The 72,089-nt window shown below is 40.8% G+C and overlaps 1 long non-coding RNA gene and 1 pseudogene across 3 annotated transcripts; both read left to right on the forward strand.

The window, feature by feature from the left end:
* Window positions 1-224: 224 nt before the first annotated feature.
* Window positions 225-15,298, forward strand: LOC100735641 (vomeronasal type-2 receptor 116-like; annotated as a pseudogene).
* Window positions 15,299-16,717: 1,419 nt separating this feature from the next.
* LOC106027333 (uncharacterized) lies at window positions 16,718-54,091 on the forward strand. 3 transcript variants are annotated; one of them, XR_010040320.1, is made up of 7 exons: window positions 16,718-16,853; window positions 33,666-33,791; window positions 34,530-35,969; window positions 36,259-47,048; window positions 47,742-47,788; window positions 48,377-48,474; window positions 51,774-54,091. It is a non-coding gene; the product is annotated as an uncharacterized LOC106027333 (long non-coding RNA). The 3 variants fall into 3 exon arrangements; XR_010040319.1 differs by having other exon boundaries at window positions 34,530-47,048; XR_010040321.1 differs by lacking the exon at window positions 33,666-33,791 and having other exon boundaries at window positions 34,260-47,048.
* Window positions 54,092-72,089: the final 17,998 nt, after the last annotated feature.

Genomic DNA, 72,089 nt, shown 5'->3' on the forward strand with positions numbered 1-72,089 from the left:
ATGTAGAGCCCAGAGGGCAATGATGGCAAACTTCTCCAGGGACATGGAGCAGGCACTGGTGACAGGAGCCAGGGCATCAGAGCGTCCAACTCAAGTGATAAACAATGTCACACTGAATTATAAACACACACACACACCCCACACACTCACACAGTATTTATATGCCTGACTCACACTTCCAGTTTCTACTTAACTCAGCCTAAAGCACTGAAAATTCATTGAAGATGTTGACTTTGGTTGTTCTCTTCCTGGTCCTGCATCTTCCTACCTTACTGTGTATTTTTGATAATGAAGCCTGCCTTCACCGAAGGAGCACCAGTGTGCACAAGGATGGAGATGTGGTGATTGGGTGTGTTTTGTCTCTTTATTTCTATGTCTACTATACTGGTATATTTGATATAAGGCCAAATAGAGAATTCTATTTCATGCAGTAAGTATCTTCATTTGTGTTTTTCTTCTGCACTTTAGGATAGGTAATGACTGGGGATCTGTGACTAGGGATAATGACTAGGGATGCAACAGTATTCTCTGTGGTGCTATTCTGTTCTGCCCACTCACATGTGCACAACAGGCCTGCCTGTTTTTTCTCTTCTTTTTACAATTTTCAATGTGGGAAGCAAATACTCTTTTAGCTTGCTTGTGTGCTTAACTTCTTGTTCTGACTCTTGGATCCTGAGAGGAACCCCTCTCTCCACCATATTCCATGGACCATGCCCTTCCTCCTACCTAGATGCCACTGCATGACATTAGTTCATGTTCTTCATCACAATTGAACTCCTTGGATTAAACTGAATGCTAAGAGCCTATTCCCAAATATTTCTTAATTTAATGAAGAGTTGCTGAAGTTTCTCTATGCATAAATTCCTTATATTCTTACATTTTGTCTTCTGGTATTTCTAACTCATGTGCCTGGAGGAATTGCTTCCTGTAAATATTCAGTTACTATTTCAAATAAACTTTACGGAGTTCCAGGACTCCTAGTGTTAAAAGCTGGACCTAGAATAAGGGATGAATCATCTGTGAGATTTCCATCATCGATGCAGTTCTCCCTTATTTGGAGTGTTCATATATTTTCTCTGTTCAGACACTATATTATCAGGTCTCATGCTAAACATGTAAGTAAATAATGACTTTTCCAAATGATCAGAGAATTCTAAAAGTGACTTGTTCTTTTGTAAGAAAAGAAGATGTCATTGGAACAATGGCAGATTGCATCTTAGAGAAGATGCTGGCCCTACAGTGTTCCTCTAGCACCTGTCCATGTGAAGGGTTAAAATTAAATACGAAAAGGTCTTCCTTTGTCTTAACACAGTGCCACAGCCTTTTATAAAAGTTACATGTTAGGATGCTTGGTGCACAACCTGATAGGAGCAGAAACTCACTGTTTTCCTGGACAGCTCCCAAGGAGTTTTATTCTTTACACGTCTGGAAGATGCAGACATATTCCCTCACATGTTTGGCCAGGTCTGGGCGCTGCAGAATCCCTGCTTCTTGTCATGCACAAAGACAAGATATTGCCACTTTGGTCCCACCTGGATTTTAAATGGTTTCACTGGCAGAAAGGTTTTCGGATCTGAGCCATAGTGAGGACACTGCCCAAACCCTTCTCACCCAGATCCTGAAAATGATAAGAAGGTAGTACTCGGCCCTGGAATTGGAACTTCAGAAGTGGAAGCTCCTCTAAACTGGTGATGTAACTTTTTTGTGCTTTCTCATACTTCTTTTTATTTTTTAGGTAAGTAGTGTTATTCCTAATGGAATGCTAATTTCTGCTTGTTTCTTCAATTTTTTCCCCCTCCTAACTTGTGAATATTTCTTCTTTGGATTACAACTCGAGAGCAATATGACATGATTCTGATGTTTACAAAGAAATATTATTTTGAAAACTTTTTCAATGAATATTCTCTTGATACATAATTTCTTTAAGAAGCTTCCTTCTACAATGTTCAGAGAGGATTGCACTTTGTCAATAGCATGTTTACAGCTTTCTTAACAGAAATTTCTGAGGAAAGGAAAGGTGGAACAATTGTCTGTGCCATGAATCCCTGGAAGGAGGGTGAACTTGTATTCCTGACCTTCACCTATCCTCCCTGTAACTCATTGCTTTATTTTTAAGGCAATATTTGATTATAAGCAATTTCAGTTTTACATTTATTTTTATCTGTATTGATCAAATTGAATTATATATATTCATAGAGACAGTGTTATATGCCCATAGGTATTTACATGATCTAATAGTTAAATCAAGTAAATCAATGCATTCATCACCTGGGTATTTCCTCATATGCATGAGTGTTGATAGCAGTTTTCTTTGGAATACATTTTATTTATGATATCAAAGCAAGATCATTTGCTTAAAATTAAGCATTTAAATACAAATGGATGACTTGGTACTGAGTAATATATGTACTTCAATAAATATATTTATTTTCTCCTTGAAATCCATGAGAATCTTTAAAATCACAACATTTTCTAAATCCTTACTTAGTTCAACTCAATGCCAAATTTTATGTTTAATATATATGGCAGGTCATGCTAAGTGGATAACAAATATAACAAAATGATGAAGCAAGAGACCCAGAAATCTTGTAAGGCCACTAAGCTACTTTATGTGAACTTCACAAACATGATTCGTCTAATTCCAATTAACTTCTAAAAAGTTAGCCTACTCGTATCATTATATTCATACTTGGTTTCTAATTATATGAGTTTGTGGAAGCAACCCAAGTATGCAGGTCATAAGTGGTACGAGTCTGGACTGGAAGATTATTGATTGAGTCTTTTTCCTAAGGACCTCTGTGCTCTCTCTGCAGGTTTACACCCAGAAACTACCAGAACTACCTGGCCTTCACTTTTGCCATAGAAGAGATCAACAGGAGTCCTAAGCTTTTACCCAACATTTCTCTGGGCTATGACTTCCATAATTTCATTTACAGTCATTGGAGGATACTAGAGAATATCTTTATGTTGCTCACAGGACAACATAAGATCCCTAATTACACATGTAGGAGAGAAAGCAAGTATGCAGCAGTACTGACAGAAATGCCATGGGGAACCTCAGCTGAGACTGGCCCACTGCTGGAACTCTACAGAATTCCACAGGTGAGGGTAGGTGGGACAGGGAATGAGGGAAGCACATCCATAGTGCATCAACTCTGTAGATCATGAAGGGTTAAAAATAAGACTGGGAATACTGGCAGCTTTCAAAGGGTATAATCAAACAGAGTCTGTACACAGAAGCTTCGTGGGCTTCACACAACTTCTCTTATTTGTTTTTTATTGGGACAGTGAGGAGGGAAAGAGAGAAAGAAATATGATTCTGGGATGTCTGAGTAACTCATTTTTAAAAAAAAAAAGTCTCCTGAGAAAGATGTTAAGAAACTTGGGAAGAACAGTGTCTCTTTTTACTCCTTGTAGATGTTAGTACATTTCAGCATGACCACTGTGCTTTCCATCAACACATCAACATGTTTTTCAATTTTATTTTCCTTTAAGGTAACCTTTGGCTCATTTGATTCTACACTGACTGACAGTGTCAAGTATCCTTCACTCTATCAGGTAGCTCCAAGGGACACATATTTGGCCCTTGCCATGGTGTCCTTGATGCTTCATTTCCGCTGGACCTGGGTGGGCCTGCTCATCACAGAAGGCCATAAAGGTCTTCAGTTTCTCTCAGATATGAGAGCTGAGATGGACAGGAACAGAGTCTGTGTAGCCTTTATGAAAATGGTTTCAACTGCAGCTGTGTCATATCTCTCAGCCTTGTATAAATATGATATCCTGACTGCAGATACCTCATCAGTCAATGTGGTGGTCATTTATTATGATACTGATAGTATAAATGATGTGAACTACAACATAGTACAAAAGTTAGTGACATGGAAAGTCTGGGTGACAAACTCACACTGGCATGGTGAGCTGGATGGGAGAAATTTCATACTTGACCCATTCCATGGGACTCTTGCTTTTTCACACCATCATGAAGAGATTTCAGGTTTCAAACATTTTGTCCAAGAAGCCACCCCCTTCAAATACCCAGAAGACACTTATCTCTTTATGTATTGGTACAAAAATTTCCACTGCTCCTTCTCTGAGTCGAACTGTGCATTGGAGAACTGTATACCTAATGCCTCTCTAGCTTGGTTGCCTCTGAATTGTTTTGACACAGCCATGAGTGACAGGAGCTACAATATATACAATGGTGTGTATGCTGTGGCCCATGCCCTCCATGCAATGCTTTTTGAAGAAGTACAAAGGCCATAAATGGAAAATAGACAAAGAGTGATGTTTCCCCCCTGGCAGGTAATGTGTCTTCCTTTGGATGGCATGCAGTGTCATCAAGGTGTCCCTCTCAAGTTTTTCTATGTGTTTCACCCAAGAATATTTGAATCATTTCTATAAAATATGTGACACTGTGGACCACATTTATTGTTAAGAGGATAATTCTTGAGGTTAGTAAAAATGATCTCAATCGAGGAGTCACTGGCAAGGAGAAACAGAAGGTCATCTCACTGTTTCTGTCTATAGGATGTCCAGGAAAAACCCATGAAAATGTGTTCCATGATTTTCTTATAGACACCTGGAAAACCTATACTTAGTTACTAAAGTAAATGGCATTAGAACTGATTTTGAATGCAACTAAGTTTTACTTAATTCTGCAAACTCTTAAGGTACTGATCAACTCATCCTGTAGGTAGGTGCTATGGGAATAATCAGATAGACAGTGACATTCGTGGGTTTTAGAAAATTTGATACCACAGTGGATAATTCTACCTAATCCAACTGCAGACCTTATTTAAATGGGTTTGTATGGAATATATATATGAAACTGACTGACACTTCTTGAACATGAAATTTTGGTCCTTAGATATGCTTGTGCTCCATTTCAACAGATAGCAGTGTCAAAGCTGCTTTATGCAAATGGTATTAATGACACTAAGGAATTTTCCATCACCTATATTTTCTGTCTTTATCCTTGAGCTCTGTTCACACAGGATGGTTTGTTGCTCTTAGCTGCATCCCTTTCTGAAGAACATTCAGTTTTCGAATCCTGCTGGAGACCAAGCGAACTCAAATGACAGAGATAAACTGGATTCAGAGTATGACATTCTCAATGTTTGGAATTTTCCAGAAGGGTTAAGACTTAAGGTTAAACTAGGAACATTTTCTTCACATGGTCCACGTGGCCAAAACATGACTTTATCTGAGGATATGATAGAGTGGATCACAGGGGTTACGGAGGTATGTTGATTCTATTCATGACACGCTTTTTTAAGCACAAGTAAGATAAAAATTGTGGTAGGTTTTGTGTTCCCAGTTCTGCTCAAGCAATGGTCATATGTGGAAATTGAATAACTAAATTTTTAATTTTAAAAAATTGTTTATAAATGTTCTAAAAAGGGGGAAGGAAATGATTTTGCTTAATCATATTTTTGTATATATGTTTCATACTATGAAATAAATTTAGCAGGCAATTAAATAGCTTTGTTTATGCATGTGTTCAAATAGAATTTATGCTTGTACCTCTGAAAAAGTAAGTTAATATCTAAAAAGTCACAACCATATATTTTTCTTTAGATTCCTTGCTCAGTGTGCAGTGAGAGTTGCAGTCCTGGATTTAGGAAAAGTCCTCAGGAGGGAAAGGCTGCCTGTTGCTTTGATTGCATCCCCTGTTCAGACAATGAGATCGCCAATGACACAGGTAGGAGCATGTCTTGTGGAAACATTTATACTCTGTTTTATATATACTCCATCTGTCTGGGAATCAGGAAAAATTCTTGCAGAGTACACTGCCGATAAATCTTTCCTGCACTTATTAAGGTTTTTTTGAGTGCTATTGCCTGGTTGCAAATCACATTTACCCCTTTGAAATGCACTCTAATTCATTTTTTCTTTTGTTCCATTCTGATTAATATTTTTGCTTTGCTAGGTATTAACCTCAAATGTGTTCTATCAATGATCTATATTCCCAGCTACTTTTATTGTTGTTATAGCACAGAATATCACTAACTTCCTCTGACACCCTCAAAAATTCAATATTCCTCTCTCAACCCACTAATTCTCTCTGGAGTAGCACTTATGCACTGCCACACCTACTGACACTGGATTATTTTTATGGTCCCATTAAAAGCATTGTGTTTTGAAGACAAGCCCTTTCTCATATCCCACAGCATGTAAGTCTCATCTGCATCATGAAGTTTAACATGGAGCATGATTAAAGCCAACTCCTTACAACCTTAGGAAACACAAGGATATTAGAGTCAAGACAATGTCAGGCATCCTTGATTTTCTGGTGGCTGACCTTATTTGTCACACAAGGCAGGTACTCAGAGACAGCGAGTTGTTTTTGGAGATAGGGTGATGCCTTTGAGGTATAAAATTCTTGTAACACCACACAATTTAATTCTTATGATTTAATCATTTTCCTAGTATGTGTAGGTGAGTGGTGAGACAGACTATAGCATAAGTTAGAGTTTGTGCTACAGAACTGCAAGGATGATATGCACACAAAATAAGGGATTCAAAAAGTAATACTATATACATCTTGGGAAGGTGTCATAGGCAGTTTCACAGAGATTGTAGCTTTAGTGTCATATTAGACACTAAAAAGAGGTGGCATAAATCCTTAGGATTACTAGAAATGGCAAAAATGACATATTCATGATTGAAGGAGTAGTCAAATAACCTAAAGGACAATACCATGTTATTGAAACAGATAAACTGAGGATGAATTTTGAAACATACTGTATAAAATTTATAGTAATCCAGTGATAATAACTGTTCCATACCATAAGTACAAATTTGGAAATATTTAACCTACTTATAATTCATGACATTATCGAATCATCTTCTCACTGAATATTTTCAAATTTGGTTTCATGGCTGTCACAATCTTTTTAAAAATTTTTATTTAAAGAGGAAAAAAGCAAAACAGAAAAAAAGGTAGAAACAATACAGAATTTAAAAAAAAACAGTAAGAAATCACTGGTTGATAAATTACACATTGTCCTCTTAGAAATAGTTGTTCCAGCTACAAAATTAAAGCATACAAAGTGGACATTCAAACAATGAGACTGAAAACAGTTCTGTTCAAAGTTCCAACAAAAACTTAGTAATATGTTTGTCAATCTTACACACTTAAACATACATGCAGTTATATCCTTTAGGAAACTTTCTTTTCCACACTTTTATACAATAGCAATTACATATTTTGGGTTTTATTTCTCCTGCACTTATTACTTTTTACACAAGAGACACAATATATTTATAAATATGTTTCTTATTTATTTCACTTATGAGGATAGTCTCAAGTTGACACCATTACCTATGAAGGCCTCAAGATCATCCTTTTTTATATCTGAGTAATATTCAATTGTATAAAATTACTACATGATTCTCATCCACTTTGTGGTTGATGGGCATTTTGGTTGTTTCCGAGATTTACCTATTACAAATGGTGCTGCTATGTACATGGGTGCACATATACAACTGTGATATGATCTTTTCAGTTTTTCTGGGAAAATACCCAGAAGGGAAATAGGTGGATTGAATGGAACTTCCAATCTTAGTCTTCTGAGAAGTCTCCATACTGATTTGCATAGTGTCTACACCAGTCTAGAGTACCACCGAGAGTGGAGAAGGGTTCCTTTTTACCTGAAGCCTCACCAACATTTGTTATCAATTGATTTGTTGATGGCAGTCATTCTTTAGGGAGTGCGATGAAATCTCAATACTGTTTTAATTTGCATTTCTTGAATGACTAGTGATAGTGAACATTTCTTCATGTATTTATTTGCTATTTTGTATATCTTCCTCTTAGACCTACATGTTCATCTCAGATGCCCATTTTTTGGAGAGGGTCTTGGAGTTTGGGGGACATGATGATTTTCAATTCTGTATATGTTCTGGATATAAGTCCTTTATCTGAGGGGTTGCTGTCTAAAATTCTTTTCCATTCTGTGGGATTGCTTTTCACTCTGTTGGTGATTTCTGCTGAAGTGACAAAACTTTTCACTAATATGAGATCTCAGTTTTTGATGCGTTGAAGTGTTTCCCATGCAACTTGCATTTTATTCATGAATTCTCTGCCTACCCCCATCTCTCCAAGATTTCTACCTACCTTTTTTTCCCAGTAGATTTAGTGTTTCTTTTTTAATATGTAGGTCTTTGATCCATTTAGACTTTAGCTTTGTGCATGGTGATATGCATGGATCTAGTTTCAGTCATTGGCATGTGGAAAGGCAGTTTTTAAAACATCACTTATTAAAGAGGCTATCCTTCTTCCAGTGAACTTGTTTAGACCCGTTTGACAATATCAGGTGGCTGAGTGTCTTTGTAGTTGTGCTTGCATCTTGTAATCTGTTGCATGATCGTCAGGTCTATTTCTTTCCCAATACCATGTTGATTTTATCACTGTGGCTTTGTAGTGTAGTTTCAAGTCAGGAATTGACATACCTCATGCCTTGCTTTTGTTGCCCAGAATTGCCTTTGGAATTCTAGGTTTCTCCTGTTTCTAAAGGAATTTCAGGAGAGTTTTCTCTAGATCTGCGAGGCATGTTAATGGTATTTTGATTGGGATTGTGTTAAATCTGTATAAGAGTTTTGGGAGTACAGCCATTTTCACAATGCTGGTTCTTCCTAGCAAACAGCAAGGAATATACATCCATTTTCTAATATCTTCTTCAATCTCCTTTGTTAGTGTGGCATGATTTTCAGCGTAAAGGTCTTTTACAGTCTTAGGTTTATTCCTACATATTTCATTCTTTTGATGCTATTGTGAAAGGTGATGTTTCCATAATTTCTCTCTCAGTGTGTTTTTGTTTGTGTACAGGAATGCTATTGATTTTTGAATGTTGACTTTGTATCTAACTGCACTGCTGAATTTGTTTTTTACTTCCAGCAGTCTTGTAATGGAGTTTTTTGGGTCTTCTATATAGAGTATCATGTCATCTGCCAATAGTGATAATTTAACTTCTTCCTTTCCTATCTTTATTCCTTTTATTTCTCTCTTGTCTGATTTCCTTGGCCAGTATTTCCAGAGCAGTATTGAATAAGAGTGGTGATAGTAGACATCCTTGTCTAGTTCCTGATTTAAAGTGAAAGCTTTCCATTTGTGTCCATTTCGTATAATGTTGGCTGTTGGTTTGTCATAGATGGCCTTCATAAGACTGAGGTAGACACCGTGTATTCCAAGTTTTCAAGGATTTTTTTCCATGAACATGTGCTGGACTTTACTGAAACCCTTTTCTGAATCTATTGAGATGACCAAGTGGTTTTTATTTTTGGCTCTGATGATGTGGTATATAGCATTTATTAACTTGTGTATGTTAAGCCATCTCTGCATTCCTGGAATGAATCGTACTTAGTCAAGATGTATAAACTTCTTGATGATTTGCTGCATTCTATTTGGCAGTATTTTATTGAGAATATTTGCATCAATGTTCCTTAGTGAGACAGGCCTATAATTCTCCTTTTAGGTTGGGTTTTCCTCTGGTTTTGGTATCAGAGTAATACTTGCATTCAGGAATGATTTAGGGAGGATTGCTTCATTTTTTATTTCACTGAAGATTTTAAGGAGTATTGGCACCAATTCTTCTCTAAATTTCTTGTAGAATTCAGCCGCGAATCCATCAGGACCTGGGCTTGTCTTTGTTGCTATGTTTTTTATTACATTTTTAATTTCAATAGCTGATATTGGGTTATTCAAAATTGCTATATCTTCTTGATTGAGGTTTGGTAGTTCATACGTTTCTATAAATCTGTCCATTTCTTCTGTGTTTTCCACTTTATGTGTGTAGAGATTTTCAAAGTAGGTATTCATGATCTTTTCAATTTCCATGGGATCGGTAGTAATTTCCCCCTTTTCAATCCTTACCGCATGAATTTGGGTTTTTTCTTTCTTTTTCTTTACAAGGTTAGCTAAAGGTTTGTCAATAATGTTTATTATCTCAAAAAACCAGCTTTTGATTCATTAATTCTTTGTATTTTTTCAGTTTCAATTGCACTGATTTTTGTTATAATCTTTACGATTTCCTCTCTTCTAAGAGATGAGTTTAACTTGTTCTTCTTTGTCTAAAAATTTGAGATGAAGTATTAGGTTGTTTATTTGTGCTCATTCTACTTTCTTAACATGACAATTTATTGCTATATATTTCCCTCAAGACCACTTTCATTGCATCCCACACATTACAACATAGTGTTTCTGCATTTTCATTGAATTGTAGGTACTGCTTTGTTTCTTATTTAATTTCATCTATAGCTCACTGGTTGTTCAGAAGGTTATTATTTAACTTCCATGTATTTATGTTAGTTTTGCAATTTCTTTTGCCATTAATTTCTAATTTCACTGTACTCTGTTGAAATATTATGCATGAGATAATTTAAATACCTTTGCATTTACTTGAGAATGTTTTTTGGAATAATTATAACATATGGTCTGTTTTGGAGAATGTCCCATTCATAACTGCGAAGAATGTATATTCTGATGTGGTTGGGTGGAACATTCTGTAAACATCTAGGAAGTCCCATTGCTCATGTGTATGATTCAGTTCTATTATTTCTTTGCTGCCTTTTTTCTAGTTTTTGTGTCTCTTTGTGAGGGGTGTTAAGGTCTCCTGTTAAAATTGTGTACTTGTGTGTTTTGTTTCTTATGTCCATTAGTATTTGTCTTATATAGTTGGGTTCTCCTGTATTTGGTGCATATATATTTATAATTGTTAGTTTTTCCTCTGGAATTTTTCCACTAATGAGTATCTATGATCTTCTTTATCTCTTTGAAGCATTTTAGGCTTGAATTTCATGTTGTCTGCAAATAAAATAGTTACTCCTACTTTTTTCTTGGTTCCTGTTGCGTGGAATACTTTTTTCCATGCTTTGACTTTTAATCTATGAGGCTTCTTCTGGGTCAGATGTGTTTCTTGTATACAGCATATTGTGGAATCATGTTTCTTGATCCATTCTGTCAACCTGTTTCTTTTGATAGGTGAATTGAGGCCATTTACATTTATGGATGTAATCGATATACACTGGCATGACTTTGCAATGTTATGTTCCAGTTGTTCGCTTTCTGCTTCCCCTCCTTGTTTTATTGCTTGTCCTACCTGGTGATTTCTTTCTGTTGCTTTTCTGGAGGTTGTAGTCATTTTTATCTCTATCTAGTATGTTTTTCAATCCTCTTTCTAGGGTTTGTTTGGTGGATATGGATTTTTTCAGTTGTTCTTTTTCATGTAAGTGTCTTGTTTCCCCATTAAATTTGAATGAAATTTTCTGGGTACATCTGTCTGGGTTGAAAGTTGTTTTCTTTCAGTGCATGAAACAGCTCTCTCCAAGCTCTTCTTGACTTGAGGGTTTGTGCTGAAACCTCTGCTGTGATTCTAATGGACTTTCCTTGATAACTGAATTATCTTTCTTCCAACAGCTTTTAGTATTCTGTTTTTATGTCGTATGTCTGGGTGTAGATATATATTGGTTGTGATTGTTTGGTGCCTCACTTATTTGTATATCAGATTTTTCCCCATGTTTGGGAAATTTTCTGCTATTACTTCCGTGAATGTTTTAGTTATGTCATTTGCATTGACTCCTGCCAGTGCACTGATGCCTATTAATTTTATATTGTTTCTCTTGGCATTGTCTTGAAGCTATTAGATTATCATTTCATGCTGTTTTGTTATTTTTAAGAGTTCTGTCCTTTCCTGATCACTAATTGTGATTCTTTCCTCAACGTCTGAAGTCCTCAGCTTCATTTAAACAGTTTTGCCAGCCCTTAAGAGAATTCTTTGTTTGTTGGATGTCTCTCTGGGTTTGTTTCATGAATTCTGCTTGTTTTCCATCTTGTTCATTCAGGTTTCAATCCGTTTCACGTGCTCCTGTACTTTCTGTTTATGTATTTCTTCTCTAGCAGTGCTGAGCAACTCCCTTACTAAGGTTATTATTTACATGAGAGCTTACTTCTAATTTGATTTCCTCTATATACTTATGGAGTTGTTTTTTTATTTCACTTGCTTCTTTTCAGAGATTGGTACGTTTTGATTTCAAAATGTATTTAGTATGACTTCAGATGTTTTCTGAAATACATCAAGACTGACTATGTACTGTGTCACATAGTGATTTGGAATCTATATTTCCTATAAAGTATGGGAATATGGTACTTTTTATAAAATGTTGTATGTGCACATATAGAGAATAATGCACCCACTAAATCAGTTAATACTTCTTGCATGCATAATTGTTAATCATACATAGAGTACAAAATAAATGAAGGCACATGTTAAAAATCATGTGCAACTGAAAATTCTGATAGTTGAAGCTAATACTACACTGAGACAAATATTCATTTTATATTACCTATACTTTTGTGCACTCCTATATTTAAGTAAAAAAGCTAAAGTTCTGCATTTGAAATATTCATTACACACTAGAAAACAGTAAAGAAAATTGAATACAAAGAAGTGAACATTGGGATTCAATCTGAAGGCAATAATTAAAAAATTAAGACAGAGAGAAAATGAACAGTTAAATGTGATTCTGGTTAGAAAAATGACAACTCTGAGTACAATTCATGAAAAAGAGAAAGAAAAATGTAAAGCTAACATCAAGACAGAAATTTCTCCATTAGTACCATTACATGGAAAAATTTTCTTACAGAAAAATAAGTAATTTCACATCACTCTATGCCTTGAAATCCTTAAAATCATAGGAAAACAGCAAAACAGCCCTAAGAGAAAAAGTAAAAGTCTCCATAGCAGTAAAGTATCTCCATAGTACCATGTCTGTAAACCTATAGGACCTATAGTGTCACATTTCACTCCAAATATTTGTTGATTAACAATATTAGCAGGAAATGCATGAGCATTAAAAATATATTAGTACTGAACTCACTCTTTCTGAGCAGAGGAAGAGGAAAATCAAGTCATTTTGTCAGGAACTAAATTGTCATACTCATAGCTGATACTGTGCCTAGAAGAAACAAAGTTTCACAGTCTACTTTCCTTATTAAAGTAAATTCACAAGTGCTGTTCCAAATTGAGTTATATATTTCAGGACGGTAGACCATGAGCAAACTCAGTTTATAAAACACAGTTAAAGGACTAGCTCCTAGTAAAATAAAAATAGTGCTTCTAAATGGTAATATATAACAAAGTTGGACATCACTGTAATTTAAAAACTACAAGATTATTTGCTACCAAATGAGTTGTAGGAGAACATCTGTAACTGCCCCCCAGTATTGGCGTTTATCCTATAGCATACTGTACAATTTGTGTTTAATTTTGAAAGAAACAATGAGAGAACAATTTTCACTATCACACTTCTACCACACTCTACATCACAGTCAGTGCAACGAAGGAAACACACACAAAAAAGGGAGAAACTTGAATGACAGATATTTCCACTGAGAGTAATTTTTAGGTATAAAAATCATGTAAATAAATAAAATGAATTTCCTGGTAATGGAACACAAGATTATAAGAAAATGAAACTTTGTTTCCACACCTTAGTCATAAAGTGCTTATAAATAAAACTTGGAAAATTGATTTGTGTAACTTTTTTTTTTGTTACCAGGAATCAAGTTCATGACCTAAAGTTTGCCATCAGCCAGTTATAACACTGAGCTAAATCCCTGACTGATTTTTGTAACATTTTAAATTCATTAAATATGGAGTGATACGTCCTGTAATGGTTTTGAAAGATACTATAATTAAATTATTGAAATATTCTTTTGACAATAAAAATTAAATAAAATTAGAAAGTATGTTCATAGATGGATAGGCTCAATAATGAAACAATTTCTCTTTCAGCATTTCTTCATAGTTATTTTCCTGGGACATAACAAGCATGCTGGATACCTAATATGAGATTGTTCATTGAAAATCTGGTCAATGATTTATAAAGTTTTGATATAGATGAAATAAGTGACGTAAGAGAGGTAGTAAAGTTGCATCCTTTATTACCTTGCAAAAGTAGAAAGTTTTCATGCACATGCCAGACTTTGAAAGGAGAATAAATAACAAACAGCATTATACAAGAGTTATTCTCCATGTACTGTTCTTTTACCTTGCATCTAGAAAGAAATGCAAAAGTGAGGTGTGATGATGTACGGCTGGAATCTATGGCTCTGGGTGATTGAGGCAGGAGGATTTTCTGTGGGAACACAGCATTGGCAACCGAGTGAATTAAGGAGATGCTTTCTTAAAATAATAAAATTAAAAAGGGTTGGGGCTATATCTGAGGGCAACGTTTCCCAGTTGAATCCCACACATTGAAAAAGAAAACAAAAACTTAAAAAATTGATAATTTAGTTCAAATCTAGTAAGTTTCTTGGAATCATTTTGGAAAAAAAAAGTAAATAACACACCTAGACAAGTGACAATTTCAATTTTTGCTAGATATGGAGCAGTGTATGAAATGTTTAGATCACCAATATGCCAACATTCAGAGAAACCACTGCCTACAAAAAGCTGTGATCTTTCTGGCTTATGAAGATCCTTTGGGGAAAGTTCTGGCTGGCACTGCCCTGAGTCTCCCTGTCCTCACAGCTGCTGTCCTTGGGCTCTTTGTGAAGCACCGAGACACTCCCATTGTCAAGGCCAACAACCGGGCTCTCAGCTACACCCTGCTCATCTCCCTCACCTTCTGCTTCCTCTGCACCCTGCTCTTCATTGGCCGTCCCAGCACAGCCAGCTGCATCCTCCAGTGGACCACATTTGCAGTTGTCTTCACTGTGACTGTTTCCACAGTCTTGGCCAAGACCATTACTGTGGTTCTGGCCTTTAAAGTCACTGGAAGAAGGATGAGGCATTTGCTGGTATCAGGGGCACCAAACTATGTCATCCCCATTTGCACCCTGATCCAACTCACTCTCTGTGGCATCTGGATGGGGACAAATCCACCCTACATTGACACAGATGCACACTCTGAGCATGGCCACATCATCATCGTGTGCAACAAGGGCTCCCTCACTGCCTTCTACTGTGTCCTGGGATACCTGGGCTCCCTGGCCCTGCTCAGCTTCACTGTGGCTTTCCTGGCCAGGAACCTGCCTGACACCTTCAATGAAGCCAAGTTCCTGACATTCAGCATGCTGGTGTTCTGCAGTGTGTGGGTCACCTTCCTCCCCGTGTACCACAGCAGCAAGGGGAAGGTGATGGTGGCCATGGAGGTCTTCTCCATCTTGGCCTCTGGTGCAGGGCTGCTGGGCTGCATCTTTGCCCCCAAGTGCTACATTATTTTGTTAAGACCACAGGGAAATAGCTTCCCTGGGTTCAAGGTAAAACACATTCTGGAAGAAAACAAGTCTCCTTAAATTGAAAATACACTTGTACTAAATAACAGCTAGTGCTTGAGGCAATTCTGGATCATTTTCCAGTCTTTCATTTGATGCACTTTTGGATTTACATAATAAATGATGGACTATTACCTTTTCTTTAACAGTCTTGCACTTGTAATCATCTATAACACAGTTTTCAACTGGAATTGTATTCTAGATTTTTGTTCTATTGATTGTACAACCAATATTGTGTTAAATTTTAATTGATTGCATCATTCACTTTTGTTTTCTCCTTGAATTTCTCAACTCTGTTACGAATTTTAACACACTTTTATAGATTCACATTCTTTGGTCACCTTAAGCATAAGGAATTTCTCTCACATTAGTTCTTTAGTATTCCAGAAATTACCCATAATATAAGAAATACTCTTTAAGATGGCAAGGGTTTCCCATGTACCCTTGTTCACTAATCCTTTGATATGAATCATGTATCTAAATGTTGTGTTTGTTTTATACACATTTTATATATAAATCAGTGGCGAAGGGACAGCATCCTGTCTGGCGGCAGTCATGTTGCAGTAGAGGGTGGGCTTTTATAGCCAGGGAGAACACTGCAGCAAGTGTCCCAGTTCATTGGGTTGCATGCAAGAGCAAGATGAGGAGAGGGAAAGGCCAGTCTGCAGCTGGCCGAACCTCCGAGCCCCTCCAGGCGGAGGAGAAGTGGGTCAGGTGCTTCTATTGTCACCAATTCACGGAGGCCATACACTATTTTCAGTGGCTGAAATCATCTTTCTCATTCAGGCTGAGACAGTGCTGTAGGTAAACGTAAACTCGCTATTTTACCATGATGGCTGAAATCTGCCTTTGCCCAGTTAACATCAATTGTGACCTGTTTATGTTTTAGGAGAGTCTATTTTTTTTTTCCTAAGATGTTTTTCTCTGAAAACAAGAATGCGTGTATATGACCACTGCAAGAGAAACCTGTCGGTTAACCATACCAAATATCATAATAAAATTTCTTTTCAAGCAAGGCAGTTTCCACAAAAGTAATGATAAACACTAAGCATCAGGGGCACTTCAGGAAAACAAAGTGAGGCTAAGACAGGCGGCTGGCCAGGCTTTTCCGCAGTCACCACCATGCAGGGTACCAGACCTGGGACCACAGACACAAAAGAAACAGGGAAGAATTTGAAGCAAAGAAATGGAACTGCAGGTGTCTATCAAACACTCAGACTGCTGGGCGGGTTCTAGGAGGAAGATATTAGGGTCGGATTGTGAACCAAGATGCCCACCACAGCTTCTTAGGGTCAGCACAGTTCAGGGATTCCGGGCCCTGAAAATTCAGTCTTGGCCAGGGAACACTGCGCAAGCTCGGAGGCTCAGTGCTACCAAAGCAATGCCTCCCCCTTCCCAGAAGCCTAGCTTCCCCTCACTTACCTAGTGCGCAGGCGCAGTGGTAAGGGGGCGTGGCAACGTTGTCACGCCCCTCAGAGTTGTGGCTGAAGGGGCTGGTGATTCCAATGCAGCAGAAGTTCCCAGGAACTGTCTGGGACCAGGAAACAGCAAAGCGGTGCTACCCTCGGGAAGAAAGGTGAACGAAGCTCTGAGCGAAAGACTCGGAGAAGGGGTCCTGGAAGGTCAGACCCCGGGGTAGGGGTCGCTAGGGGCCGAGGCAGGGAGCGGGGATGGCGGAGCGGAGCCGTGGGGCCTCGTGATGGACGGGCGATAGGCCAATAGGGGAAGGGCTAGCCATGGAGGGCGGGACCTTCGGAGAACCCGCGGGCTGGGGAGCTGCTTGTGGGCCTCCTTCCTTACATTAGAGAATGTTTGCCCAGCGGTTTTCTGAAATGTTTAGTGATTGCCACTCTGGAGCCTGTGCGCCACAGACCTGGCGCGGGGTTCCATGGTAAACATGGGCGAGAGATCTTGCTCCTGAATTCCCACGGAGCCCCTCATGTCTCAGAAGGTGACAGGAGATGTCTTCAGCAGTGCTGAGCTGAATCTGTTGCTGTGGGATTTAATCTCTCCTGGTGTTTACTCGCGGTTGACCTGTGCTGCTTGTGGAATGATGAGCTCCCTAATTAGGTTCACAGGGAAGAGAAATGATGATTACTTACTTTCTGCATTGTTGTACGCTGTCATTCTAAAATTGCTTAGCGTAGTGTTTTCTTTTACCTTACTTACTGTGGAGAGAGGAAGGGTCATGGAATATGATGTTCAAGGGCATGAGGGAACTGCAGAGACCTTTCCCCTGGGCTCAGCCATGTGCCCTCTGAGCTTGATTAAATCACTTTTCGAAGTCTCATCTTCACCTATGAAAAGCTGATAGAAATACAAAGCACAGGAGATTTCTGCCATTAAGGATGGAGCTTGGACTGGATATTCAAGTCAGGACATCGTTCTACCCACATCTGTGAAGAGCAGAAACCTATGGCTACGCCCCTGTATGTCTTAACTGGGTACTTACACATTTATCAGAATTTTATTAAATGCCCTTGAGGTGCTAAATGCTCTATCCAAAGATCTGAAATCAGAGAAGAACAAGGCAGGAAAATATTTCTCCTTTTATGTAGTTCAGGTTCCCCAAGTTGTCAAGAACCGTGAATAAAGTAGGTTTAGTTAGCTCTAAGAACTACAACAAAATTAAGTGCAAGGTGGTGTAATAAATGTGTGACCTAAGGCAGCATTTGTGCATAGTGTGTGTGTGTGTACGTGTATGCGTGCACGTGGTGTATGTGCGTGCCTGTGTTGCGCTGTGTTGGACTCTGTCAGGTGGCCAAAGTGGTATGGAGAATGAGCTGAGTCCTGAATACTGGGTCATCATTTCCAAGGCAGGCGAACCAGCAATGCACAGGATGGTTAGTTCAGGCCCATTGCCAAGCAGTATGTAGACTGACCTGCAAGCTACCTTTAGAGAGGGAGTAGGCGGTGCTCATCAGTCTGTGTTTGGGGACTGGAAACTAAGCCACAGGAAAAGGATTTACCTGGCAGAGGGATTGAAGAGCAGGCTGGGTGCAGACTAAAAGACGTGGGTGATCAGAAAGTATTGGGCTAAGGAAGTCAGATTGGAGCTCCATCGGACAACTTAGCACCCAACAGAATAACAATCGTGGTATTTTCTTATTCGTGAGGCTCCTGGAGCTGCTGGAAGGCTGACCAGGCTTGTGCTTCCCACCTGGAAGAAGTGCATCCTGCCAAGGACATGTGTTCCTCATTTTCCCCGAGTCCCAGTTAATTTTTCCGTGTGTGTCATGTCAGTAAATTCCTCTTGTTCCTCAGCAAGATCTCTTGCAGCCATGTGAACTGAACGAAAGCAGAGGCATATGTACCTGGTTTGAAGCACTGGTTTTCCTCCTCTTAATTGTGACTTTGAGCAGTTATTTACTGTTCCCTGCTCCTCCCTACCTAGTGCTTTAGAGTGACCCCAAGCCTTTGTGCAGGCAAGTGCTGTATGGCTGAGCCACTGCCCCAGCCAGGAATTAATTTCTTTTCTTTTTAAATTAATTTTTGTGCATTTTATTTTTATTTTTTTATTTTTTTATTTTTTTATTTTTTTGTCTTTTTCCTTTTTATCGGTACCGGGGATCGAACTCACGACTTCCTGCTTTCAAGGCAGGCGCTTATGCCGCTGTTTTTGTGCATTTTAGATATGCATGATGCTAGCACTCATCATTGGGAATTTGTACCCATGTATGATGTACCTTGCAGCTTTTTCCCCTTTCCCTCTCTTCCCGTTGACTGCTCTTCTGCGCCTCGTTTACAGCAGCTGTACTTCCATTTTTTCCTTCTATTCTCTCTTGTTCTTCTCCCAGCTCCCTCCCAGTTCCTCTCCCTAGCTCCCTTTCTCATTTGAACATTGTCTTTCTATTTCACACTCTCTAATATACATTTTGGTCCTCATTTACACTTTGAGTTTGTCACAGTACGTAAACTGTGCAACATTTGAACACGTGTCTGATTAACTTCATTTAAGAGCTGACTCAGTGTGTATCCATTTACCTAGAAATGTCTCAAGCTCATCCTTCTTTATGGCTGAGTAGTACTGCGTTGTATGAAAGGAACACATCTTCGGCATTCATTCATCAGCTAATGGGCATTTGGGTTGTTTCCAGGACTTAACTTCTATAAACTGTGCTGCTATCGACATGGGCCTGCATATATTGCTGTGATATGATGCTTTGCATTGCTTTGGAAGATACCAAGAAGGGGTACAACTGGGCCAAATGGAACCTGTAGGCCTGGGTTTTGAGGAATCTCCACACTTATTTCCACAGTGTTCGCACCAGTCTGTACTCCCACCAATAGGGCATATGGACTGCTTTTTCCCCACAGCCCCTCCAGTATTTGTTATTGGTTGGTTTCTGGATAATAGCCATTCTTTGTGGAGTGAGATGGAATCTCAGGGTTGTTTTAATTTGCATCTTCTAAGTGACTAGTGATCTTGAACATTTTTGCATGTATTTATTTGCCTTTCGTATTTCCTCATTTAAGAAGTATGTATTCATTTCATATGCCCACTTTTGGATTTTGGCTTTAAATTTGGAGGGTCTGATTTTATTGAGTTCTTCATATATTCTATACATAAATTCTAAATATATATTCTAGATATTCCTTTGAGGAATAATGATAAAAAATTTTTCCCTTGTCTTGGTTGTCTTTTCACTCTGTTTTTAGTTTCTTTTGCTGTGCAAATGCTTTTTAGTATGACAGAATCTCAGTTGTGGATTTTTTGTGATTTTTTTGGGAGATTAGATTTTTGTTTATAAAGTCTTTGCCTATACCTGTGTCTTCAAGATTTCAACCTTTTTTCTCTTGCAGCAGGCTTAATGTTTCTGTTTTAATATTTAAATAATTGATTGATTCATTGCCTAATGAGAAATACAGGCCTAGTTTTAGTCTTTGGAATGTGGAAAATAGTTTTCTCCCACTATTTTTTAAAGTGGTACCCTTTCTATAATGATGTTTGAACCTTTTGTAAAAGATAAGGTAGCTGAGTATGTTTGGACTTGTGTCTACATCTTTTTTCCTGTTCCACTGACCTTTCCTGTTCCACAGGTTTGTTTTGTTTCTCAGTACTGTGGTGTTTTTGTCATGTAACCATCACAATGATGGTTATACTGCAAGCAGGGAGGGACCACAGGCTCCTGAGGCACCGCGGCCTGTGGTGAGTACCCTAACCCGGCTGCGATTGAAGAACTGTGGAGCTTCCAAGGGGCAGGTGGATACACAGTGTCCCTGAGGCCCAGCTTGTCTGGAACTGTGGAGTTCTGAGCAGGCAGAGGAGGCCCATTGGTTCTGCAGGCCCAATGGCTTGGGGTAGCGTGGTGCCAGAGTCTCAGTAGCTGTAAACATAGAAGGGGATTTTCAACAGATCCTGAGGAAGCTTTTAACACTTGAAACACAGAAATATAGGAAAATGACAAAACAAAAGACCAAATTACAACCTCAAACCTCCAGCCCATCTCAAGAAACCCTAGGAGCAATGTATATAGAAGAAAATATATGCCATTCACCTCAAATATCGGACACAATAGCTACTGAAATTGACAAGCAACTCCAGGAAGCTTTAAAGAAATTCAAACTCGAAATAATCTCCCAGATAAAAGAAGAAATGATAAAAGAAATGAAAGAGATTCTAAATATATCTAAAGAAAACACAGATAAAAAATTGGGGGAACTAAACAAAATAGAATCCCTAGACGAGCAATATAAGAAACAGAATACATAATGCAGATGCACAGAGATATACAGGAAATAAAAAACTCCACTGAAAGTTGTAAAAACCGCCTTAATGAAAGTGAAGAATGAATTTCAGACCTTGAAGACAGGATTGCAGCTAGTGAACAGGAAAGGAAAGATCTTTTAAAAATAACAAGGAATCAGGAAACAACAATTCAACAACTGCAAGACGATGCAAAGAAGAATAACATAAGAATGATAGAGATTAAGGAAAAAGAAGGAGACAACATAAAGGATATCAAGAGGATATTTAGAGAAGTAATAGCTGAAAATTTCCCAAGCATGAGATCAGAAACTACATCAGGATCAGTGAAGCATATAAAACTACACCCAGACATATAATAATCACCGTCACAGAAATCCAACACAAGAATAGATTATTAAAAGCTGTCAGAGAGAAAAGACAGATCACTTATAAAGGAAAACCTATCAGAATCACAGCAGAATTCTCAGCACAAACGATAAAGTCAAGAAGAGCATGGAGTGAAGTATTCCAGATCCTAAAGCAAAATGATTTCCAACATAAACTGATGTATCCTGCAAAACTATCATTCAGAATTGATGGTGAAATTCCATGACAAAAACAGCTGAAGAACTTCATGAACACAAAACCAACCCTGCAAAAGATACTGAAAGACAGTTTAGATACACAAAGGAAAAAACCACTAAGCAAAGCAAATAATTAAACAGAACAGAAAGATAAAGATGCAACAGCAGAGAGATAACATGCCAACAATAAACCAGCATTTAACAGTAATAACTATTAATGTAAATGGTCTCAATGCACCAATCAAAAGAAACAGACTAGCAGAATGGATCAAGAAACAAAATCCAACCATATGCTGTTTACAGGAAACCCATCTAACCCAGAAGGATACTCACAGACTGAAAGTCAAAGGATGGAAAACAATACTTCATGCAGCACGAATCCAAAGAAAGGCAGGAGTAGCCATTCTGTTTGCAGACAACGTGAACTTTAAACCAACAATGACCGTAAAGGACAAAGTAGGTCACTACATACGCGTAAGGGGAAAACTCCAAGAGGAAGAGATAACTATCTTAAATATATACGCACCAAACTCCAGAGCACCAGTTATATAAAACAATTATTAACAGAAATGAAAACTCAAATTATCAGTAACACAATTGTAACAGGAGACCTTAATATGCCATTGACACCAAGGGACAGATCAACCAGACAGAAAATGAGCAAAGAAATAACAGAACTGAATCATACCTGTGAACAAATGGGTTTGATAGACATATACAGAATGTTCCACCCAACATCAGAATACAGATTCTTCTCAGCAGTACATGGATCATTCTCTAAAATAGACCATATATTAGCTCACAGAACATACTTAAACAAGTGCAAAAGAGCTGAAATCATCCCTTGCATGTTATCGGATCATAGCGCTCTGACATTCGAAATTAATGATAAAAGATACTGCAAAAATCCTGCAAACACATGGAAACTGAATAACACTCTCTTGAGTAATCAGTGGGTCACAGAAGAAATTAAAGAAAAAATTAAACAATACCTAAAAGAAAATTAAAATGCAGATACAACTTTCCGGAATCTGTGGGATGCAATGAAAGCCGTCCTGAGAGGAAAATTTATTGCACTGAGTTCCCACATCAGGAAAACAGAACGAATACAAATAAATAACTTGACGCTACACCTCAAACAGCTAGAAAAAGAAGAGCAAGTCAAGCCCAAAGCCAAAAGAGGAGAGGAAATTATAAAAATCAGAGCAGAAAGCAATGCAACAGAGACTAAGAAAACAATCCAAAGAATCAACGAATCAAAGAGTTGGTTCTTTGAAAGAATAAATAAAATCGATAATCCCCTAGCCAACCTTATTAAAAAAAGGGAAGAAAAAGCTCAAATTCATGCAATAAGAAATGAAAAAGGAGAAATCACTACAGACCCAATAGAAATACAGAAGATCATCAACACCTATTTCGAAAACCTCTACTCTCAAAAGTTTGATAACACCGAAGAAATAGACAGATTCTTAGAAGCATATGAAGTGCCAAAGCTAGATCAAGAGGATGTAAAAACTGTTGAATAACCCAATCTCTGTTAATGAAATTGAAAATGTAATTAAGTCCTTACCCACCAAGAAGATTCCAGGCCCAGATGGATTCACTGCAGAATTCTACAAGAAATACAAAGAAGACCTAATGCCGACACTCCTCAAACTATTCAATGAAATTGAAAGGGAAGCAATCCTTCCTAAGTCATTCCTAGAAGCAAATATTACTGCAGTACCAAAACCTGAGAAAGACCCAACTAAAAAAGAGAACTATAGACCGATCTCCCTAATGAACACAGATGCAAAAATCCTCAATAAAATATTGGCAAATAGGATCCAGCAAATCATCAAGAAGATTATACACCATGACCAAGTGGGATTCATCCCAGGAATGCAAGGATGGTTCAACATATGCCAATCAATAAATGTAATCCACCATATCAATAAAGCCAAAAATAAGAATCACATGATCATTTCTATAGATGCAGAAAAAGCCTTTGATAAGGTCCAACATTTATTCATGATAAAAACTTTACAGAAAATTGGAATAGATGGTCTTTACCTCAATATGATAAAGGCCATTTATGACAAACCAACAGCCAGCATCATACTAAATGGCCAAAAACTGAAAGCCTTTACTTTAAAATCAGGCACAAGACAAGGATGTCCTTTATCACCACTCCTATTCAATATAGTACTGGAAGTACTAGCCAGAGCAATTAGGCAAGAAAGAGAAATAAAAGGGGTAAAGATAGGAAAAGAAGAAGTTAAGTTATCATTGTTTGCAGATGACATGATACTCTACATAGAAGACCCCCTAAACTCCATTGAAAGACTTAGATACAATAAATAAATTCAGTAATGTGGCTGGATACAAAATCAATACTCAAATCAATAGCATTCCTATACAAAAACAACAAAATCACAGAGAGGGAAATAAGAGAAACTGGACTATTCACATTAGCAACCAAAAAAATGAAATATTTAGGAATTACTCTTACGAAAGAAGTGAAAGACTTATACAGTGAAAATTATAATACACTGAAAAAGGAAATTGAAGATGATCTCAGAAAATGGAAAGACATCCCTTGCTCATGGATAGGAAGAACAAACATTGTGAAGATGGCCATTCTCCCAAAACTCTTATACAGATTCAATGCAATCCCAATAGAAATACCATCAACATACCTTATAGATCTAGAGAAATCACTCCTAAATTTCATCTGGAACCAGAAGAGACCTAGAATCACAAAGGCAATTCTAAGCAGCAAAGACAAAGCAGGAGGCATCACAATCCCTGACTTGAAGTTATACTACAAAGCAACAGTAGTAAAATCAACATGGTATTGGAATCAAAACAGAGCCGAAGATCAATGGAATACATTAAAAGATACAACCACAACTACAAACACACTCAACCACCTTATCTTTGATAAAGGATCCAAGCAGGTTCACTGGAAGAACGACAGTCTCTTTAATAAATGGTGCTGGAAAAACTGGCTCTCCATTTGCCGAAAACTAAAGCTAGACCCATGTCTATCACCATGTACTAAATTAAAATCTAAATGGGTCAAAGATCTGAATATTAAAACAGAAACACTAAAACTATTGGAAGACAAATTGGGTGGAAATCTTGGAGACATAGGAGTAGGTAGAGAATTCATGAACAGGACTCAAACCGCACGGGAAACACTTCCCAGAATCAATAACTGGGACCACTTCTTATTAAAAAGTTTCTGCATGTCAAAAGAAATCTCCAGCATAGTGAAAAGAAAACCCACAAACTGAGAAAAGAACTTAATGAACTCCCCCTCAGACAAGGGACTCTTGTCTAAAACATATAAAGAATTAAAAAAACTCAGACCTCCAAAATTCAAAGATCCAATCCAAAAATGGGCATCTGAGATGAATACGCAGTTCTCAGATGAAGAAATGCAAATGGCAAATAAATACATGAAAAAATGTTCATCATCATTGGTCATTAGAGAAATGCAAATTAAAACCACACTGAGATACCATCTCACTCCTGAAAGAATGGCCAGGATCAAGAAAACCAACAACAACAAATACTGGAGAGGCTGTGGGGAAAAAGGAACTCTCCTGCACTGTTGGTGGGAGTGTAGACTGGTACAGCCTTTGTGGAGATCTGTCTGGAGATTTCTCAAAAATTTGGGATTGGAAATCCCATTTATTCCAGCTATTCCACTTCTAGGCATATTCCCAGAAGAGCTGAAAACATCATACCACAGTGATATATGTGCACCTATGTTTATAGCAGCACAATTTGTAATCGCCAGATCTTGGAAACAACCCAAGTGTCCATCAACTGAGGAATGGATAAAAAAGTAGTGGTATTTCTATACAATGGAGTATTATTCAGCTATAAAGAAGGATCACATTGAGATATTTATCAATAAATGGGCGCAGCTTGAGACCATACTCATAAGTGAAATAAATCAATCCCGCATGTATGAATACCGAATAGTTTCCCTAATGTAAGTAATGATTCAAATGTATAAAAATATGTGGTAATCATGATTCCCCATTATGTGGCCTTGAAGCCTTATAAAATTTTCACTTATTAATTAGAAAGGCTTTATTCTGGGCTTCTTGATATGGAAATATTTGAAGCTATAGTATATGAAGTTTTATCCAAATATTTCAAGTAAAAAGACAGACACTCTGGTAACTACTATTCAGTTGGGTTATTTGGTGATGAAACACGAGGTTGCTGAAACAGTCATGCTTTGACCTCTATTGTTATATTGTTATGTCCTGTTTTAACTCAATCTCTCCCTTATTCTTTAAAATAATTATTTAGTTAATTCTTATATTTGTTTTAATTAAGGGGAAAAATTAAAAAAATAGGATATATTATAGTAACTCTTTTTGATTTCCTATTAACTTGTTTTGAAGTCCTGTAATACTCCCACGATCTTGTTTTGACTGATGAGACTCTGCTCCATTCTGTGCGATAGTATCAAGTTTGAGGGTATAGGCAACTACTTTGAAGGCAATAAGATTCACTAAGATGCCCATTCTGGTTTGACTATTGTCTCCTTTGGAAGTCCTGTAATGTTTACAATGCCTAAGTTTTATTGGTCTTGTTCTCTACTGTTTTGTCCAACTTTATAATATCTAATGAGATGGACAATTCTTTTTAAGGAAACAAGAGACAACGTTGATAACCATTGTTGATAACCTTGTACTCTGTTCTACATCATGTGCTATGTCTATCCTTGGTTTGACTGACAGCTTTGTTTTGCCATATTTGACTTTATTCTCTCCCCCCCACAAAAAAGTAATAAGAACTAAGGAGTAATAAAATCCAAAATGTGTAAATTTTGTTGTAAAAAAGAGAGGGGGAAAAAAAGAGCTCTAACGGATATAACAGCAAGTATGTTTAGGGGTGTTAAATAGCTGACTGTATTAATGTTTTTGGATCATTGAACACAGCTGTTTGCAGTCTCTCTGTTTGAATGTCTACTTTGTATTCTTTGATACTGTGATTTGAGCAACTATTTCCAAGATGATAATATGTAATCTATTTACAGGTGATTTCTTACTGTTATGTTTTTTTTTTGTAGTTATGTATTATGTGTACCCTTACACTGCTTTGTTTTGTTTTGTGTTTTTCTCTTTTTCCTCTTAAATAAAATTAAAAAAAAAATGATAGTTATAGGTGGTTATAGGTTCTGTATTATAATTTCAAGTCTGGAATTGTGATGCCCGCTGCTTTGCCTTGGTTGCTCACTATTGTGTTTGCTATTTTAGATCTCTTCTGGTTCAAAATCAACTTTCAAAATGTTTTCTCTAATTCTGTGAGCCATACTGTTAGTATTTTGATCAGAATGGCATCAAATTTATATAACAATTTTGGGAGTATGTACGTTTTCTCTCTGTTATTTTTTCCTACCCAGAACAAGCAATATGGTTTCTTTTTCTGTTAACCTTTTCCATTCCCTTTTCCCAGGTATTGTAGTTTTCAATGTAAGTGCTTTTATTTTCTTCATTCAATTACATGCTAAGTATTGCATTTTGGGGGGATTCCATTGCAAAAGTTGGTGTTTGTGTAATTTCTCTCTGGGTTTGTTATTTGTGTACAGAAATGCTATGAATTTTGCATCTGGCAATACTGCTGAATTTGGTTATTAAATGCAGGTGTCTTTTGGTGGACATTTTGGCATCATCTATGTATTGTATCATGTATGCACAAATGATGACTTCTTCCCTTTTTGTCCTTATTCATTTTATATCTTTCTCTTGTCTAATTGCTCTAGCTAATGTTTCCAGAACTATATTGAATAGGAGTGTTAATAATGAACATCCTTTTCCTTTTCCTGATTGTAGAATAAAAACTTTGTATTTTTGTCCATTTAGTATGACACTGGCTATTGGTTGGTCATACTTGGATTTATTTAGATTAAGAACATCTAGTCTGATTTTGTATAGGAATGTTTTTATCTGGATGGGTGTTGAACTTTGTATCCTATATTCTGATACTATGCATGGAGTAATTTCAGTTCCTTTGTGTTTACTTAAGCATGTTGTGTGGATTAGTATGTGGTCTGTCTTGAATAACATCCCATGCACAGCTGAGAAGAACATGTATTCTGATGTTTTAGGGAGGAACACTGTATAACCATCTACTAAGTGCATTCATTTGCAGATTTGGATTAGTTCGGATATTTCTTGATTGATTTCTTGTCTAGTTGGTGTGTCTTTTTTACCAATAGGTTATTAAGGTCCCCTATTGCAATATGGTTTTCCATGTCTGTTAATATCTTTGATATAGTTGTGTGCAGTGGTATTTGGTACATGCATGTTTATGATTTTTTCCCCTTGCAGTTTTCCCTTAGCAAGGTTAAAGTGACCTTCTTTGACTCTTTTGATCAGTCTTGGCTTGAAGTTCACTTTATTTGTGCTTTTCCTGGGTTCCTGTTGCATGAAGTCTTGTTTCCTATGCTTTGAGTTTCAGTGTATTGATCAGGTTTTTAGTTAATTGTGTTTCTTGTATTCAGCATATGGTTGGTTCATTTTCTTGACACATTCTGCCAGTGTGCTTCTTTTGAATGGTGAATTGAGGCCATTTACAATGATGGTTATAGGTGATAAGTATTGATTTGTTCTTGTCATATTATTTTCCTGTTGTTGGTTTCTTTCTTTTTGTCTCTATTTAAGTGCTTGCTCTGGTTCGTAGTGCTTCCTGTTGTAATTTTTAGAATTGTCATTCATAACTCTTTCTAGAAAACCTTTGAGTAATCTTTATAGGGTTGTTTTATCGGTCATGGATTTCTTCAGTTGTTCTTTGTCATGGAAGTGTCTTATTTCTCCATCAATTTTGAAAGATAATTTTGCAGGATACATCGAACTTGGTTGGACATTGTTTCTTTCAGGATCTGAAGTACTTCTGCTTTACTTGTTTATATTGAGAAGCCTGCTGCAATTCTGATATCTTTCCGTGAGATATTTTCTCTTACAGTTTTTTATATTTTGTCCTAGTGTTGAATTTGTAGAATCTTTACTATTATATGTGTTTTGGGTAGATTTTATTTCCTAGTTTGCTTTTTGTTTTGTTTTGCTTTTGATACAAGATCTTGCTTTGTTATATAGACTGACCATTAACTCATTGTGTAGCTCAGCGTGTCTTTGAACTCATGGTGATTCTTCTTCCTCAGCCTCCTGAGTGCTGGGAGTGTAGGTGTGCACCACCATGACCTGCTTGGGTAGATTTTTTTTTGATCGTAGCTAATTGGAAATGTCTATGCCTTAATCATCTGAATGTGAAATTCTTTTTCCACTTTTGCAAAGTTTTCTACCATTACTTTGGTGACTAGATTTTTTGTGTTGTTTGTACTGTCTCCTGATTTTTCATTGAGTCTGTTCAATCTTACATTATTCTTTGAATCAGCTAGCAGCTGGTGGATTGAGTTTTCATGGTCTATTTTTGTTTTTAACAAATCTTTCTTTTCATGCTCACAAATCAAATTCTGTTGTCTAGATCGAATATTCTGTCCTCACATTGCTTGGTGCTGCTATGTATACTTCTAATGGAATTTTTTTAATCTCCTGGATGTTTGTTTGAATCTGTTTCATAGATTTGATTTTTTTCCTATTTTGGGCATTTATAGTTTCCCTCAGTTGCCTAAACTGTTCTGTTTTTTATGTATATCTTCTCTAGAATCACTAATCATGCCCTTCATTATGCCCATCATCTGCTTGGTTACCTCCACTGATTCCACTTTCGAGCATCCAGATAGGTTGCTTTCAAATGGCTCCACCTCACCGCCCTTTGGGTTTGGATTTTTTTTTCCCTTTTAATGGGTACCAGGAATCGAACTCACGACTGCCTGCTTGCAAGGCAGGTGCTTATGCCTCTGAGCTAAATCCCCAGTCCCTGGGTTTGCTTTTTCGCAGCTGCAGATCTCGAGCTGCGGCTGGCTTCTGTGTCTTCTCTGTTTCTATTTTTAGCTCAGTGAAATTGCTGCTTTAATGCTTGTGTATTGTTTATGCTGCCTTCAAGAACTCTTGGGAAATGACTACTTCTCAGAGATGTCTTCAAGTTGTCGCTGACTTTGGGTGTTGATTCTGTTTTAAGATTCTCCTGGTTCAAATTATTTGGGATGAGAATCTGCTGCTTATTTGGCTTACTAGCTTGTGGTTCTTTGGCCCTGGTTTGTAGAATTGTTTATGATCTGCAGACAGTCTCAGTGTTGGCATGTATGGAAGAACACATGATTAGACTGCTTTCGTCACTTTGGTTAAAATAGCACAATGAGGAAGAATAGCATCCTACACTCCCTAGAAAATGACAACCTTGGGGCCAGGGATATAGCTCAGTGGCACAAGTTCCTTTCTGGGAAATGACAACCTTGGTAACTATTAATTTGCCAATTTTAAACATATGATCAGGACTTGTAGTTATGTAACCAAATCTAAAACAAACTAAAAAATTCTGTACAGTTAATGTCTCTTCATTATGGCCGTTTACCCTCAGGGAAAATGTTTAAAAGGGGTTAGAGGGAAAAAAGGGAACAACAGAAGAAGATAAAGGGATTAGAAGCAAGACTGGAGGACAAAGGAAGATTGTACAGGCTTTGGGAATTGGTGAAGAGATCCAGAGAAAAGAAAGGAAGACAGACAGGAAAAGAAGAAAAGAAACAAAAACACGTAACTTGAAAGATGTTCTGGTATAAAAACAACAAAAAACAATTGAGAAAAAGAAAAGAAATAAAAAATAAACACAAAAATTAAATGTTAAACAGCAAAAAAAAAAAAGTAGAGATAAGAAATGTTCACTTTACAGTGTGTCTCTGCTGTCACTGGTTGACAGAGGGGCCAGACAGAGCCCAGATCTATGTTGACTGATTCCAGCAAACCAGCAGTAGAATTACGGTGGTGGTGGATAATCCCAGCAGGCCTGGGCCTTTAGTTCCCCTGAAGTTCAGACTACTGCATTCTGGCTATGGCCTTGGGCCTGGTTTTCAGCCCACTTCACCCCAAATGACTGCTGCTGACTTAAACTTTGCTCCCTGGACCAACTTGAGCATGGCTTCCTTTCACTCTGACACTTGCAGCCACTAGATGGCGCCAGGCCTCCAGGTGTTCTGAGTTGTGACTTTTTTTTTTTTTTTTTTGGGTAAAAAGACCTTTTATTTTTTTTAATTTAAAAAAAGATTAAGGTAAAAGAGGACATAACAAAACAGGTCAGAACAGAACAATTTAAGCAACATAGTGTTTCATCACAAGACAACTCGACATAACAGTGGCTATCATAGTGTCTCTTTCCTTGAAATATTGAGTATAACTTCATACACTATAGTATCAAACATAACAAGACAGTGTAAAACCATTCAAGAGAATGAAAGTATTTCAGGGTATTCAGAACCAACTAACAGAAAACGAACAATAGTTACTATATTATTTTCTTGTCCATAAAAATTTTTGTTTATACTATCACGTATAATAAAATCCAAAAACATACAACATGATAAAACCGATGGAGACAGAAGAACAAGAGCTTGGTAGGACTTCAAAACAAGATGATATTAAATCAGCACTATCTATTATAATGTCTCATTTTCTTCAAAATAGCTGTTCATACCATCACAGACAGCAAAATCAAACAAGCTGGAATAAAACCATTCCAACTAATGAATGAAAACATTATAAGGCTTCAAAGCAATATAATGGGGAATCATGATCACCACATACTTTTATGTATTCTTACCAATTTTTACATTAGGGAAACTATTTGGTGTTTATATATGTGAGTTTGATTTATTTTGCTGATGAGTATGGTCTCAAGCTGCATCCATTTATTTATAAATCTCAATATGATCATTCTTTATAGCTGAGTAGTACTCTATTGTATAAAAATACCACAACTTTTTATCCACTTCTCAGTTGATGGACACTTAGGTTGTTCCCAAGATCTTGCTATTACAAATTGTGCTGCTATAAACATGGGTGCACATATATCACTGTGGTATGATGTTTTCAGTTCTTCTGGGAATATGCCTAGAAGTGGAATAGCTGGAACAAATGGGACTTCCAATCCCAGCTTTTTGAGAAATCTCCAGACTGACCTCCACAATGGTTGTACCAGTCTACACTCCCATCAACAGTGCAGGAGAGTTCCTTTTTCCCCACAGCCTCTCTAACATTTGTTGTTGGTTTTCTTGATCCTGGCCATTCTTTCAGGAGTGAGATGGCATCTCAGTGTGGTTTTAATTTGCATTTCTCTAATGACCAATGATGATGAACATTTTTTCATGTGTTTATTTACCATTTGTATTTCTTCATCTAAGAATTGTGTATTCATCCCAGATGCCCATTTTTGGAATGGGTCCTTGAATTTTGGGGGTCTGATTTTTTTTAATTCTCTATATGTTTTAGACAGAAGTCCTTTGTCTGAGGGACAGTTCACTAAGATTTTTTTCCCAGTTTGTAGGTTTTCTTTTCACTATGCTGGAGATTTCTTTTGACGTGCAGAAACTTTTTTTTTATTTAAGAGGAAAAAGAGAAAAACACAAAACAAAACAAAGCAGTGTAAGGTTACACATAATACATAACTACAAAAAAAAACATAACAGTAAGAAATCACCTGTTAATAGATTACATATTATCATCTTGGAAATAGTTGCTCAAATCACAGTATCAAAGAATACAAAGTAGACATTCAAACAGAGAGACTGCAAACAGCTGTGTTCAATGATCCAAAAACATTAATATAGTCAGCTATTTAACACCCCTAAACACACTTGCTGTTATATCCGTTAGAGCTCTTTTTTTTTCCTCCCTCTCTTTTTTACAACAAAATTTACACATTTTGGATTTTATTACTCCTTAGTTCTTATTAATTTTTTGGGGGGGGAGAAAATAAAGTCAAATATGGCAAAACAAAGCTGTAAGTCAAAACCAAGGATAGACATAGCACATGATGTAGAACAGAGTACAAGGTTATCAACAATGGTTATCAACGTTGTCTCTTGTTTCCTTAAAAAGAATTGTCTATCTCATTAGATATTATAAAGTTGGACAAAACAGTGGAGAACAAGACCAATAAAACTTAGGCATTGTGAACATTACAGGACTTCCAAAGGAGACAATAGTCAAACCAGAATGGGCATCTTTGTGAATCTTATTGCCTTCAAATTAGTTGCCTATACCCTCAGACTTGCTACTATCGCACAGAATGGAACAGAGTCTAATCAGTCAAAACAAGATCGTGGTGTGACTTCTGTTGCCCCTTTCCTGAAAGGCTGCTGAGCAGTCGTCCTTTCCTGGGGGACGTGTGAACCTGAATAGCTCACAACCCCTGCAGTCCACAGAATCCACTGCTCTGTTCTCCCAGTGTGTTTCTCCATGGAAGCCCCTTGGGTGACCGGTAGTCCCTGTGCCTCTGGGGGTTCAAGGCGTCCCTCGATTTCCCAGAAGATGGGCTCAGGGAGAAAACAGTGCTTGCCACTTCCCTGCTCTGCATTCTGGTCCCCTCTTCATTCTCCTCGTAGGCTGTAATTCTCACCTCAGATCCTTTCAGGGTCCCAGGAACCAATTCCCTCCTCCTCTTCTTCTTCTCATTGCTGTATTCTGGTGTCCGGATTTCAAATATTTGAGAGACTGTTTCTCTGTTCACCACTCTGCCATCCTCCTGCAAGTGCAGCAGTTATTTAATTTCTATGTACGTTGCAATCCAACAGCTGTATTGTTTTGTAGAGACCAGCAGAATAAAGATGTATTAATAGAATGGGTTTTAGACTTTTAAATATATATACTGAGAAGAGATGGACCTCTCATCTATGTTACAGAAATTACTTCCTAAGTTATTTAGAGTTAGAGAAATTGCTTCCTAAGTGGGAGGCAAAGCAGGAGAACCGGTCCTCCGAATGGCAGTTAGAGGAGGACAAAATTTGCAACACTCACAGAGAAAATTTCAAGAGAGAAACATGAAATGAAGAAGTTGCTCTGAGCCCTTGCTTGGCTGGGGAGGACAAATGTTGTGTTTGAGAATTAGGACTTTGAGTGCTACTTGTCTCTTCTGAACAAGCCTTGCTGGTGACGCTGCTGGTGCCAGGGTCTTGAGCCTTCCTCAAGGGAGAAGGTGAGACATCTTGGGTTTGCAGGTACCATGTGGCTGAGTCCTGTGAGGGGATGCTGCAGAGGACTCACCAGTACCAGCCTTGATCCCAGCAGCACCTACCTTTCCACAGGAAATGTCCACTGCATGGAGATGCTGAGAAGCCCACATGGTAGGAGCCATGAATTTTGACCATGCTGGGGAGGGGAGCAGAGGGAAGGCTCGGGAGGGGCCTGGGCTGAGAGCAGGGGCTTAGGAGACCAATAAGAGACCTAGGGGCCCTGAGAGCAAACAGTGGCAAAGCTGGCCCTGCCCTCTCCCAAGAAGGGAAGGAGCCCAGTCCCTGGTTAGGAGCTGGACTTACAGGCAGTATATGAAGAACAGAAAGTAGCCTCCGATAATGCATCTGATTGATGTGTGAGTGGATGACACCACTGAGGTGTAACTTGGAGGGTCCTTTAGACCACATACAGAAAAGCAGGTCTTCCTCTGTATCCCAGAGCTCCCTCCTGGTCATTGAGACATGCGTCGTCCTCCCTGTCTTTGCTCCTGGGCTTATGGTGCCCATAGAGAGTAAGAACAGAGCCAAGGCAGACAAGCCGAAGGGATGGCGGCCACCTGCACCTTCTACAATGAACAGGAGACACAGCTGCTCTGGGAACAGATCCTGGTGGTGGGGAGAGACATGGCAGCTGCTGGCCCTCCGTTGGGAGGCTCAGGCCTGCACTTATTACAGGAGCCTGCTAGGTGTCCCCGTGGCCCACGTAAGTAAGCACTTGCTCATGCAGAGTCCCTGGGAGCAGCGAGGCTGCGAGGCTGTGTCCATGGACCTCGGGGGGATATCCTTGGTGACAGTCAGGCAGAGGCTGAGGCATCTCAGCCAGTACTGAGCCTTCTCCTCTCTTTGCAGCTCTTCAGGAGCAGGAAGAAGAGGAGACTGAGGCCTTCTCAGCCTAGGCAGGGAGCTGCTGGCCAAGGGGCCAGGCGCAGAGCCACTGGAGCTGCTGGAGCCTGAGGAGGAACTGATGCTGGTGGACTAAGCAAGTGATGTGGAGAAGACTGCAGCCAGTGTGAGAGACTGCAGCTGTTGTGTCTCCTGTGTCCCTACCTGGAGCCAAGAGTGGGCTCCTGAAGGCAGCTCTTGCCTCCTGGGGTTGCCTGCCAGGCCTTGCCCTGCCCACCCAGGCCTAGCTCTGTCCCCCTGCTCCCACACCCCCTATTCCTGCAGCTTCATGAATAGAGGAGGGGCAGTTTCTCCAGCCCCAATTACTCCTGTCCCACTGTATCTACTGCAGCACCAGGTACCTCCCCTCTTCTGTGACTCATTCACCACAGGACAGACACAGTATCCCCAGTGTCCGGAAGCATGGGGACCCATGACACCTGTTTCAGCCTCCAGAGGGGCAGGTATGACCTCCAGGCTGGCTACTTAGAAGGGAGCTGGTTGGGGCAGGTGGGAGGGTCAGAGGTGGCCCTGCCTGGAGGGGGCCAGTGTGGGCACCACAGGGACACAGGTTGGGGACTCAGGTAGAGCTGGGGGCTATGTCTCCATGGCAAGGGCTGCACAGGTCCCCAGGAGCTGTTATGTAAGGAGAAAGCTGTTGTAGTTAGGTGAGGCGTGGTCCTACTGAGGAGCTGCCTGTGCAGTGTGCTGGTGCAGCAGTAGGCATGCACACATGGACCAGCAGAGAGGAGGCAGAGACAGAAGTGCAGGGGATGGGGAGGTGGCAACTTCTGTGGGCCCCATAGGCCAGGGAAGGGGCGAGCATCCTCCAGGGAGAGCAGGAGGCCAGAAGTCATAGCTCTTCCGAGGTTGTGAACATCTCTTCAGTTGCCCACATCGGTCCCTGGCTGGGTCAAGGTCTGGCACGACAAGGCCGATGAACCCCTCTCCGTCAGTGACACTGCTGTCCCTGAGCCTGAGTGTAACTGAGGCTGCAGCCCCTGGGGATGCAGAGGGACAGGTGCAGCTCTTGCGGATCAGGATCCCCAAACGCTGCTGTACCCTGGCTACCCTGCTCGGCTCTGCAACAGATCTCTCCTCTTGCTTGGGTCAGGTACTGACCTCCCACACTGTCCCCAGGGTCCTTCCCTCCTCCCAGCAAAGGTCCCCAGCTCCTGCAAGTCCCAGCCCAGTGAATGCCGTGGCCTCGATGTTGGCACCCCCGCATTGTGGAAGTTCTGCTCATGTTGGAGTCTGTCATTGTGTTGTCCTCTTCACTAGGCCTGGACTGCTGGATGGCCAGAGCCTCCTGCAGACAGACGCCAAGTGCTGTTCCTGCACCCTTCATGCTCAGTCACACGGCGGCCCTTTCTTAGAGTTATTTTTGTTTTGAGTCCAGGACCCTGGGTAATGACTTGGGCTTGGGGACCCAGAGTACCTTCCCCTTCCTCCCCACACTCCCTGGGCTGCACAGACCCAAGTGGCAGGGCAGGTGGGGCTGGAGCTTGTGGGGGTGGCAGGCAGCACCCCAGTGGTTGTGGGGCGCCTTGATGTGGTATCAGGTCTGCTGGCTTTTGGCCCTGAACCCCCACCAACTAGGTCTGTGTCTGGGGAGGAGGGCAGTGCTCTGGGCTTGTCACTCGCTGTCCCTCGCTTAGCTGAGTTGGTGAGGAGAGACTGGTGTGTTCTGTCCCAGAGGGTGGACCAGGATGAGGAGGACCTGGAGGAGGAGCACATCATAAAGGTGAGACGCCCAGCCTGGGGCATGTGTATAGGGCTTTCCCATGCGAGGACCACTTTTCTCTCTTGCTGTCCTCACTCTGAAGTTCCAGAGGAGAGTGAGCATCGGCCTCAGCCTCCACCTCACACTTGGGGTGATGCGTGGGAGTGGCCCCTGGCCCATGTTGTCCCTGGGAGGTGAGGGTGAGGACATGGCAGTCCCGAGCCCCCAAGCCCTATGCTCCAGCAATGTCACCAGGCCTGGATGGTGTCGCCGGGCTGGCCTTCCTTGGTGACATCTGATGCAGGTTGTGCTGCCTCCTTTGGAACTGCAATTGCAGTCACTGTCTCTTCCTGCAGGCTCCAGGCCTGGATGCTCCGAGAGCACCTGGGGCAGTTCTGTGCCCCCTTTGACCTCCTCTTTGCTCTGGGCAGATTTACTACTGCAGCCCGACACACTCCCAGGTGGCCCAGGTCATGCAGAGAGTTCAAAAGAGCCCCTTTGGTAAAGATATCAGGCTGGGACATGGAGCAGCTGGTGACCCTTGGGAGGGACACCCGGGCCTGCCCCTATTACGGGAGCCAGCTGTGCCCAGGTGAGAGCATGCTTGTGCAGGGGTTTTTGCTCTGTAGTCTGGGAAGACACCCCCCAAATGGCAACGTTGGCCAGCTCTGATGGGTCCAAGGGCGGGAGGCCAGTCATTGGTATGGAACCCTAGACTAAGTGGGTGATCATGAAGAAACTGAGGCACGCTTCTCCTCCCTTCCTCAGTCTCCTCCTTAAATCTGGCCCTGCGTGCGTGAGGTGAGTATAAGGAGTGGTAGACCTGCTGATGGATGCACAGGAAGAAGCTGGGCAGTCAGGGACCTGAATTCCTCAGCCAACTTTGCCTTTGTAGTGTCCCACTGAGGTCATTATGTGTTGTATGTGAAGTTCTTTGACTGCCTTGTGTGATCACTGTATGTGAGCTTCAGTGCTCACATGTGAACTAGGACCTTATGCTTCTGGGGTTCTGAGTACTTCTGATTGTTCATCACTGTTTTTTACTGGAGAATGTGTTTTCTCTTGTGCAGTACTCGAGACTGAACCTAGGTCCTTTGAACTGAGCTGTATCACCCCCACCCTTTGTTGTTGTTTATATTTTTAAAAAAAATTTTAAGACAGGGTCTTATCACATTGTTGCCCAGGCTAAGACAGAACTTGCCATCTTCCTGTCTCAGCTTCCCAGGGTGCTGGGATGACACATGCACCACCATACCTGCCTTTGAAAATCTTTATAACAAAATGTACCTAAAATTGACAAAGTACGAAAGTTTGATTACTGCCCTCCACTCCTCCACCCTCAGCTGAGGCAGAGTTTATTGAGCTGAGTAGCAAATGAGGAATCTGAGCCTCCGAAGTTACACAGCTGTCACAGAGTCACACAACTCTGTGAGTGGCAGCAGCTCCAGCACTGCAGATCATAGCTGATTCCTGGGCTTTAGAGCTGCATGGGGGCTTAGGTGAGGTCAGCAGCAGAGATTCCCCAGTTCTTTCTCATCCTTGATCCCCTTCTGAGTCTCTCAGCTCCAAGCCTCCTGTGTCCGTACTTCTGAGACAGGCTGGGGATGCAGTTACAGTTCTACACAGTCACTTTCTCTCCCAGATTTCCCTAAACATGGATGATCCAGGCAGGGAATAACACAATTCCCATCAGGACTGAGGGGAGCAGGCAGGTTCTCCATGGGACCAGCCTGGCCACCACCCCAGCAGCCTGCTCTCTCCCCTCCAGATGGTGGTGCTGCCCTACCTGATGCTCCCACATGTGGCCACACAGCAGGCTGTGGGCATCTGGCTGCAGGGCCAGGTCATCATCATAGATGAGGCACACATCCTGATCTACGCCATCACGAGCATCCATGGCACAGAGGCTAGTGGGTCCAGCTGGGTTGGCCTGCATGGGGCTTCAGGCCATGGACCCTTCCCCCGAGACCCCAGAGCTTGATTCTTCCAGGGACAGCACTTGGCAGAGCTTCACAGAGGCTGCTGGTTGGATGGGAAGGGGGCCATAGAGCAGCAGGGGTCTCGGGTCGCTGGTTCTTGTTACTCTCTTGTGTTGCTCAGGTGCACTTGGGGTCCCCACAAGCTTCTCTTCCTACTCCTTAATGTCCTGTGTGCTGCGTTATCTGCTTCTGCCCTTCTTGCTGACCCTCAGTGGGGCCGAAGTCCTGACTGATGCTGGGAGCCTGGGGACTCAGAGGGTGAGGCTCGTGCCCAAGGTCACACAGTGCAGGAATGGGGAGCAGAGATGGGACCGCTGGCTTCACACCAGCTGAGCAGGGCCCAGGTACTTTAGGCTGCAGTGTGGTGTTTGCCATGTGAAACCCCAGGTCTTTCCCCATTGGATGGAAACCAGCAGGGAGTTTCCTTACCTGAGGGTTTCAGCCTCTCCCTTTGCCCAGCCTGAAGTGGCTGCACACAGACCAGAGCTTCCTGTGCCCTCAGCTCTGTCAGCCCCAGGGTCATAGACCCACACTGTATGGGTTCCTGGCTTCTGAGACCCATGCTTGTGACAGATCCTGTGAGTCCCAAGCTGGCATTTTCTGCACATGGCATCAGTTCTCCCTGGCCCAGTGCTCAGCTGCTTGTCCAGAGCCTGGTCTGACCTCAGCCTGTGCTCCGTGCTCTGTCCCCAGCTCTGCCTGGCCCACTCCCAGTTGGTGCAGTACATGGACCTGTACAGGTGGGGCGTGCCTCGGGGTTAAGGGAAGGTCCTGGTCACTTTGGCTTACAGAGAGTGTGCCTGGCTCATCTTCCCATCACGGTCCTCTGTCCTTGGGGTGTGCCTCAAGGGGCCCTGCTTGAGACAAGACTGCTGGCTCTGGGAGCCAGCCTGTCTTTTTCCTGTGGTGGTGATAGTTTGTGATTCAGCTGGGCCAGGTAGTGGGGACCTGTAGGGAAGCACCAACTCGAGTCCTGCAGGTTTCTCAGCAGGAAGCATCTGAAGGTCAAGAACCTGATGTACATCAAGAAGATTCTGTATTTGCTGGAGCAGTTTGTGGCCCTGCTGGGAGGTAGGTAGGCACTTTCCCAGACCTTGCCTTTTCCTTGGCTGCCAGGGACCCAGAGATCTCCCGTGGGTATCAGCTGTGTCTTGGTCATTGATCTGTGAGATTCTCCTATCTTCTGCTGAGTCCAGCAGTCCAACCTCACAGCCTAGTGCATTTGCCTATATTCTGTGCCCTTTCATTGTTTTCTTTTTGGTACCAGGAATCAAACTCAGGACTCAGGACTTTCACTTGCCAGGAAGGCATTGTGCCCTGACCCCGCTGTGTCCTTCCTCCCACCAACTCTTCTCCACTGGTGACCTGGTGACGCAGTGTGTGAGATTCTGTGAATGGGTTGCGCCTGGCAGCATCTACAGTGCCCTGCATGGCCTCAGTTTCATTTTTCCCATGACGGGAGCAGCCTATGTGTTTGAACCCAGTTTATAGATCAGTCACTGAGCAGAGACCAGGTGCTTTTCGTGTGACCCTGCTGCAGACTCCTGGCCTGGTCGTAAGTTGTGCATCTGTGCCTGTGAAGGCGGGGAGCCAGTGAATCTGTGCAGAGCGATCTTAACCCACATGGGCTCCCGTTTCTTGTGCCTTGGCCACTGCAGCCCGTAGCCCTGGCTCCCTGCACTGTACACAGTGGGCGGCCAGCTGAGATGCCCAGGATGAGGAGAAAAAGGAAGGAAACTGTTTTCTTGCACACCAGGCCCACAAGGCCACTGGAACCTCTGTTCTCTCTGTGTGTCTCTGCTTGCCATAAATGACCAAAAGCAAAGCAGCCACGGGAGCGTGCTGAGACGCGAAGGCTTAGTTACACGAGCAGTGTGGAGATGAGAAAGCGGAAGTGGGTGGTGGGTGACTGCACCCTGACCTGTTTGTATGTTTCTCTGAGGGAATATCAAGCAGAACGCCAACACAGAGCATCTCGCAGACAGCTGAGGGGTCAGCTACTATGTCCCTGTGACACTGGAAGCTGGGCTAAGAGCAGGCTCCCAAGCCCTCTTGCTGTCTCCGCCTCCTCTCTGCTCTTGAGATGGAGCTAAATACCATCAAGGATTCCTCTTTCAGAGCCAGGTGGACAGCATCAACCTGTTCAAGGTAGAGCTGCCACTTTTCCATGCAGGCCCACCACGTGTCCTTGTTGGTGCCAGCTGTGGGCACTGCTGCTTTCAGGTCACAGAAGGAATAAAAAGCAGAGACCCTGTCAAGCAGCAGGCTGAGGACTGAGGATCCAAAACACAGATGTGGGAAATTACTGGCCCCTTAAAGCATTGTATATCCAGGAACTGACCTTCAGTCTGGGCTCGGGCTCAGTGAGAACAGGAGTCTTTCTAGGACCTCAAGGGTCACAGTGGCGACCACAAGTTCCCCTACTTCTCTTCCATCTCACCCCAGAGCCTCAGCTCTATTCACAGCCTCTGACCTTCGCTCCCCCTCACCCTGTACCTCTGGGTCTTCTGCCTGGTGAATAGACACTGTCACTGTGGAGTCACTTAGTGACTCCACAGCCTTAGCCACCCCTGTAAACAGAACACATGCTGAGTTGTGAGGAGTGACAGTTGGGGGCCACATGACAGCACCCTAAGCTATGGGCATAACAGTCCCCACACCAAGCAGCCAGGAAAGCCTTATGTTTTGCCCACTGATGCTCTGGGCATTGCCTTTCTAGGGGATTCTTGGCTGGAATTACAGATACGTAGTCTTGGGAAGACACAGGACACCAGCAGGCATTTAAGTAGGGTAGAAATGATGCGTTTGAGAAGCTCCTTTCTTTTTGAGTGTGTAGGGGGTTGGGTCTTTTGTTTTTTGGTTTCTGTCATCTCTGATACTTAGTTATACAGGGATCTCTTGGTTAATGTTTCAGTTTCCGTATGAAGAGTCCCCTAACACTCTTGTATGGAGGGCCTGATTCGCAATGCAGTAGAGTTCAGAGCTGGAGTCTAGAAAGGTCAGTGATTCCTGAGGGATCTCAGCTCATCAGTGGATTGATCTGTTGAGTTCAGAACTGGGGGACCATGAAGAGGTGGGCCCAGGTGGAGAGAGTAGGTCATGGAGGAAGGAGGGGAGGAGACATGTTTGATCATGTCTTGCCCTTTCCCCATGCTCTTGCTCTCTGATTGCCTTCTCTTTGAGATGAAGTATCCTGCTTTCCTGTGCGATGCTTTTCCACCATATGATTCTGCCTTGAAGTTGGTTGTAGCCATGAACCAAGACATGTGAAGTGAAGAGCCCAAATCAATATTTGCTGCTTTGAGCCACGGAAGTCAGGTATTTTGTTCCAGGAGTGAAAAGCTGAGTAATAGAACCCCAGAGAAGTGGGATTGTTGGCTGTGATGATGGGATGGCCAGTGATGTGATTCAGAAGCCTTCAGTTTGTGGAAGTAATTTGGAAAGGTTTAGAAACCCATGCTAGAGAAGCTCCAGAATGTGGTAAGTGGAAGTGAATGGACAGTGTTGAGGGGGAGTTTAGAGGACCAGAGTGCCCATAGAATGAGAACGGATTATGTCCATCAACTTCCACATGCAGAGAAGGATACAACTTGAAGTCAGACGAGAGGCCATTCATGTTACATTCTGGCAAAGAAATTGTCTATATTTTATCCATGCACTAAAAATTTGCAGGAGGCTGAAAGGTGAACTAGTTTACCTAGTGGCTGAAATGTCAAGGCAGCACAACTCTCAGACTGTGTCACAGTAGGGATCCACTGACAAGCTCAGTGGCTGAGTGTGATGTCCGGGGCTGGGTCCTACTGTTATTCTTGGCCCTGGCTTCTCCTTTCTGTCTTTGCTTCCTGGATACTGTGAGCTGGGAACCCTTTCCTCCACTATTTTCTTCCTGAGGCCATCTCTGCATCCAATGGTGGCCTGAAAACATGACATGAAAGAAACCTTCCTTCTTTTAGTTATGGATGACAGTACTGTCTCAGAGTTGTGAAAGTGACTTCTACAGCGCAGGAGGGTGATATGTGACAGACTCCCTGCAGGAGCCACTGAGAGGTTGATGTGTGAAGCCATGTGAAAGAGGCCAAAGCTTCGATGGAGACCCCTAAACCTGAAAATGCTAGGAATGTGGAATGTGGGCTAAGGGATGATGTGGGTAAGGAACCCAGCCAGCTCTAGAGAGAGGCTATGTGGCTGCAGCTGGCAAGTCATAGAGGTGGAACCACACAATACCTTTGGGGTTCATGTACTGTCACCTTGTGCACAGATGTCAGTCATGGAGTTCCCAGATTTAATGTTTGCCTTGAAAGAGTTTTGTCCTACTTCCATCCAATTCTTTTCTGCCTCATACTCAACACTTTTGCTTTGAGAGTGTTGACACTAGGTATAAAGTTTACTGGCTGTTTTACATTGGGAGTGTGTATCACACATCTGGAATCTTACAGGGGTTTACAGGTAAGAGTTGCTTTAATTCTCAGAGGAGACTTTGGATGTGGGGTTTTGAGAAATGCTGAGAACTTTTGAGACGTTAGCAACACTTTGTCATAGACTAAATTCATTTTCCATAACAAAACGCACAAGAGGCCTTGGGGGCCAGGAGAAGAATGTTATAGTTTGGATAAATGTGATCTTCAAATGGCTCATGTGTTCAGGGAGGGGGCGGCATTTGGAGGTGATTAGATAATGTGGCACTGATCTCATCAATGGATCGATTCACCAGTGAGGCCATCACAGAATGGGTGACTAGAGAGGGCAGGCCCTAGGTGGAGGGAAGGGCCCTTGGGTATGCCTTTGGAATGTTTCTCTTCCTTGCCTTTACCATTTCCTAGCTGCTGTGAGGCAAACCTCTGAAACCAAGAGCCAAAATAAACTTTCTCCTTCAAACTGTGTGTGCCGTCATTTTGTTCTGCAATACAAAGCTGTGGTCCGAATTAAGTCTGTCTCTGAATCTTAGTGCTGCATAACTGGGAATAGCAGTGTCTGAGGAAGGGTAAGAAACGCTTGGCTACCTTCTGTGGTCTCCCCACATTCTGTCCACAGCTGAATGCAGCACTCTATGAAAATTCTATCCCAAGTGTCTGACTTAGTGTATCAGCTGTTTCCTGCTGGAATGCTGACATTTCAATGCACTGAAAGTATAAGGAACAAAATGTACCCATTTTGGGTTTTATTACTCCTTAGTTCTTATTACTTTTTTTGCGGGGGGAGAGAATAAAGTCAAATATGGCAAAACAAAGCTGTCAGTCAAAACCAAGGATAGACATAGCACATGATGTGAAACAGAGTACAAGGTTATCAACAATGGTTATATTGGTCTTGTTCTCTACTGTTTTGTCCAACTTTATAATATCTAATGAGATAGACAATTCTTTTTCAGGAAACAAGAGACAACGTTGATAACCATTGTTGATAACCTTGTACTCTGTTCTGTCTATCCTTGGTTTTGACTGACAGCTTTGTTTAGCCATATTTGACTTTATTCTTTCCCCCCCAAACAAGTAATAAGAACTAAGGAGTAAAAAAATCCAAAATGTGTAAATTTAGTTGTAAAAAAGAGAGGGGATAAAAAAGAGCTCTAACGGATATAACAGCAAGTGTGTTTAGGGGTGTTAAATACCTGACTATATTAATGTTTTTGGATCATTGAACATAGCTGTTTGCAGTCTCTCTGTTTGAATGTCCACTTTGTATTCTTTGATACTGTGATTTGAGCAACTATTTCCAAGATGATTATATGTGATCTATTAACAGGTGATTTCTTACTGTTAGGGTTTTTTTTTTTTGTAGTTCTGTATTACGTGTACCCTTATACCGCTTTGTTTTGTTTTGTGTTTTTCTCTTTTTCCTCTTAAATAAAATTTAAAAAAAATGTCTCTTGTTTCCTTAAAAAGAACTGTCTATCTCATTAGATATTATAAAGTTGAACAAAACAGTAGAGAACAAGAGCAATAAAACTTAGGCATTGTAAACATTACAGGACTTCCAAAGGAGACTATTGTCAAACCAGAATGGGCATCTTAGTGAATCTTATTGCCTTCAAAGTAGTTGCCTATACCCTCAAACTTGATACTATCATACAGAATGGAACAGAGTCTAATCAGTCAAAACAAGATCGTGGGAGTATTACAGGACTTCAAAACAAGTTAATAGTAAATCAAAAAAAGTTACTATTATATATCCTGCTAATTTTTAAAATTTTTCCCCTTAATTAAAAAAAACATAAAAAATAACTAAATAATTTTTTAATGAATAAAGGAGAGATTGAGATAAAACAGGACATAACAATATAACAATACAGGTCAAAGCATGACTGTTTCAGCAACCTAGTGCTTCACCACCAAATAACCCAACTTAATAGTAGTTACCATAGTGTCTGTCTTTTTCCTTGAAATATTGGAATAAAACTTCATATACTATAGCTTCAAGTATTTCCATATCAAGAAGCCCAGAATAAAGTCTTTCCAATTAATAAGTGATAAAAAAAGAAAGTATAAAAAGAAAACCATGATAATGGATGTATCCCTACACAGTGAGGTACACAATCACATCTCCAATGACATTGTCTCCACCCTTCCCTCATCACCACTCCCCTGTTCTACTCCAGCCAAACTGTTTCCTCGGGGTAGGTTCTTGCATGGCAAGATAGCTGTTAGCATCCCATTTATTAGTATCTGTCCAAATGCCTTTTATATGAGTACCTTTCCTCTCCTGTTCTGTGAATGGTAAGTTTTCAGACCCTTCACCTCTTGTAACAGAAGATCCATTACCAATTTGTTAGTTTCCCAGGTAATACTTCTGGTTACAGCTGGTCACTGTGAAGCATAGCTGGTTACTATGATGCATATTGTGAGATCTAATACCCAGTTTACAATGCATTCTGCCTTGAACTTCCTTCTTTCTTATCCCATATAAGCCCTAGACCACTAGATATCAGGACCTGATATTTTGGGGATGATCCCAATGAGTGCCTGCTGACTTAAATAAATCTGTCTTCAAATACTGGGTGTTGTTCTGGTGTTTTTGGCTGCTGTAGCATCTGGTGCATCAGCTGGGAAGATCAAGCATGTTGACCTCTTTGGTCACCTGTGATGGCCCTCTTGCATGGAGCAAGGACCTCTCCAGGTCTTGACAGGAAAGTGCATCTTGAAGATTTTTTGAGTCCTCTCAGAGGTCGGGATACCTGGCTTCATATTTGAGTGGGTCACATAGCACCCCAAGGGGAGGAGGATGCAGTCTGTTTGTCTGTCTGTGCATTCTAATGTGATCCTTGGCAGCATTATTCTGTAAGTCCTGCTCAGCTTGAGCAGAAGGGGAGTCTAATCAATTCTCCTGAGGGAAAGGGTAGAATGTTTAACTTGTGAGTGCCTGTTGAAGGAGTGTGTGAGTGAGTGGAATGGACACTAAGCAAAAATGTATGAATGAAAATCCTCCTGAGGTGCATTTAAGAAAAGGCAGAATGGTGCTGGGCTTACTGAATGAGGCCAGGTTCCTTTGGTTTTCCAGCATCACCTCCCTGTACAGTGATGCTGGGGATTCCTGGAGGAGGAGCAATGCCCACTCCTCCTGGTAGAAGTCCATGTCTGCAAGCTGAAAGGTTCCCAGGTCCTAAACCATTGAAAACCTCATGGCTCCATCCAGTATCCTCCATTATGGACAGGGAGGGGGCAGAGGCTGACAGACCCAGGGAAGAAAGTACAGAGGACAGGATGTGTGGAAGGGCTTAGCACTCTTATCTTCAGCTTTAGGGCGCAGACTTTACTGCTCACCTACTGTCTAATTGTGTTGCTTCGAAGGTCCAGTGTGATGCTATGCAGGGCATCGCTCCTGGTCATATTGGAGGCTCCAGGAGTCCAACCTCCTTCAAGCAGCAGAGTTGAGCACAGTCCAGAGACAATGCAAAGACAGCAGAAACATTTAGTAAATGAATGATGATTTGAAAGAACTTAGACTCACCTACAACCAGCATGTCAGGAGCTCACTGATGGGTCTCCTTCCTGGTGCATGCTTTCTCATCAGAGGCTGGGTACAGGGAGGACTGAGCTGGGGAGGATGAAATAAGTCAAAAGAATCCAGGTTATCCCACGTTCTGGAGCCTTCTCCCCCAGTCTGATGGTAGAAAGCCCAACTAGTACATAACACATGCACATACCATGCACACTCACAGCACACACGTCCTCCTCATGCAGACACTTACAGCTTCCATGAGAAACCAGGGTCCATCTCATGACAGCCAGAATACAGGGCTTAAGGCTCTGGATGACTATGCCTAATTCACAGATGAGGAAAGTAAGATTGTCAAGGAATCGTTTTTATCAGATTTACAGAAGTATTAAGTGTCATTCTCCCACACAGGTGACACTCAGGACAAACCCCAAACCTCCAAGTCCCAAACTGCAAAAGCTGCCCATCAGACCAAGGATCCTGGGTTCCCATATCCACTCTCACTATATCCAGGATCCCATCCCTGTGCCTCTGTATGGGCAGGGCTGCCAGGACTCCATGTTGCCAGCCCTCAATTTGAGATCTTCTTGCCTTTAAATTTGAGGCAGGGTGCCCTGGCTGGATTTCGACTTGTGATTCTCTTGTCACCTACAACCTGGCATTACAGATCTAGGTCACCACTGTTGGATTCACTCACTACTTTAAAAAGAAAAATTACTGAGTTAAGGTTTAAGAAGTGCTTAGCCCTGACTGGATTTACCTGATTTCCATCTGGCCATCTGTCAGCTCATTTGGCTAGAGACAGATTTTATGCTCTCATCAGACTCTGCAACCTTGTCATGCTGAGATCCGGTACTGAATGCTAAACAGTTCCTACAGTTCATTTAGGACTCCAGACTCAGGCCAGGGGACCCTTTCACGGGGACAATGCAAACAGCTGAGTGGCATGTTGCTTGCTCCCCCATGACAGGCCTTCCTCTTCCGGTTCTGCGCAGAAGCGTTTATGTCTCAGCTTGCGGGCTTGCTCTGTCTGTGGCAGTTAGGGAGAGGGGAGGTGTCGCGTGTGGGGACGAGGCGGGTCAAGGGCCGCGCAGCTGTTCTCAGGGGCCAGAAGTTTCAGTTGGCTTAGTGGATTCAAGACGGGCCCCCCACTGGGTAGACACGGAGTTGGGGGAGAGGCCCAGGGCCAGCAATCGGGTTTTGGAGTGTTGACTGAGCATGGATGAGAGGGCGGGAACTGAGATGTTTGCAGGACTAGTTCTGGGGTCCGAGGGCGGGGCCAGCTGTGGTCCAGATACCAGGTTTACTGGGTTAACGTGTAGTAAATGTGGACAGCGTGATGGGCCTGGGATGGGGTTGGGTTCAGAGGCTTGGCGGTGAGACTCTCAGAGTAGGCCAGACTGCACTGGATTTATCAGATAGCGGGATGGGAACAAATCCTAAACTTTACTTCTGTCCCTGTCCTCATTCACACACCCTGTGGAGCAAGACAGGCTTTCAGGGCTTTTCTATGTATGAATTTTTAATCCTTTTAATTGCTTTCAGAAATGGATCATAAGACATCTCACCAACTTTTTTCCTGGAGCTAGTAGGTAAGCCTCTAATTACCTCTTACACTAAGATTCTTTGTTCTGGAGGAGCTGCCCTAGACTATACGTAAATATATAGGAAAGGTTCAATTTTACAAGTCAGTAAAATAGCCTCATTCCTACTCCTGTTTCTCAGTCGGTGTGCTCAGGTATAAACTATCATTTTCCCCTGTGTGTCTCCAGGTGCAGAGAGAGATTGTGTGTGTGTGTCTGTGTGTGTGTGTGTGTGTGTGTGTGTGTGTGTGTGTGTGAGAGAATGTTAGAGTCATTCATTTAGTAAATCCTGCTGGACACCTCCGTAATCACTGCTTTAGGTGCTGTGGGTATTAACTGAATGAAACAAATTTCCCTGCCCTGACGTAACTTGCATTTCACTTGGGAGGCTGAGGACGGATGCACACGAACTAGAATTCCTGACATTCAAGGCACTTGTGAGCACAAGGAGGAAAGAGGAAAGGGCCTGAGAACAGTCTCAAGCGATCTTCCCCTTGGCTGCTGCTCCCCGCTTCTTTATCACACTGGGCCTCTCCTCTCCTTGGTCACCTGTGTCCTTGTCACACACATCGCCAGCCACAGCCTGTCCTCCTTCAGTACACAGCATCTGCTCTGATTGTGGGCAATAAGGACGGCTGCAGGGAGGGTGTCGTGTCCTTGGATTTGGGAGCTTGGAAGCCACAGCAGCTGCACGGGTGAGTGCTTTGCTCATTTTCACTGCCCAGCTCCTGTCTGGGATCCGTGGTGTGGGAAACTTCATAAGCATGGATGCCCCGGAAATGGAGGTCCAGGAAAGGAGTTGCTGATTGCATCTGAAATGACTTTTAGATTCTGAACAGGGAAAACGGGCATCTTTTTCAGTTCTTCCCAATTTTGAATGTGTTACAGCCACTAACTGACTCAGTTCTTTCTAAAGAAAGCCTTTTGACATGTGATTCTCATGAAATGCGCTGCATTTCATTTAGGTTCATTGCTAGGCAGTTTATGTATATTTACTTTTAATTTTTGTCTTCTCCTTACCCCTGCTTTTTTCTGGTGGTTTTGTTTTGGGGGAGTTTTGAGACAAGGATCTTACTGTGGAGTGGAGACTATCCTGGAATTCACTATGTAGCCAGGCTCATCTGAAGCTCCTGGTCCTCCTGCTTCACCTTCCTGGGTTATGGCCATTCACCATCAAGCCTGGCTTATTTATTTCCTCTTTGAATTTTTTGATAAGATTTTTGTATGCAAGGAAGAATTGTGTGAGAATTTTACAGAAGAATCCTGGATAGAACTCCAGTCTATATGTGAATCAAGCTTGCCCAGTATTCACATTTTCCCCATTTACTTTATACTCACACTTTATACATACCTATACCATGGGCATTATGTTCACAATCTCCCTTACACATGACTTTCATAATAAAAAGGGTCATTTTCTTGCAGTAATTACCAGAGTGTTTTGCAGTGCTATTATCTCACACAAAGCCCACATTCACAATTCATTGATTTTCACAAAGACCTCTTCTATAGCTTCGTTTTTCATGTGCCAGGTTCTGGTCCAGGATCATGTCTTGAATTTAGTTGTTGAATCCCTTCAGTACTGATCTGGAAGTTTTTCAGGTTTTTTCTCTCATGTAATTACCATTTTTGAACCAGGAAGACCAGATATTTTGTAGAATGTTTTAGGATGTTGCTGAAGCTGGTACTTCTTCTGGCAAGATACAAGTTTGATATATGTGTGTATACTTCATGTATAGGCATATGTATACATAGTACCATGTGAAAATGTGCACACACATATGTATAAACATGGAGAGATACTGGTATGTAGCTACATATTTAAATGTTTATGTATGTACATATGGTTGGCATAATTTGCATGCTTTAAAATTTGTATTAAAAACTATGACTTGATACTTGAATTCAAGTCCAACAAAACAAATCATTCTAAGTCCTTTGTCTTTCTCATCTCGCACCATTTTCTCTAAGAGTGATAATCATGGGTGTTAATACACTTACAACTCTTCAGTTTCATCATGAGTGAAAAATAATTTCATGGGGCCAAGTCACTTTTTAAAGTCTGTATTTTTATTGGTACAAGCTTGCAGTATACAGTGATTACGATCATTGTGGAAAATTGGTATATGTACTTAACACATCTCAATTTCTATCCTCTTTTCTTCTAGCCCTCTTTAAAAATTTTTTCAGCATCATTTCATTTATCAAGATAAGCATGAAGTGAAATATCATAAATACGTATTAATTGTCATTAGTACAGATATCAAGTTAATTATAAATACAGATTAAGAGTCAGACTAATAAGCACAAGCACATATAAAGCCACTATACTAAATCATGGTACACACTTAGACATTGTTATTGCTGATCCCAATACTTTTTCTCTCTTTCTTCTATTTTATTTTGTATTTTATTTATGTATTGAGTTGCCTAGATGAGAGAAGGGGTATTTAAACCTGTGTGTCTGGTTTACTTCACTTAACATTGTGGTCTGAGCTTAATGTACAGGACTGATTCCTAGAAGCTGTAAAGGATGGAAAGGGAGGGTGGATAAAGGGGGCGGATTTGATCAGTGCATGCTGCATGCATGTGTTGAAATATCACACTGAGTCCAATTGGTATGTGCCACTCATGTTAATAAAAACATTAAAAATATAAAACTCAGAGGCAAATAAAACATTGTTTTTAAATTTTTATTGATGCCTAATGGCATATCTTTATGGGCACCACGTGATGAACTGATGTTTGTTCACCTTGTGTAATGAACAGAACCGGTTGTCAGTGTATTGATCACCCAGTGCACCAATATTTTCTTTATGCTTAACTTTATGATAAGCTCTCTGCTAGCTGCTCTGGAGTGTAAGGTGCTCCATTCATAATAGCTCTGTTTATCCTGATGTGGCGGTAGAGCCCTAGTGCACATTTCTCCTGTCTACTTGTAACCTTGTGCTTTTTGGTCATTCCTGCCTGGTCCTGCCTTCCTCTCTTTCCTTCTCAGGAAAGATAACCACTGTTATTCTTGGGACTTCTCTATAGTTACTTTGTTTTTCCTTTTTTTTGGTGAGATCCTGTGGTTTTTGTCTTTCTTTAACTTACTTTGCTTAGTTTCTTCCAGTTCAATGCACATTATTGCAAAAGGTGAGATTCCATATCATGTTTAAAAAGTCACTGAGCAAGACTTCATTATGTATTTATAAAGCACACTGTTTTCTTGTATTCCTCTGTTGAGTGAATGTGGAATTTTGATAGATTTTAAAGCTTGGCTCTCGTGATTATGACTGCTATTAGCTTGCATGCTCAGATATAGTTTTTAAAATAATAATGTTATTATTTATTGAAAGATATCCAGTTGAGAAATAGGGAAATAATGATCAGGTTATATGGGACATAATTTTGATTAAGTCTAGCTATGTCATATTTCTGATTTAGACTTTGCATTCAGAGAATTCTATACAGGAAGCAGGGGCAGGGAACATATTTTTCTTTACATCCACCCTCTTGATAAAGCAAGGTAGTGCCAGAACCATTTTATTTGGAATCATTTTGTTCCATTTGAATACATAACACTTCTAATGTTAAGAAATCAAGTCTCAGACTAGGAAATTTGCAGTGTTATTTCTACTGTGCTGCACTCATTATCGATCCTGTAGTTGGACCTGGCTTTCTTCCTATCCATGATTGGAAGTTTTGCATCACAAGAGGTTAAGCCAAGACAATGTTCTGAGCCATGGGATTGAGGTAGTGAAATAACCTGAAGTAGCACACTGTCCAGGCGTCCACTGATTTATCTGAAGTCTGTTTTTTCTCTTTTGAAGTGTCTTAAGTGTGTCATCAGATGCCTGAGACATAGCAGATGTAATCTGAGGAGTCACAGTGTGTCCAAGCCCTCGGTTAGTGACCCCTGCGTGGAGATGGCAGGGAAAAGTCAATGAGAATCGCACCTCATGATGACAATGATAACAAACTTTATGTTCCTTTTGGTCTTGTTGCTCAGGAGTGATACTTTCCTGTGACATTCCCTGGCTGTCTGCTCAACATGCCCTCTTGTTCAGAAACATCTGCACTAACTGAAACATCCCTCACAATGAGAAAAGGATCAAACATGAGCCTGGTGCTTCCCGGACACATGGTTTCTTTGAGGACCTGTGGTGGTGAGCATTAACTGCAATGGGCATCTCAGTACAGATAACAGAGTCCCGGAGTCCTGTGACCAAGCCTATACAAGTTACGATTGCTCTGCATGGATTCCAGAAACAACACGAACTTTTACCAGTAAAGCAGTAACTATGGATTCTAAGAGCAAACAGAACAGATCAGCTTTGCCAGGAGAAATTTGTTATACGCTGGCTTAGATTGGTCTTCTGTTAGTGCTTCCCAAAACAGTAAGAGGCAATAAATAGTAAGGAGTGCTGAACTATTGTTATTACCAGATACGTGCGTGTATTTTAAGTCCAAAGCTGCTGATTCATATATGTCAAGTAATTGACAGATGGAAGTGTTTATGGTAGTGAATTGTCAGACCCCTGTGTATTGCAGTTTGCACCCTGTTTGCACTCAAAGAGCAACGCTTCTCCCATAGGCCATAGTGAGCAGTTGCATAAAGGAGGGGAATGCGTGTGCTCATCTTTGGCTTCTAGGACTAATAACAGATCTGAGTATCAGATAATTGGTAAAAAATCTTTTAAGTTGCAAAATCACATAAGCTTCGTAACGTTCTCTAAATGTATATTGCAGTTTTGGGTACTTTAAAGGTACTCAACTATCTACACCGCCTACGGGAACCTTCCAATAGATCCTTATGACTGATTTTATGTGGAATGCAATTAATGTTGCAGTATTGTCCACAGCAATGTAGATCTAGTCAACAGTGAAAAGATTCCAGCAATAAACAGGCCTTGTGTGTAATCCAACCTCTAGCTTTTCAGTTCCCACATGCACAGGGAAATTGCGGTGACTCCAGGCTCCAGGTGGATGACCACTGCTGAAGGTCAGTCAGATCCATGGTCTCTGTACTCTTCAGATACACATGCAAGGAATGATTTGTCACACAGAAACTCTGAGTTGCAAGGAAAGGAAAGTTGATGAAGAAGGTAAAGGGAGCCGTTCATTCCCGTTTCCTCACCGTGCACCCTACTGAGAAAGAGCAGGTGGGCTTTCCCCACTGAAGGCTTCTCCAGTGAAGCTGTGATTCTGCTGCTGTGATGGTGGGTACTCAGGGTGCTTGGATGGAGCAGTGGGGGCAGCATCATTTCTTCCTCAACATGCATCTGTCCAGTGCAATGGGAGTGGAGCCATGGACAGGCCACTGCCTTCACCTGGGGCTCACACAAAGATCTAGCAGCAAACCCTGGAGGAGAACTGTGCCTGTGGGTATCAGCCTCTAGAGACCCTGCACGCTGTGTTCTGCCCTGCAGCTGTCTGCCTGCTCTGCCTGCTCTGCCTCTTCTTTGTGAATCAAGCTTCCTGACACCTGCACTCCAAGGCATCTCTTCCCCTGACTCTGTTTATTGATGGGACCCCAGGAGTTCCTCACTCAGAAAGGACATCCCCCTGGGAAAAATCCAAGGCCATCCCATGTATGTCTCAGATGCTCTTGAATGTACTGGTTTCATTTCCTTTGGATGTATTCCCAAATGTAGGGTTGCCGGTAAAGGATGACAATATTTTTCTGTGTTTAGAGAAACTGCCACACCATATTCCATGTTGCCAGTTCTCATTCGTTGCCATTTCCATTCTCAAATTGTAAATTTCTTTGACATTAGGTATAACAAGCTTTACTTGTGAAATGGAAAGCATGAAAAACAAAGGAATAAGAATATTAACTGTATTAAAAGCTTTTATGTATCAAAGGACAGTATCATCATAGTGCAAATATGTCCTACAACAAGTGGGAAGATGGGAAGGGGACCGGGAGCTGGAAGTAGCAAGGTTGGGTGGCGGGGTGAGGGATGAAAAAAGATGTGTCCCATGCATGTGTCAACTGCCCACCGTGAGTGTAATCATTATGTACTGCAAGTGTATACAAATAAAATGAATTCTAATAATGGAAGAAAACTTGTGCAAGTCATGTTGCAGTAAGCGCTCATATCCAAAATACGTAAATGACAATGAAAGGACAAACAAGACATTGACATAGGTAGAGAAATTGGGTAGTTCTAAAGGTATTTGCATGAGGCTAAATGTGCACAGGAAGCTTCAAAACACTACTAGTAATCAAATAGGTGCAGGGAGAAAACTACAATTAGGTCACAGTTCATGCACACTAGGGAGTCCTGAGTAATGAAAATGTGAAGTAAGCCTAGTACCAGAGAGGATGTGGAGAAGTTGGAGCCTTCATACAGTGCTGATAGGAATGTAAACCGATGCGGTCAATGTGGGAAGAGATCAGAAGTTGAACACAGGGCAGCAGGGCAGCAGGCCATCTGAAGCTGCTGTCTGCCTGGGGGAGGTTGGTGTGGTAAAGGTTTAAGGAGAAGCTGCACCTCAAAGCCAGGTCCCTCTCACCAAGTTTTGGGCACTGTGGGCTCCAGAGTGAGTGCAGATGGAGGCATAACAGCAAACTTCCAGAAAGACAACCCTCAACTTGTTTATAAAGGTGGAAACTAAAGATGTTTTGAATTATTTGAGAAATATAAATTGTGTAACCAGGATTATGTTTTTTGACACTTTCAAAAAGTCAACTGATTAAATGGCACACATGCCCTAGTGTTGAGAAAAACCTGTAAGCACCGCTCTATGAAACATCACACACACCCACACTCTCACACACACACATTCCTCTTCCCGTTGAGTGCTAATACCATTCTGGCATATGGTAGAAACTTCACCAGCCTAATATTGAGTGCAGTATTCTTTTCTTGATGCATAAGAGAGATAAACAGATGCATTCTACAAATCCCTGAAAAATATTTACAAAGGGTTTCTTACAGCTGCTCAGAGGCAACAACGAACTGGTTTCCCATTCTGGGATGAGTGGAGACAGTATGGTATTCTGAGAGGAATACTGTTCAGGCATAAGAAGTAATTAAAGGTGTTTACTATCCTGCGGGTGATCTTCAAACTTAACAAGTGAGTGAAATGAGAATAATAGGTCATGTGTTATTTCTTGAAGCCATTCAATGAGGTACATCCACATAAACAGAATGAGACAGATGACTACATAATCTGAGGCTGGGGACTTAAATAAATGCCTACATTAATAACTATGTAGTGGGAACAGATTGTTACAAGGTGATGGAAATATTTTGTCATTTGATGGATGTGACAATTGCAGACATTTGTGAATGGAATCTGTACAATATGCATATAAGTATATAATTACCACATATTTGTTCCCTTCAAAGTAGTTCATATTTATTCTGTTGATTACACTTCAATGAGAAACCATTATCTCAAGTATGGACATGGAAAAAGAAAAACTGTAGCCAAAGCAAAGTCACAAAATGTAATGCGTTAGTAGAATACATCGTTTCATTTTAAATTTTTATTAGTGCATGCTTGTAGTGTATCATGTTTAATTCCTTGTGTGGAATTGTATAGGAATATAACACATCTTAATTCTTTTTTCTTCCCTTTCCCACTCCCCCATGGTCTCTAGATCCCTTTCAGTCTCACAGAGATCCATCTCCTCCTTCCTATTAGTTAATTTTTTGTTCTTTCTTTCTATATTTTAAAAATATTTATTTTAAAGAGATTAAGACGAAAGAGGACATAAGAAGGCAGATCAGAACAGAACAATGTAAGCAACGCTGTATTTTATCACAAGACCACCCGTAATTAACAGTAACTACCATAATGTCTCTTTCTTTGAAATAGTTGAGCATAACTTCATATACAATTGAATCAAACATAGCAAAGTAGTATAAAACCATTCAAGAGAAGGAAAGTATTACAGGGCATTTAGAACCAAATAACACAAAGTGAACTATGGCTGTTATATTACTTCATTTGCCGTAGAAATTTTGTTTATACTATCACACAAAATTCAATAAAATACAACATGATAGAACCAATGGAAAAAAGAAAAACAAAAGCATGGTAGGACTTCAGAGCAAGGTGATATTAAATCAGCACTGTCTATTATAATGGCTTGTTTTCTTCAAAATACCTGTTCATACCATCACAGGTAATAAAATCAAACAAATGAGGATAAAAAGTATTCCTCCTAATGAATGCAAACATTGTAAGGCTTCAATGCAATGTAATGGGGAATCACAATTACCATAAACTCTTACGTACTCTTAGCATTTCTCACACTAGTGACACTTTATAGTATTTATACATAAGAGTTTGATGTATTTTGCTTATACGTATGGTCTCAATTTGGTCCCTTTACATATAAACATCTCAATGTGGTCATTTTTATAGCTGAGCATTGTATAAAAATAAATAAATAATAAAACAATTGTATAAAAATACCACAACTTTTTAAAATTCATTCCTCAGTTGATGGACATTTAGGTTGTTTCCAAGATCTGGTTCTTACAAATTGTGCTGCTATAAACATGGGTGCACATATATCACTTTGCTATGATGTTTTCAGTTCTTCTGGGAATATGCCCAGACATGAAATAGCTGGAAAAAATGGGACTTCCACGGGGTGGGTGGGTGGGTGGGTGGGGCCTGCAGCAGCCTCCCTGCTCTTAGCGGTGCTTGGAGGACTCTGGAGTTCTAAGCAAGCAAGTGGGCACCATGGGTTCCAGAGGCTGCATGCCTGGTGTAAGTGCCCCATGCACTTTTTCCCAATTCCAATTAGTTTGGGACCCCCTTCGCTCAGCTCTGGAGATTGAACTTTGTGGCTTCCAAGTCCCTGGACCAACATGCTGGGTCCTGAGAGGCCTGCAGTGGCCTCCCCACTCCCGGCAGTGCTTGGTGGTCTCTGGAGTTATGAGCAGGCAAGTGGGAGCCATTGCTTCCAGAGGCTGAGTGGCCTGGTGTAAGTGCCCCCAGCAGCTTCCTGTGGAGTCCAGCTAGTTTGGGACCCACGCTCAGCCCCGGACAGGGACCTTTGTGGATTCCAGGTGTACTGGACCAGTGTGGCAGGACCTGGCAGGCCTACAGCAGCCTCGCCCTCCCAGCTGTGCTTGGATTACTTTGGAGTTCTGGGGGAGCAGGTGCCATCAGTTCTGGGTGCCAGGATTGGGCTGACCTGCCCCTCCCCCAGTGACCTCTCATTCCTGGAAGCTGGGTGACCAGAATCCAGGTGCTGAGGATATAGGACAGGATCTCCAACAGACCCTGGGGAAACTTTGGAAAAACCCTTGAACCACAGAAATATAGGAAAATGACAAAATGAAAGACCAAATTACAATCTCAAAGCTCCAGTTCATCCAAAGAAACCTTAGGAGTAATATTGCACATAATAGCAAATGAAATAAACAAGCAACTCTGGGAAACTTTAAAGGAATTCAAACTAGAGTTACTATAAAAGAAGAAATGATAAAAGAAATGAAGGAGATGCTGAACATATATAAAGAAGACACAGTTAAAAAATTGGAGGTACTAAACAAAAAGATAGAAGGAATATCAGAAACAAATAGAATACATAAAGCAGATGCATAGAGATATACAGAAATAAAAAATTCTATTGAAAGTTCTAAAAATCACCTCAATGTAAGTGAAGATAGAATTTTAGACCTCGAAGACAAGATTGTAGCTAGTGAACAGGAAAGGAAAGATCTTTAAAAATAACAAGGAATCAACTTCCGGCAGAACATGGCAGATAAATAACAGCAGCCACGGAGGCTCTCTGAGATTACCAGCTTAGAATCCAGGAGGGTGCAGTGTGAGGAGTCCTATACAAGGGGAGATGTACCCTGCCAACCCAGGTACGAACTAAGCTGAGAGAAACCAACTGGAAATGCAATCCTGATGCTATACCAGGAACAGATAAAATCTCAGTGCGGAAGCTGGATCCTGTGCCATTGGAAGCCACGATTTGAATTTCCTGCTGCCGATACTGTGTCTCAATCTGCACAGCAGGGAGAGAGACATGTGAAAGCTCTGAGAGCTGGAATCGGCGAATCAAACGGCATTGAGAGCAGGACTGGCAGGGAGCCCTGCATCGACCTGTGGTGAGTGAGAGAAGTGGGGACCCTTCCATAGACTAGGAGGCTCCAATGGAGGACATTCTGGGAACGAGCAGACTAACCGGAACAGGGCCCTGCAGTGACTTTAGTCACATATTCCCCTGTCAAGTGGGAGTGGTGGGGAGCACTTGGCCTGGTGACACCACGGGCTAAGATCCAGGAGGCTAGCCCATATCAGGTCCCTGTGCCTGGCGGTGCACCCTAGCAGTGAAGCATTCAGTAGGTTGACCTGGAGGGGTAGGCCCAGCAGAGGCTGCCCAGGTCTATACCTCCATAGTACACTGCAGTGGGCGGGAACACCTAGCCGGCTGATTCAAACAAACTGTAACAGACAAAGAGAGAGAGAGAGAAAAAAAAACCTGGGCCTCCTACATGAGCTTGTATGGAAGGAACAAAAATTATGGGAAAAGGGAGCAACAAGAAAGTGTCCTCAGTCCCCAATCCTGAGAACACTGATCCAGGAAAGGTAAATGCAAAAGAGAATGAAGACAGAAAACATGCAATATCAGACACGGCACCTATAGACATAAAGTGGTATCTCCAGAGCCTCATAGACGAGTTCAAAAATGAAGTATTTAATGAAATAAAGCAAGAAATAAGTAGAATAGTTAGAGAAATGCTAAGCACCACACAAGAAAAAAACAGATGGTGGAATGGAAGAACAAAAATGGAGAATTGTTTGATGGGGAAAATAGAGAAAACATAGAATACGTGCAGCAGGTCCAAAGAGATTACCAGGAAACTAAAAACTCTATTGAAAGCTGGCATAACAGCTTGAAAGAAACTAAGGATAGATTATCAGAACTGGAGGACAGATTTGTAAGGTGGGAGCATGAAATGAAAAACTTCTTAAAAATAACAAGAAAACAAACAGCAATAATACAAAAACTAGAAGATGATAGGAAGATCTATAACTTAAGAATTAAGAACATAAAAGAAGAGGGACTCAAACAAATGAACTACAAAAGCTATTCACAGAAATAATCCAGGAGAATTTCCCTAATTTAGCAAAAGGTAAAGATACTAAGATGTATGAGGCCTACAGGACCCCAGCCATCTACAACCCAAACAGAGCTACACCCAGGCATATATTACTCAAAATTCCAGAAATCCAATATAAGAACAGAATATTAAAAGCCGCCAAAGACAAGAAACAGATCACTTACAAGGGAACACCCATCAGAATTACAGCAGACTTCTCGGCACAAACCATCAAATCACAAAGGGCTTGGGGGTAAATAATTGAAGCTTTGAAAGATAATAACCTCCAGCCAAGATTGATATATCCTGCACAACTGTCCCTAGAAATTGATGTAAAAACAAGGTGCTTCCAGGATAAAGAGGAACTAGGGGAATTTGCAACCACCAATTCAACTCTACAGAGATTACTGCAGGATATTATAAAAATGAAAAACACCAAGATCCTAGAAACAGTGGCAGAGAGGCCACAATGAATGGAGCAGAAAGCGAAATGAAGAGGACAAACTGACCACTAATGAAAGAAAAAGAGCTCAACAGAAATGAGGCAGAGAAGGTTGGATGGTAGGAACAGCCATTTTGGAGAAAACAAGACATCATAATAGGTATTGCTGATTTAATATCCTCTTGTTTTGAAGTCCTATCAAGATTTTGTTCTTCTGTCTCCATCGGTTTTAACGTGTTGTATCTTATTGGATTTTATTATATGTGAAATATAAACAAAAACTTTTATAAACAAGGAGATTATACAGAAACCATTGTTCATTTTCTGTTAGTTGATTCTAAATACCCTGTAATACTGTCATTCTCTTGAGCGGTTTTACATTGTCTCAATATGTTTGATGCTACAGTATACAAAGTTATACCCAAAGATTTTAAGGGAAGAGACACTATGGTAATTTCTATTATGTTGAGATTATCTTGTGGTGAAACACTGTTTTGCTTAAATGGCTATGTTTTGACCTGCACTGTTTTGTTGTTATGCCCTCTTTTTTTTTATCTCAATCTCCTTTTTATTATCTACTTTTCCATTTTTAACCTTTTAATTAAGGGGAAAATAAATAAAAAATAGCAGGATATATTATAGTAACCCACTTTGATTTCTTATTAACTTGATTTGAAACTCTGTATTGCTCTCATCATCTTGTTTTGCCTGATTTTCCTCTATTCTGTTATGCTTGATAGTACCAAGTTTGAAAGTTTAGGCAACAACTATGAAGACAATAAGATTCATTGTGGCATGCACTCTGGTTGACTATTATCTTCTTTTTTTTGTTTAATTTTATTTAAGAAGAAAAAGAAAATAAAGCAGAGAAAGAGTACAAGTTATACAGATTTGCAGAAAAAAAGAAACAGTAGGAAATCATTAGTTAATGGATTACATTTGGTCATCTTAGAAATAATTGTTCAAGTTACAAAATTAAAGCTTATAAAGTGGACATTCCAACAGTGAGACTGCAAACAGTTCTGTTCAATGATCCAACAAAACTCAGTAATATCATTATCCATCTTATACACTTAAATATACATGCACTTATATAGTTTAGAGCACTTTCTTTTCCTCTCTTTTGTACAATGACACACATTTTGGGGTTTGTTGCTCCCACAGTTCTTATTACTTTTTTGGAAGAGAGTAGAACCAAATGTGACATAACAGAACAGTCAGTCAAATCAAAAGGGTGGACGTAATAGATAATGTAAAAGCATAATACTAGGTGATCAACAATGGTTACCATAATGCCTCCCGCTATCTCTAATAGAATTGTCTATATCATTAGTTATAATAAAATTGAACAAAACAGTAAAGAACAAAACCAACAAAACCAAAACATTGGAGACATTATAGGTCTTCAAAAGTAGATAATAGTCAACCAGAATGGGCGTCATAATGAATCCCACTATCTTCACAGCTGTTGCCTAAACTTTCGAACCTGGTACTATCAAGCAAAACAGAATAGAGGAACATCAGTCAAAACAAGATGGTGAGAGCAATACAGGGCTTTAAATCAAGATAATGGAAAGCCAAAGTGGGTTACTATAATATATCCTGCTATTTTTAAATTTATTTTCCCCTTAATTAAAAAGATAAAAAAGTAAATAATAAAATGGAGATTGAGATAAAAGAGGGCATAACAGCAAATCAGCACAGATCAAAACATAACCATTTAAGCAAAATAGTGTTTCACCACAAGATTATCCCAACATAAAAGTAGTTACCATATTGTCTCTTTCCTTGAAATCTTTGGGTACAACTTTGTATACTGTAGCATCAAATATATCAAAACAATGTAAAGCCATTTAAGAGAATGACAGTATTACAGGGTATTTAGAATCAACTAACAGAAAATGAACAATGGTTTCTGTATAATCTCCTTGTCTGTATAAGGAGTACATATACTATCATATATAGTAAAAACCAATAAGATACCACCTGTTTAGACCAATGGAGACAGAAGAACAAAAGCTTGATGAGACTTCAAAACAAGATGATACTAAATCAGTATTACCTCTTAAGACGTCATTTTCTCCAAAATAGCTGTTCCTATCATCCAATCTTCTCTGCCTCATTTCTGTTGTGTTGGGAGCCGCCGACACCGGTCGCCTTACTTGGCGGACGTAGGGCCTGTGGGTGGGAGCGGAGCCTGAGCTAGATTGCCCCTCCCATCGAGTGAGCCAAGTTGGCGCCTGCTTCCTGCCCCCTGATTGCCCTGGCGACGTAAGCAGCCCGCGCAATAGAATAGTCTGCCTAGCAACAACTGATGTTAGCCAATCAGCCCGCATCGCGCGCTTTGAACTGATTGGCCACTGTTACCCTATAAAAGTAAATGCCTCTCCCGCCACGAGGGAGAAGCACAGACAGGAAGCACAGAGAGAGATAGAGAAAGTCCACCGGCGAGAAAGGGCTGGTGGCAGAGAGGAGGCCTCGCGGGGCCCACGCGGAGACAAATAAAGGCAAGGTTGCACACCGCCAGACTTTGTCGTGTGTCTTTCCTGCCGGCCGGGAGCGACCCCGACATTTGGTGACCCACACGGGGACTGATCAACCCCGAGACACGGCGGTGGTGTGCAACGCTCCAGCGTGGTGCTGCCGGACAGGTGAGTTGGGGATAAGCCTGGGCTCTGGGTGGCGCGCACCTACAGGGCTTTTAGACTCCCCTCAGGCTCACGCATAGGTGACGGGTTCTCTAAGTCACACGCGGTGAGTTACAGCCCTTAGAGGTTAGAGATGGGTAATTTACCGAGCGCGGAGGCGCGGCCCTTGGTAAAGGCCCTTAGAAAGCTTTTAAAAGCTAGAGACCTCAGGGTAGGTCAAAAAACACTAGAACTATTCATAGCAGAGATAGATAGGGTGGCTCCCTGGTTTTTACCCACAGGGCATTTAAACCTGCCGTCATGGGAGAAGTTAGGCGGGGACCTCGCTTCGGCGGAATTGGAAGGGGATATTTCGCCGGCTATTCGCCCCCTGTGGGAAATGATACATGCGTGCCTTGACTCCTATGCCGAGTTGCACCGCGAATTGTGTGCGTGCGCCGCTCGAAAAAAGCAGAGAGAGGAAAAAGGGCCCCCGAGCGCTCTCTGGCGGGGAGGAGATAGAGAGCCATCCGCTCCGCCCTGGAGCTCTTCTCCAGAAGCGGCTCCCCGCCGAGAGGCCGCTACAGGGAACCCTCCCTTCTCTCAGCCGGCACAGGAAGTGACGCCCCGTTCCACTCTGTCGCGATCGCCGTCCTACGTTGCGCCGCGGGGCGGACGGTATTTTCATGGGCGGCTACTCTGCCGAGCAGGCTGAGAAAAACGCCGGTCGAGGAAACGGGGGCTGGGGATTTAGCTCAGCGGCATAAGCGCCTGCCTTGTAAGCAGGCAATCGCGAGTTCGATCCCTGGTACCGATAAAAAAAAAAAAAAAAAACGAAAAAGACCAAAAATAAAAAAAAATAAAAAATAAAAAGGGGGAGTAAGCCAAGGCCTGCCTCCAAAGGCGCGGTTATCTATGGCATGACAATGGATGGGCCCGGATCCGGTGGTTAGCTGGAACCGAGGCGCGGTTTGTGTTTTTCCGCAGGAACCGGGACGAAAACCACTGTGGGTCCCAGAGAGGTTGACACGACAAGTCCCTCGACTGAAGATCAGGCCTGTTCCACCAGAGGCCAACCGCAGACCCAACAACAAGATGAGCCCTAAAAGAACTGCAGGACAATCCCTTTTTGGGGAGCCTGGAATGGCTTGCTCCCCTATGTTTTACCATTGTTAGGTCCCCTGTGCTCCTTGCTTCTGCTCTTACTTGTAGGACCATTCTTGCTCCGATGGGTTACATCATTTATTAATGGGCGCCTTGCGGCGGCCTGGCGTCAAGTACGCCTGGTTGCCCATGCAGCCCTGGCAGCAGCCCGTGATGGGCACAATGACCCCCAGGCCTATGCATGGCTCGCTCTGGCCTACGACTGGGTCTAGGTGTGGCGGGTCTTCCGCACTCCTTCCCTATTGACACCACACAGCAGGGTAGGTGAGTCAATGACGGGTAAGAGCGTGCCTCCCCAGCACGACTCGACCTAAGCCAGGCCCTACCCCATGGCGCACGAAAGCCGCTGGATTACTAGAATCTAACCAGATCTAGATGCCTCTCCGAGGGGATCACACGGAGGGGCATGAGTGCATGCCTATGTGCATCCAGGTTCCGTCCAGTTCACTCCTGGCCCTGGAAAAAGGACGAGGGTCTCAAGGCCTTGGCAGACCCGGGGGCGGCCGACCAGGGTCCAAGCCAAGGGCCTACGGTGGGCCTCAACACAGGGCATAAGCCTCTGCACTCGATCCAGGGCGGGCTGCGATGCATACATTCATTCAAAGTAAATAAAATAGGGGGAGATGTTGGGAGCCGCCGACACCGGTCGCCTTACTTGGCGGACGTAGGGCCTGTGGGTGGGAGCGGAGCCTGAGCTAGATTGCCCCTCCCATCGAGTGAGCCAAGTTGGCGCCTGCTTCCTGCCCCCTGATTGCCCTGGCGACGTAAGCAGCCCGCGCAATAGAATAGTCTGCCTAGCAACAACTGATGTTAGCCAATCAGCCCGCATCGCGCGCTTTGAACTGATTGGCCACTGTTACCCTATAAAAGTAAATGCCTCTCCCGCCACGAGGGAGAAGCACAGACAGGAAGCACAGAGAGAGATAGAGAAAGTCCACCGGCGAGAAAGGGCTGGTGGCAGAGAGGAGGCCTCGCGGGGCCCACGCGGAGACAAATAAAGGCAAGGTTGCACACCGCCAGACTTTGTCGTGTGTCTTTCCTGCCGGCCGGGAGCGACCCCGACACTGTTGAGCTCTTTTTCTGTCATTAGTTGTCAGTTTGTCTTCTTCATTTTGTTTTCTGCTCCATTCATTGTGGCCTCTCTGCCACTACTTCTGGATTTTTCGTATTTTTCTTTTTTAGAATATCCTGTAGTATTCTCTGTAGAGTTGAATTGGTGGTTGCATATTCTCCTAGTTCCTCTTTATCCTGGAAGCACCTTGTTTTTCCATGAATTTCCAGGGATAGCTGTGCAGGATATATCAATCTTGGCTGGAGATTATTATCTTTCAAAGCTTGAATTATTTCCCCCATGCTCTTCATGATTTGACGGTTTATGCCGAGATGTCTGCTGTAATTCTGATGGTGTTCCCTTGTAAGTGATCTGTTTCTTGTCTCTGATGGCTTTTAGTATTCTGTTCTTGTATTGGATTTCTGGAATTTTAATTATTATATGCCTGGGTGTTGTATTATCTTCTTTTGAAGTCCTCTAATGTCTCCAATGTTTTGGTTTTATTGGTCTTATTCTTTACTGTTTTGTTCAATTTTATTATAACTGATGATATAGGCAATTCTTTTTAAGATAACAAGAGGCATTATGGTAACCATTGTTGATCACCTTGTGTTTTGTTTTTACACTATGTATTATGTCCATCCTTTTGATTTGACTGACTCTGTCCTGGTATGTCACATTTGGTTTTACTTTCTTAAAAAAAAGTAATAAGAACTATGGGAGTAATAAAACCCAAAATGTGTAATTATCCTTGTACAAAAGAAAGGAAAATAAAGTTCTCTAAAAGATAGAACTGCATATATAGTTAAGTGTATAAGATAGATATCCATATTTACTGAGTTTTGTTGGATCATTGAACAAAACTATTTGCAGTCTCACTGTTTGAAAGTCCCCTCTATATGCTTTAATTTTGTAACTTCAACAACAATTCCTAAAATGACAATATGTAATTAACCAGTGATTTCCTACTGTTTATTTTTTCTGAAATTCTCCATAACTTGTACCCATTTCTGTTTTTTTTTCTTTTTTCTCCTTAAATAAAACTTAAAAAAAATAACAAGGAATTAGGAAATAGCAATTCAACAACTGCAAGATGACACAAAGAAAAACAACATAAGATTGATAAGGATTAATGAAAAATAAAAGGACAACATAAAGGATGTCAAGAGGATATTTAGAGAAGTAATAGCTGAAAACTCCCCAAACATGAGATCGGAAACAGACATCAGGGTCAGTGAATCTTATAGAACTCCAAATAGTCATAACCAAAATAAAACTATAACCAGACATATAATAATCACCATCTGAGAAATCCAATATAAGAATAGAATATTAAAAGCTGTCAGAGAGAAAACACAGATCACTTATGAAGAAAAATGTATCAGAATCACAGCAGACTTCTCGGCACAAACAATAAAGTTAAGAAAGCACGGAGTGAAATATTCTAGATCCTAAAGGAAATGATTTCCAACCTAGACTGATGTGCCCTGTAAAACTGTCCATCAAAATCCATAGAGAAATAAGATACTTCCATGACATAGAACACCAGATGAACTTCATGATCACCAAGCCAACCTGCAAAGAATACTGAAAGACAGTTTATATACACTTAGGAAAAAACCACTAAACAAAGCAGACAATTGAACAGAACAGAAAGATAAAGAGGCAACTGCAGAAAGATAACATATCAACAATAAACCACCATATAACAGTTATAACCATTAATGTAAATGGTCTCAATGCACCAATTAAAAGAAACAGACTCGCAGAATGGATCACGAGACAAAATCCAACCATATGCTGTGTACAAGAAACTCATCTAACCCAAAAAGATACTCACAGACTGACAGTCAAAGGATGGAAAATAATACTTCATGCAATAGGAACCCCCCAAAAATGGGAGTAACCATTCTATTTGCAGACAATGTGAACTTTAAACCAATAATGATTAGAAGAAATAATGAAGGTCACTACATGGGACTGGGGATTTCGCTCAGCAGCATAAGGGCCTGCCTTGCAAGTGTGCAGTTGTAACTTCAATCCCTGGTACGGCAATAAATAAATAAATAAATAAAATAAAATAAAATAAAAAGAAGGTCATTACATACTAGTTAGGGGAAAACTTCAAGAGGAAGAGATAACTATCTTAAATATATATGCACCAAATTCCAGACCACCCAGTTATACAAAGCAAGTATTAAAAAATGAAAAACCAAATTATCAGTACCACAATTATAAAAGGAGACTTTAATACACCATTGACACCAAGGGACAGACCAACCAGACAGAAAATCAGCACAGAAATAACAGAATTGAATCACATCCATGAACAAATGGACTTGATAGACATATTCAGAGTTTTCCATCCAACAACATCAGAATATACATTTTTCTCAGAAGTATATGGGACATTCTCTAAAACAGACTATGTACTAGTGCACAAAACATATTTCAATAAATGCTAGAGTTGAAATGATCCCCTTCATGTTATTGGATCAAAGCCCTATGAAATTGGAAATTAATGATAAAAGATACTGCAAAAATTGCACAAACACATGGAAACTGAATAACACACACTTGAGTAATCAGTGGGTCACAGGGGAAATTAAAGAAGAAATTAAACAATACCTAAAAACAAACAAAAATACAAATACAACTTAGCGGATTCTGTGCGATGCAGTGAAACTGTTCTCAGGAAAATGAGTTCCCACATCACAAAAACAGAATGAATACAAATAAATAACCTGATGCTACACGTCAAACATCTTAAAAAAGAAGATCAAGTCAAGACCAAAGCCAAAAGAACAGAGAAAATTATAAAAATCAGAGCAGAAATCAATGCAATAGTGACTAAGAAAACAACCCAAAGAATCAAAGAATCAAACAGTTGGTTCTTTGAAAGAATAAATAAAATTGATAAGCTCCTAGCCAACCTTATTTTAAAAAGGGAAGAAAAAGCTCAAATTCATGCAAGAAGAAATGAAACACGCAAAATCACTACAGACTCTATAGAAATACAAAAGATCATCAACACCTGTTTTGAAAACCTCCACTCTCAAAGGTTTGATAACACAGAAGAAAGAGACAGATTCCTAGAAACATATGAAGTACCAAAGCTAGGTCAAGAAGATGTAAAACTGCTGAAAATCTTAATTTATATCAATGAAATTGAAAATGTAGTTAAGTCCTTACCTACAAAGAAGAGCTCAGGTCCTGATGCATTCACTGCAGAATTCAACAAGAAATACAAAGAAGACTTAATACCGACACACCTCAAACTCTTCAATGAAATTGAAAGGGATGCAATGGTTTCTATGTCACATTCTTGGAAGCAAATATTACTCCAGTACCAAAATCTGAGAAACACTCAAATAAAAAAGAGAACTCCATATCAATCTCCCTAAGAACACAGATGCAAAAACCCTCAATAAAATATTGGCAAAGGTTGCAGCAAATCATTAAGAAGATTATACACCATGACCAAGTGGAATTCATCCCAGGCATGCAGGGATGGTTCAAGATACATAAATCAATAAATGTAATCTACCATATCAATAAATCCAAAGGTAAGAATCACATGATCATTTCTATAGATGCAGAAAAAGTCTTTGATAAGGTCCAACATTCATTTATGATAAGAACTTTACAGAAAATTGGAATAGATGGTCTTTACCTCAATATAATAAAGGCCATCTATGACAAACCAATAGCCAGTATCATACTAAATGGCCAAAAACTGAAGATGTTTTCTTTAAAATCAGGCACAAGACAAGGATATCTCTTATCTGCGCTCCTATTTAATATATCACTGTAAATAATAGCCAGAGCAATTAGACAAGAGAGAGAAATAAAAGGTGTAAAGATAAGAAGTTAAATTATCATTGTTTGGAGATGACATGATACTCTACATAGAAGACTGCCAAAACTACATTGAAAGACTGTTAGATATAATAAATAAATTCAGTAATGTAGCTGGATACAAAATTAATACTCAAAAATCATTAGCATTCCTATACACTAACAACAAAATCACTGACAGAGAAATAAGCGAAGCCACACCCTTCACACTAGCAGCAAAAAAATGTAATATTTAGGAATTACTCTACCAAAAGAAGTGAAAGACCTATTCAGGGAAAATTATAATACACTGAAAAAAGAAATTGATGACAAAGTCAGAAAATGGAAAGACATCCCTTGCTCGTGGATAGGAAGAATAAATACTGTGAAAATGGCCATTCTCCCAAAACCCTGATACAGAGTCGATGCAATTGCAATAAAAGTACCATCAACATACCTCATAGATCTTGAGAAATCAATCCTAAAATTCATCTGAAGTCAGAAGAGACCTAGCATAACAAAGATAGTTCTAAGCAGCAAAAGCAAGGCAGGAAGCATCACAATCCCTGACTTGAAGTTAATCTGCAAGCAACTGTAGTAAAATCAGCATGGTACTGAAATAAAAACAGAGCCAAAGATCAATGGAACAGCTTAGAAGATACAACCACAACTACAAACACACTCAACCATCTTATGTTTGATAAAGGGTCCAAATATTTTCACTGGAAGAATGACAGTCTCTTTATTAAATGGTGTTGGAAAAACTGGCTCTTCATATGCTGAAAACTAAACTCGACCCATGCCTATCACCATGTACTAAATTAAAATCTAAATGGATCAAAGATCTGAATAGTAAAACAGAAACAGTAAGCCTACTGGAAGAAAAATTGGGTAAAAACCTGGAAGACACAAGGGGTAGAGAATTCATGAACAGGACTCAAACTGCACGGGAAATACTTCCAGGATCAATAACTGGGATCACCTCTTATTAAAAAGTTTCAGCATGTAAAAAGAAATCTCCAGCATAGTGAAAAGAAAACCCAAAACCTTGGAACAAAATCTTAGTGAACTCTCCCTCAGACAATGGACTTCTGTGTAAAACATATAAAGAATTTTAAAAAAATCAGACACCCAAAATTCAAAGATCTAATCCAAAACTGGGCATCTGAGATGAATACATAGTTCTCAGATGAAGAAATACAAATGGCAAATAAATACATGAAAAAATGTTAATCATCATCACTCATTTGAGAAATTCAAATTAAAACCACACTGAGATTCCATCTCACTCCTCAAAGAATGGCCAGGATCAAGAAAACCACCAACAACAAATGCTGGTGTGGCTATGGGGAAAAAGGAACTTTCCTGCAGTGTTGGTGAGAGTGTAGACTGGTGAAACCTGTGTGGTAGTCAGTCTGGAGATTTCTCAAAATGTTAGGATTGGAAGTCCTATTTTTTCCAGCTATTCCACTTCTAGGTATATTCCCAGAGGAACTGAAAATATCATACTACATTGATATATCTGCACCCATGTTCATAGCAGCACAATTTGTAATAGCCAGATCTTGGAAACAACCTAAATGTCCATAAACTGAGGAATGGATAAAAAAGATGTGGTATTTTTAAACAATGGAGTACTACTCAGCTATAAAGAATGATCACCTTGAGATAGTTATAAATAAATGGGTGCAGCTTGAGACTATCCTCATAGGTGAAATAAATCAAACTCACATGTATGAATACCGACTAGTTTCCCTAGTGTATGATATGATACAAATACATAAAAGTATATGGTAATCATGATTCCCCACTATATGGCTTTGAAGCCCTATAAAGTTTTCATCCATTAATTGGAATGTTTTTTTCTGGGCTGTTTGATATTATTTTCTGTGATGATATGAACAGCTATTTTGAAGAAAATAAGACATCATAATAGCTAGTGTTGATTTAATATCATCTTGTTTTAAGTCCCATTAATCTGTTGTTCTTCTGTCTCCATTGCTTTTATCATGTTGCATCTTATTGGATTTTATTATATGTGATAGTATAAACAAAAATTTTATAGCCAAAGAGATAATATAGAAACCATTGTTCGCTTTCTATTAGCTGGTTCTAAATAATAGTAATACTTTCATCCTCTTGAATGGTTTCACACTGTCTTAATATGTTTGATGCTATAGTATACAAAGTTATACTCAAATACTTCAAGGGAAGAGACACTATGGTAACTACCAGTAAGTCGAGTTATCTTGTGGTGAAACACTATGCTGCCTAAATTGTTCTGTTCTGACCTGTATTGTTATGTTGTTATGTCCTCTTTTATCTCAATATCCCCCCTTTTAAAAATTTATTTATTTTGTATCTTTTTTTAATTAAGGAAAAAATTTTAAAAATTAGCAGGATATATTATAGTAACTTTTTAATTTCCTATTAACTTGATTTCAAGCCCTGTATTGCTCTCACCATCTTCTTTTGACTGATTTTACTCTATTCTGTTCTATTTGATAGTATCAAGTTTGAGGGTATAGGCAACTACTTTGAAGGAAATAAGATTCAGTATTATACCCATTCTGGTTTGACTATTATCTTCTTTTGAAGTTCAGTAATGTCTCCAATGTTTATGTTTTATTGGTTTTGTTCCTTACGGTTTTGTTTAATTTTATTATATCCGATGATGTAGGCAGTTCTTTTTAAGGTAGCAAGAGGCATTATGTTAACCATTGTTGATTACCCATCATTTTTGATTGTCCATCCTTTGATTTGACTGACTGCTTTGTTTTGTCATATTTGGTTTTATTCTCCTCCAAAAAAAATTATTAAGAACTATGGGAGTAATAAAACCCCAAATGTGTAAATGTTATTGTAAAAAAGAGAGGAAAAGAAAGTACTCTAAAGGACACAACTGCAAGTGTGTTTAGGTGTGTATGATAGATGACCATATTACTAAGTTTTTGTTGGATCATTGAACAGAACTGTTTGCAGGCTCTGTTTGAATGTTCACTTTGTATGCTTAAATTTGTAACTTGAACAAGTAATTCTAAGATGACAATATGTAGTTTATTAACTAGTGATTTCTTACTGTTTATTTTTTTGAAATTCTATCTTACTTGTACCCATTTACTCTTTTGTTTTGCTTTTTTTTCTTTAAATAAAATTTTAAAAAAGAAAAAATGGGACTTCCAATCTCAGATTTTTTTGAAATCTCCAAACTGATCTTCACAATGGTTGCACCAGTCTACACTCCTACCAACAGTGCAGGAGAGTTCCTTTGAACTATTAACTAGTGATTTCTTAGTGCTTTTTTTTTTTTTTTTTTTTTTTGGAAATTCTGTATTACTTGTACCCTTATACTGTTTTGGTTTTTATTTTCCTTTAAATAAAATGTTAAAAAAAATACAATAAACAGCTGAATGGAGGTTACAGTGCAAAAGCCCAGGCATGCACTTGGTATTGGCTGGCATGTTTGCACTGCCAGGCAAAGTTATCTCCATGGATGAGTGTTTCTCAGGGAAGGCTGTTTGGCTGGTGCATGGTACTGCCTGAAGCTGCCACACATAGAGGCGGGCTGGGAGATGCCTGGTGAGACTGAGTCTTTCTGCCCCTGCCCTGGTAGGCAGATGACGTGCACGCACGACAGAGAGGTGCAATGGTGTGCACACTTATGCTGTGGGAGCTGCTGCAAAGGGTCATGGACTTTGGGCAAAAATCCAGTATAAAGAACGGCCTGGCACCGCGGAGCCCTGGACAGGAAAACATGGCATATGTGCAGACTTGATTGGGAAGCCCCTTGAGTAGTGCGCTAAAATGGAGCCACAGAAGCCAGAAACAGCAGGGCAGGAGGCCACAAGGGAGGACACCATGTAGCCCCGCACACACCCCAAAGGAGCGCTAGGGCCCAGACCGACTCCTTTCCCAAGAATGGAGATAAGGACTGGCAGCTGCGTGGGCCTCAACAAGTCCTGGGAACGTCTGAGCCTATGGGCTTAAGGGAGGCAGGAGGAAGCTTGGTATGCCCGGGAGGAACCAATGGGCCCTGAAGGCATGTACTAGAGGGGGTTGAAATTGAGCGCAGAGAGCTGATTGGCCAGTGTGCCCTCCAGTGTGCAGATACAGTGGTAGT

This window comes from Cavia porcellus, unplaced genomic scaffold (assembly GCF_034190915.1).
Source record: "Cavia porcellus strain 051 isolate PalLab524CR breed Dunkin Hartley unplaced genomic scaffold, mCavPor4.1 scaffold_17, whole genome shotgun sequence".
Taxonomy (NCBI): Eukaryota; Metazoa; Chordata; class Mammalia; order Rodentia; family Caviidae; genus Cavia; species Cavia porcellus.